Source organism: Rattus norvegicus, chromosome 2, assembly GCF_021556685.1.
Source record: "Rattus norvegicus strain SHRSP/BbbUtx chromosome 2, alternate assembly SHRSP_T2T, whole genome shotgun sequence".
NCBI classification, from domain to species: domain Eukaryota; kingdom Metazoa; phylum Chordata; class Mammalia; order Rodentia; family Muridae; genus Rattus; species Rattus norvegicus.
In genome coordinates this window covers 56,074,012-56,146,100 of record NC_141535.1, presented here as the reverse complement: position 1 = coordinate 56,146,100, position 72,089 = coordinate 56,074,012, and the positions used below count along the sequence as shown (strand labels likewise).

General features: G+C 41.0%; 2 long non-coding RNA genes across 2 annotated transcripts; both read left to right on the top strand.

The window, feature by feature from the left end:
- Positions 1-31,770: 31,770 nt before the first annotated feature.
- LOC147996099 (uncharacterized) lies at positions 31,771-36,044 on the top strand. Its single transcript, XR_015674132.1, has 3 exons — positions 31,771-31,970; positions 33,487-33,804; positions 35,644-36,044. It is a non-coding gene; the product is annotated as an uncharacterized LOC147996099 (long non-coding RNA).
- A 10,445-nt stretch (positions 36,045-46,489) lies between these two features.
- Positions 46,490-69,267, top strand: LOC147996098 (uncharacterized). The gene is made up of 4 exons (XR_015671149.1): positions 46,490-46,558; positions 48,353-48,449; positions 49,997-50,085; positions 67,177-69,267. It is a non-coding gene; the product is annotated as an uncharacterized LOC147996098 (long non-coding RNA).
- Positions 69,268-72,089: the final 2,822 nt, after the last annotated feature.

Here is a 72,089-nt window from a genome sequence, read left to right as displayed (position 1 = left end):
CCATTGTTGGTGGGATTGCAAACTGGTACAACCATTCTGGAAATCAGTCTGGAGGTTCCTCAGAAAATTGGACATTGAACTGCCTGAGGATCCAGCTATACCTCTCTTGGGCATATACCCAAAAGATGCCCCAACATATAAAAAAGACACGTGCTCCACTATGTTCATAGCAGCCTTATTTATAATAGCCAGAAGCTGGAAAGAACCCAGATGCCCTTCAACAGAGGAATGGATACAGAAAATGTGGTACATCTACACAATGGAATATTACTCAGCTCTCAAAAACAATGACTTTATGAAATTCGTAGGCAAATGGTTGGAACTGGAAAATATCATCCTGAGTGAGCTAACCCAATCACAGAAAAACACACATGGTATGCACTCATTGATAAGTGGCTATTAGCCCAAATGCTTGAATTACCCTAGATGCCTAGAACAAATGAAACTCAAGACGGATGATCAAAATGTGAATGCTTCACTCCTTCTTTAAAAGGGGAACAAGAATACCCTTGGCAGGGAATAGAGAGGCAAAGATTAAAACAGACATAGAAGGAGCACCCATTCAGAGCCTGCCCCACATGTGGCCCATACATATACAGCCATCCAATTAGACAAGATGGATGAAGCAAAGAAGTGCAGGCTGACAGGAGCCGGATGTAGATCTCTCCTGAGAGACACAGCCAGAATACAACAAATACAGCGGCGAACCACTGAACTGAGAATATGTCCCCCGTTGAAGGAATCAGAGAAAGAACTGGAAGAGCTTGAAGAGGCTCGAGACCCCATATGTACAACAATGCCAAGCAACCAGAGCTTCCAGGGACTAAGCCACTACCTAAAGACTATACATGGACTGACCCTGGACTCTGACCTCATAGGTAGCAATGAATATCCTAGTAAGAGCACCAGTGGAAGGGGAAGCCCTGGGTCCTGCTAAGACTGAACCCCCAGTGAACTAGACTGTTAGGGGGAGGGTGGCAATGGGGGGAGGGTTGGGAGGGGAACACCCATAAGGAAGGGGAGGGGGGAGGGGGATGTTTGCCCGGAAACCGGGAAAGGGAATAACACTCGAAATATATATAAGAAATACTCAAGTTAATAAAAAAAAAAAAAAAGAAAAACAGGTAACAGAAGTCCACTGGTGAGGTGGGCCACCTGTGAGGCAGCTCAAAAAGTGGCATGGTTTGAGAAGTCTTAGAAAAATGCCAGACTCAGATGAAATCTACATTTTTAAAAATTCAAGAAATGAACTGAAAGCTTAGTAGTCTGGGGTAGCCAAATGTAGAACAGTCTGAGGAAACTAAGGTGTCACCAAAAGCCCCTTTCATGGAACCATTAATCCTTACATTAAAGCAGGAGCCCTCTGGTCCGTGGCTGGGCACGGAACTGGTTACACCACCAGAGGAATCTAGGATCCCTACCAGTTAGAATTCATAAGACCAACAAAAGGAACAAGAGTTCACAACCTGTTTTGGAGATGTGTTTTATGAATACTTTACAATGACACAAAATTGTAACCAAAACGGTAGCCCTTACTACGTACGTGAAAGGATGTTCTTCCTCTACCTCATTTAATCAAGGTTTCTTTATCATGAGATGAGTGTTAACTTTTACCAAAGGTATGTTCATGCTTTGTTGAGATGATCATGTGATTTTTGTCCTTAAATATAATTATAGCACTGTATTTCAATTATACCTTTAGATATGTAGATGTATTCTTGCCTCCAAGAAATAAAATAAATAAGGTCATAGGACATGATCTTCTTTTTTCTTTTCTTTCATTGAAAAATAATTTTAAGGTGAGGGGGAGGAGTTAGGAGTCTTATGTACAGGAGACCTGGAAAGGGAATAACATTTGAAATGTAAATAAGAAATATCCAGTTAAAAAAAGAGAAAAAATCTAATAATCTTTTAAAATATATATCAATAATAAATATCCTCTTGGACAAATGGAAAAATAAAAATCATAAGATGATGAATAATAGAGAAAGATAGTCCAAATAAATATTTTTTAAATTAAAAAATAATTTTTTCTCATACAATAAATCCAAATTATAGTTCCCCATCCCTCTACTACTCCCAGCTCCTCCCCACCTCCCCTCCCTTCTGGATTCACTCCTTTTCTGTCTCTCATTAGAAAAGAAGAGACTTCCAAGAGATAAAAACCAAGCCTTAGAAAAATAAAATATAAGATAAAGCAAAAACTATCAAATCAAAGTTAGACCGAACAATCCAAGAGGAGGAAGAGCAAGCAATAGAGTCAGAGACCCCCTCATTGGCCATGAGTCCCATAAAAATACTAAGCTAATAGCTATAATATAAATGCAAAAGGCATGGTGTAGACCCATGTAGGTTCTTGCTGCTTCTGTCTCTGTGAGCTCATGTGTGTATTGCTTAGTTAATTCATGGGACCATATTTTCCTGGTGTCCTCCATACCTTCTGGGTCTTACAATCTTTCCTACTCTTCCACAGGATTCTCTGAACGCTGAGAAGATGGATTTGATGGAGAACTTCCATTTAGGCTCTCTCTCTCTCTCCAGTTATTTAACTATGGATTTCCGCATCTGTTCATATCTACTGCCAGCATAAGCTCTGATAATGACTGGATAAGACAATGTTTTATAAGTATAGTAGAGTATCACTAGGAATACAGGCTTCTTAATGGTCTCCTGAATTCAGCATACATGTATTCTCTTAGGAAATTTTAGATCTATACTCATCAAGGAATCTGTTTATTGCCTTTGTTTTTTGTGTCCTTGTCTGATTTTTTTTTTTTTAGAAATTCTGGCTTCATGTAGTAAATTTAATAATGTTCCTTCCCCTTTCTATTTTATTGAGTATTGAAAGTGTATCAGAATTTGGCTGTGAGTCCACTTTGCTTTTCTGGGAAATTCTTTATGACTGTTTCAATTTTGTTATACATTTTAAATCTATTTATATTCTTTGCAGAATCCTAGTTTGATTTTGTGTAATATACCTGTCCAGGAACTTAGACATTTCTTCTAGGTTTTCAAGAATGTCGTGATATAGGTTTTCAAAGTCTTCTCTAATAATCACCTGGATCTTCTGGGAAACTATGATGTCCTTTTTACCTTTTATGTTTATAATTGGAGTCTTAGTTCTCTTTCTTTTGGTTTGATTGACTCAGCATTAGTCAATTTTATCTGATGTTTTCAACGACCCAACTGTTGATCTGACTGATAAGAACTGGTCTGAGTCTCTGTTGTATAAATTACTGCCCTGCTCTTTATTAGTCCTTGCTCTGGTTTTCTTCTTGATGGCATTTTCCCATGAATCCTCCCTTTCTTTCAGATATCTACTCCCTGTATGGATTTCTGAGCAGTTTGTATCTCCTAGCGAATCAGAAATATAGTCATAAAATCTCACCAACATGACTGCCTAAATAGGAGCTGAACAACGACAGCAAAAAAAGACATGCTATAGTATATGGAGGAAACTCAAGAGGACTCAACCATACACAGAGAACTAAGGAATGCTGAGATCAGAAGTCATATTCCTTGAGGAAGAACACACCAATTGGTTATCCAATACTAAATGGTCAGCCCTGAAAACATGTACTCAGTTAAAATTATGCCAAGTGAGCAGATTATATTTAGCAATATATATGTATCTAGACATATATGCACGCATATAACAACAGCTAATGAAAAAAGAGACTAACAATTTGCAAGTAAGGAGGGGTGTGTGGGAAGTTTTGAAGAGAAGAAGAGAAAGGGAAAAATGGTGTATTTATATAATATCAAAAATAAAAGAAATATTTTTAAGATAACCCCCCAAAAAGGGAACAATGTTCTCAATTTGTTTTACTGCCAGGCATACAACTTACTCTGTGTTGCAGGTAGCTGAAGGCTGGCAAAGGTCCACTCAACTGTAAATCATATCATGGAAAGCTCCACGTTCAATGCTGGTAATCATATTCCATCGGGAAGATTATTTGGGCTAATACTCAGCAAATACACACCAGCAGCCCTAGCACAGCAACCAGAGTTAACGGAAGGTTAATGGAGTCAGGAAGGTCTTCATTTTAGATGGTTAACTACACGTGCCCAACAGGATGCTAATACTTTCAGAAACTAACATATTAAGAAGAGTAGACTTATTAATCAGGGTAGTGATTGCCGGGAAATTGCATTAGACAAAGAACCACTGAAAATACAAAGAATCTTCAGCCTTGGAAAAAGATGTGGAATGAGCTAGAGCCAGGGAGACTATGAACTCTGCTTCCCAATATATAAATGGACTTCATGTGGCTAAGAAATTAGATTTATTCCACGTAGTTCCAACAGGAAGAATGACGCACGGTGATTGGAAGTCACAATGAGGCTGACGTCAGTTTCACACAAAGAAGAGCTCTGGAATCCTGGTTCTGCCCAACAATGGAAATGGCTCTGTAAGGTAGTGGATCTTCCATCACTGGGGCAGGAAACGGCAATGATTCTAGTACTGGTGCTGCAGTAGTGTGTAGTTCTGTTCCAGCAGGTGAGCAAGAGATCGGTGCTCACCAAATCTGAGTGTTCCTCTATGGTGTCAATGTAATATTTTTGAAATAGACGGGTTTTTCAAATAGTTTTCGGTTAACAGCAAAATTGAAGAGAAAAAAAAATGTTTCCACATTTCTCTTCCTCTATCCACACAATCTTCTTTACCATAAATATTTAAACCAGAGTGGAGCGTTTCTGTTATTTCTATTTTTTCTTTTGATGTGTTCTTTGTAGATATAGTATTACATAACTTAGGATAGTATCAAATGTAGGATCTTCCCACACAAGTTCTGTGAGTGTGGGAGTAACAGGCATATGCCACCATGCCTAAAAATGTGTTCGTGGGCTGGGGATTTAGCTCAGTGGTTAGAGCGCTTACCTAGGAAGTGCAAGGCCCTGGGTTCGGTCCCCAGCTCCGAAAAAAAGAACCAAAAAAAAAAATGTGTTCGTTATGATGATAGTGTATACTAACATTCACATTTAGTGTTGTAAGTCCACAATTTTGATGAATACATAATGATATAACAATACATATTTTTAAAGCACCTTTTATTTAAACTTTCAAATAATTAATGCTCACCCACATTCCAAATTTCCAGTATTTCAAACTTCACTACATGTGGTATAAATAAAACTACTGGCTGACATTTAGCAGGAACAGTCTTGTTCTTCAGAGTCAAATTTCTCAAAATTGTGTTTCATGTAGTTCTTAAAAGTGGGGTGATTTTTATAAGTTTGACCTTATAGCAAAGTGTTGTCCTTTCTAAAATGAAGTAGTTGCACTCTTTTGGTGTCAGTATACTTCATTATACTACAACACATAACACTGAGTAAACTATAAACAATTAAAAGTTTTATGATTATTCATACATCTTTATTATTTATTACATTCTTTAGATTTGTAAAGAATTTCCACACATAAATATCTTCCTTTTCTCAAGTATAAACACCTGATTAACCCCCTCAAAGGGTAAATTATCTGCATAAGATTTCTCTCAAATATGAATTTACTGATCTTGACTAAGGATTGAGATTTTTATCAGAAACCTGGTCACATTCTTTACATGCTAATTTCTAGGTGTATGCGAAAAATTTATCTTTAGACCCACAGGGAAATATAGCTTTCAGTTCTCATCAACGAAGTTTCTTTCTGCAACAGAGGCTACTACAGAGATCCACAGCTGATTAAAATGCAGAGACTTAGTGACATCAGGATGTCCAGCAGCAGCTAATAAATCTACGCCTATATACAGGGCTTACAGAACGTCACTAAAGAAGGAACACAGCCAGAGGACCACGGAGCATGCTGCCAGATAGACTTCTAGTTATGATAAGGTGGGGGGATATTTTTTATTTATTTACATTTCAAATGTTATCCTCCCAGTTTCCCATCCATAAACCCTGTATCCCATCACCCCTCCCGTTCTTCTATGAGGGTGTTCCCCCACCCACACACCCACAGCTTCCAGTTTCCCCATTCTTATGGTTGCCTAACCAAGACCTGCATAATGACAGCACCAGTCAAGAAGTCAACATGGATAGGATAAATTTAACAAGGCCCTACCCCTAGATGAAGAACCATGTCAATCAATCAATGCCAAGAGAGGGAGAATCAGTCTCCTCCAGGGATGTGACCCTGATAGGTTATGTAGTCCCAAGGAGTCAGTCAGTCAAAGAACTAGTGTTCATAAGAACAATAATGAATGGGCTCAATAGGCTGTGGGGGTAGATGTATGTGTGTGGGTTATATGTGCACTCACAAAACAATCATAATTTTAGCAAAAAGAATCATGAACTTGAAAGGAAGTGACATGAGAGAACTTTGGGGGAGGAAGATATAAATTATGTAAATACAGTATATCAAATTCTCATCAAAATGAAATTTTAAATTAAAAAGAAATCAGAAAACCTTACACAACTTAATGATATATCTCATTTTCCTATATAAACGAGAATAATACAAACCAGAAATCAGTAGAGTGTAAGAAAGAATAAAGGTAAGAGCAGAAATTCATAAAGAAGAGACTAAAAGAGAAACATACAAAATCAATCAAGGAGTTGGTTCTCTGAAGAAAAAAAAAGCAAGACTGACGAGACTATAGCCAAACTAACCAAAGGAAAGAGCTGAAAATTAATAAAATTAGAATTTAAAAATGATTACTACAGAGACTCATGAAACACAGAGAGAACAATCATGAAATACTTTAAAATTTTGTATTTCCAAAAGCATTATAAAATCTAGAAGAAAGAGTATATAAAAATGCATGGACACATATGACTAGAAAATTAAATGTAGAGTACATAACCTGTTTAAACAGACCCATGTCAGTGAATTAAATTGAGTTAATAATGAAAGATCTCTGCGTTGGTTACTTTTCTGTTACTGCAATCCAACACCGTCACCAAGGCAACTTAGGGAAAGGGTTTATTTGGGGCTTATATTTCCAAAAGGATAAAGGTCCATCACCACCACAGTAGAGGAACATTACGGCAAGCACCATCAATGATGACATGGGAACAGCTGAGAGCTCACATCTCACACAGCAAACAGGAAGCAGAGAAAGCAAACTGGAAAGTGCATATGATTTTTTTTTGAAACTTCAAAGCCTACCATAGTGATACACTTGCTCCAGCAAGGCCACAGCCCCTAAGATACCCAAATACTGTTACCAACTGGGAACCACACATTCAGAAACCAAGAATACAGTGGACATCTCATGAAAACTATAAAAATCTACCAATAACAACAAAAAGCTCAAGATTGCATGGGTTCACTGCCAAATTTTATGACACCTTTGAGAAAGAGATGACAATGGTCTTCAAACTACTCCATACAGCAACACGGGAAAAAAGACTATGAGTTCATCCCATGGATAGAGTATTACTCTGAAGACATACAAGTAAGGACATATGAAGGAAACTGCTATAGCTTGAAATCCTTGGTGGATACAGATGCAAAACATCTCAATAAAATCCTTATAAACAAAATTCAAGAACATCTTAATTAAGGTCAGACACTACTATCAATTTGGTTTCATTCCAGATGTGTTCAAGACACATAAGCCAATATCTATATTATGATTTGATTTATAAATAAACCAAAAGAGAGAAATCACATGTTCATTTCAATTAACATGGAAAAGTTTAACATGATTTCCTAATAACATCCCTGAAGAATCTAAGAATAAAAGGATCACATGTTGGCAAAAAGACATAAAACCATATGCAGAAAACTGTTAGCTTTCTATTACATGGGAGAGTCAATGAGAATGCTTCCTCTAAAATTGGGAACAAGACAGGGTGCACATTCTCCACTCTGTCTCAGAATAGCCTTTGAAGCCTTAGGTAGAGAATAAATACAAGAGAAAGAAATACAGGGGATATACATCAGAAAGTAAAAGGTCAAATTATCCCCATTTTTAAAACATGTATGTATTTATGTTAACTAAAACTATAACTATATATTACTTTCACCCTCCCTTTCCTCCCTCCAACCCTTTACCTGCCCCAAACACATTCCCTCTCTGAAGTTGATGTTGTCTTTTTCATTGATTATTACAGTTACATTCATATATGTGTGTATATATGCATATATGTAAAGGTATAAATACAGCCTGGTGAATATATTTTGTATTACTTTGTGTATACAGTTTCAGGGCTGGCCACTTTGTGCTGGATAACAAATGAAGGGACTTATTCCTGGCAGAGACTTGTGTTCTCTCTCTCTCTCTCTCTCTCTCTCTCTCTCTCTCTCTCTCTCTCTCTCTCTCTCTCTCTGCAGTCATTATTTGACAGTAGTAATGTGTCTAGAGGTGGGACCCAGTGAAAGTTCCCCTTTCTGTATTACCTAGCAGGTTTGTTGAAATTGTCTCTGTTCTAGTCTTGTTAGGCATCCATATAGTTGAGGTATCATTGATGTACCTCTCCCGTTATTCCTTGGAAACACGATCTCAAGCAGACTTCCTGGTTGCCTGATTCTTCACAGTTCTGGTGAAGCCCCTTCTACCACAAGGTATTGTGAGTCTTGGGTTCAGCCATCGATGTGTCTGTTGGGGCTTTGCTCCCACAGTCAGCTGACCTCTGAATTATATGCAGACGTCATTTTCCAGTTTGCTGCAAAGAGAAATTTCTTTGATATAGGTGAGAATCACACTTATCTGTAGAAAATTATCTCTATTTTAATATAACATACTCCTATATTTAAAGGATCCTATGACCTTCACCAGAAATTTCTCACATCTAATAAATACTTTCAGCAAGGAAGCAGAACACAAAATCAATGTACAAACCCCAGTAGCTATCTATATATAGCAATAATAAGCTAGATAAGAAAGAATTCTACTCACATAGCTTTAAAAAGTAAAATACCCAGGAATTCATCTAACCAAGAAAGTGAAAGACCTATACAATGAAACATGAAGACAGTAAAGGTGGAAGCTAAATAAGATATTCATTCGAAGATAGAAAGACTTTCCTTGCTAATGGATTGGCAGAAATAAGATTGTGAAAACTGTCACAATATGACATGCATTGTACAAATTCAATGGAGTCTCCCCAAGAAACCCAAATATATTCCTCCCACAGCTAGAAAAGATAAATGCTAAAACTTAGTACAAAATACCCCCAAAGAGTCAAAGTAATTCTTAGTTTAAAAGGGATGGGAGTCCAGATGAATCACAATACTCAAAATCAATTTATGTTACAGAACTATGGTAACAAAAACAACATAATGCTGGCACAAAGGCAGATGTGCAAGCCAGTGGAACAGATGGAGAGAATAGAAATAAAACCACGAAGTCGCAGCGACTTAAATTTGAACAAAGCCATTAAAAGGACACATTAGAGAAAGACAGCATCTTTAGCAAATGGTGCTGTGAAAACAGGATTTCCACATGTAGAAGAATGAAGTTAGATTCCTATCTCTCATCCTACACACATTTCAATTCAGACGGATCAAAGACCTTAATGTAACATCACCAATGTTGAAAATGCTAGAGAGAAAATATCTCAACATATAAACACAGGGAAGAATTTCCTGAAAAGGACTCCAATGGCAACGAAACCATCTCAAGAATTGGCATAGTATTATGCAAAACTTAAAATCTTCTGAACAGTCGAGGAATCATCAGGGTGCCTTATCATCAAGAAAACAAATGACAAATGCTGACAAATGTGGAGAAAGGGAAACTATTATTCACCTTTGGTGACAGTGCAAACTGGTGTAGCCATTGTGGAATTTGGCATAGATGTCCTCAAAAACTAAAAATAGAATTACCATATGACCCAGCTGTGCTACTTAAATGCTCTAAGTCAACTACCACAGACATGATGTACACTATGTTTAAAGCTGCATTATTTTGCAACAGCCAAATAAAAAATGATTATCAGCAAAAACTGGCCACAAACAGATTAATAAAATAAGGAATATGTAAAGAGTAGATTTTAATTAGCAGAAAAAAATTAAATGCAGTAGGAAATCATCCTCTTGAGTGAAATAAGCCAGAATTAAAAAAGTAGATACTTCATGTTCTAATCTATATGTATAACAAGATGATTAATCTTGATGTCAACTTGACTACATCTGGAATCAACTACACCCAAGCAGCTTGGCATGCCTGTGAAAGATTTTGTTAATTAGATTTTTTTGATATGAAAATATACATCATAAATCTGGATCTGAGTCTGTAGTGGCAGACTACATAAGTTGACAGAGAAGACAGAAGTTTTTACTTTTTGTTTGCTTGCCCTCACTCTCACTGGGAAGTTCATCTATCTTTCTGCTGAAGCATTCCTTCACTAGTGTTAGAACCTTCTTTATATGGATTCCAATGGATTAGAATGGAGACCAGAAGCTACCTAAGAATCCAGTGCCAGATTCAGACTGCTGAGATTTCTAGTTTCATGAACTGGACAACTCTTGGATTGTTGGTCTTTACCTTGTTGGACTACATGTACCTCAGCCTGTAAGTTACTCTAATAAATAATATATATTAGTATGTATATTATATTAATTTTATTAATATGTACTTTATTGTATATTATAGTAAATAATATAAAATGTAATGTATTGTATAATTATTAAATTATACATAATATGTAAGATTTATTAGAGTAGCTTATTGTTGCAGGATATTTGATCACATTGTGTTATTTACAGACAAGCCCTGTTTCTCATTGTGGTATGGATCAGCCTTAGAACACATATTTAGTCCCTCTGGCTAGAATACAGACATGCCCTTAGTACACATCATGAACAATGGGGTAAAGTTAGTTTGTAAAAGGAAACACTCATGTTTGAAAGTGGTATCTAATTGAGTAACAGACAATGTGATGAATCAGAGAAATATTTGACAGAATAGGATGTGCCCAGCTCTCACAAGAAGAGAGAAAAAGGAAGCTACTAAAGAGAGCAGTGAAGAGAGACAAGAAAGTAAAAAGAAAAAGGGAAAGAGAGAGTTTTACCAGGACAGTTTTACAGAGATAGGTTGAAGAGAGAGAACAAGCTAAATACAAAGAAAGACAGAATGAGCCAGAGAATGAGAAGGAGCCAGATGATTAAAACATATTGTTAGAGTTAGTTTGAGATCAAGCAGAGAAATTCATTCAGGAGAGGCTGAGAGAGGAAACCCATATTGAATCAGTCTAGTTGGAGAGGAGTTTGATAACAGAACAACTGAGTTGAATCAGAGAGCAGGATCAGAACGAACTAGGAAGGAATGAGCTGTTCAGCAGTAAGTCTCAAAGGCTGAAAATATTCTAGGCCTAAATTAGATTGTACAGAGCTTAGAAGCTTCCAAGACTAGGCCTAGGTTAGCAGACTGAGGCAGTAAACCAAGGAGATGACAATTATTACAGGAGAATAAAGGTTACATTTATATCTTGTGCTCAATGTGGTTGGAAGGAACACCCAGTATGAAGTTACAGAAGACAGAAGACATCTACAGAAAGTTGCAGGGGAGAAATTTGCCTGGGATTGTCTCCAGAGGAACCATCCATTCTTTGTGTTCAGCTGAATGCCCTGGGAGACTGGGGAGACACCAAATTGGCAAGAGCCTCCAGCCCAGAGCAAGAACAATACAGGAGCCTCTAAGACAGCAAATTATCATCAAATCACAGTAAGCCACCCCAAAAGACTATTTTAATTATACAGGCAGACTCTTCCTGCATTTAAAAATGGGAAACTCCGAACCTTACAAAATAAAGTGGTTGATGTTGCTTATGCCAAGGCTAGACTTGGAGTCTTTTCTGAAGTCTATTTTTCTTGGGCTTTGGGGCATCATCTCTATATCTGCTCAAGGCTCAGGTTCCTGGGACAGTGTTCCTTTTTGAATCTTAGTCCACCCCCCACCCCACTCCACGGGGGCTTGATTTCCTTATGCTAATGGGGAATATAGATAGACCCCTCTCCTCCTTTTATCTCCTCAGCTCTGTGAATAGCCTAGTCTGAATCCAGATCTCCTATCTTTAAAACCATTGATGTTTTCACAATGACCAGATTAGGAATTCATCTCATATTAGTTCGTATTTATGACAAAGCAACAAGAACCATGAAAACAAAAGGGGCTTTGGTGCCAATGTGTGTGCCTGAGTTCATGTGCTATTTTTCATAAAATACAGAGAATAATATATAAATAATCCTCAAATTTTCAAATCTATCTTTATTATGTCAACCTTAATAGATTAATATTTTTAAACCCTTACTATCTGAGGCTCTGGCAATAAAATATTGAACACAATTAAAAAAAATGGGAAACTCCATTTCAGATCCCTTAAGACCAAGAATAGGACTAGAGGGGATAGAAACATTGCTTGGAAACATCGTCTTAGTACTCACTGCAATTTTACTCACTGAGTAAACCCCTTCAATTGTAAGCTTTACATTTTTCCTCTCAGAAAAATAAGATTGAAAAATTACTGTACAATAAGAAAAATTAGCTTTGGTAATACAAAGGCTTGAGTGACAAAAGACAGAGGAAGTGAACAGGAGCTGCTCAATTGTGAACCTGTGGGACACAGTGTAATTGAAGATCAATAGACAACCAACAATTTGTAAAAAGCCATCCCCCCCTGGTGTGGAGCTGGGCAAGGAATATAAGTGGCTAAATGCCTATTTATGTGTGGATTCATAAGGATCTAATTGTAAATTGATAGAAAGGGAGAATAAGACTAGGCAAAAGACACTGGATTGTAGAAAAAAACAGCTAAATCAAATCAACATGTATATTTTGATGTTATTTTAATGTAAAAATCAGAGAATGTGCTACATTGTGGAAGAAGTTTTGCCTATGAAATACTATGGGTTCCATCAAAATTGATAAAGATCTGATCTAAGTAAGAGAAGCTTCCGCATAAAAGGCATATCTCAAGAAAGAAAAAGATGAAGAAAGAGAGCAATGTAAATGACAGAGAAAGCACCCCCAATACCCCTGCACGGTGACAGCTCAACAAACCACCGGAAGGACAAGACAAATTGCAAGAATTTGCAAGAATAAAATTGCAAAGAAAGAAGTAGAAGTGTTGATATTTGTAGATGATATAATAGTATACATTAGTGACCCCAAAAACTCTACTAGAGAACTCCTCCAGCTGATAAGCACATTCAGCAGTGTCCAGGCAAAATTAACCAAAAAAAAATTGTATTCCTCTTTTATACAAACAATATACTTGTTAAGAAAGAAATTAGGGAAACAACACCCTCTACAATAGCCACAAATAATATAAAATGTCTTAGTGTAACTCTAACCAAGCAAGTGAAAGATTTGTATGACAAGAATTTCAAGTCTCTGAAGAGAGAAATTTGAGAAGATACCAGAAGATGGAAAAAATCTCCCATGCTTATCACCATCCCTGACTTCAAGCTGTACTACAGAGCAACCATAATAAAAACTGCATGGTATTGTTACAGAAACAGATAGGTTCATCAATGGATTCAAATTGAAATTCAGAAATAAACTGACACATCTACAGATGCTTGATTTTTTGACAAAGAAGCCAAAGCTACATAATGGAAAAAAGAAATCATCTTCAACAAATGGTGCTGTTCTAACTGGATGTCTACACTGAGAAGAATGCAAATAGATCCATGTTTATCACCATGTTTATCATTTGATCACAAAACTCAAATCTATGTGGATTGAAGACCTCAACAAAAAACTGGACACACTAAATCTAATAGAAGAGAAACTGGGGAATAGCCTTTGGTACAAGAGACAACCTCATGAACAGAAGAACACCAATGGCTTAGATACTAAGATCAACAATTGATAAATGAAACCTCATGAAACCTAAAAGCTTCTGCAAGGCAAAGAGCACTGTCATTAAGACAAAAGATCAGTCTAAAGAATGAGAAAAAATCTTCACCAACCTTACATCTGACAAAGGGCTACTATTCAAAATATATAAAGAACTCAAGAATTAGACACCAACAACACAAATAACCCAATTTAAAAATCAGGCACAGGGCGAAACAGATAATTCTCAAATAGAAATCTCAAATGGTGGGGAAAGACTTAAATGTTCAACATCTTAATCATCAGGGAAATGCAAATCAAAATGATCCTGAGATTCTATCTTATCCCCCTCAGAGTGTAAGGCTAAGATCAAAGTGACAGCACATTCTGGCCAGGGTGTGTAATAACAGGAGCACTCCTCCATTGCTGGTAGAAATGCAAACTTGTACAACCACTCTTGAAATCAATTTGGCCATTTCTCAGAAAATTGAGAATCGTTCTACCTCAAGACCCAGCTATACCATTCCTGGGTAAACACCCAACAATATGCTCCAGCATATAACAAAGATACATGCTCCACTATGTTCATAGAATCTTCATTCCTAATAGCCAGAAGCTAGAAACAACCCAGATATCCCTTAACAGACGAATGGATACAGAAAATGTGGTACATTTATACAATGAAGTACTACTCAGATATTAAAAACAATGACTTCATGAAATTTCCAGGCAAATGAATGGACCTAGGAAAGGTCATCCTGAGTGAAATAACCCAGACCAGAAAGGACATGCATGATATGTACTCACTTATAAGGGACTATCAGCCATAGAGTACAGGATACCCACACTACAATCCACAGACCCAAAGAAACTAAATAACAAGAAGGGCCCAAGGGAGCATGCTCAAATCTCACTCAGAAGGGGAAATAAAATAGTTATCAAAGGTGGATGGAGGGAGGGAACTGGATGGGAAAGGGGGTGGGGGAGGGGAAAGGGTGGAGGAGATCAGATGTAGAGAGAGTGAGGGATCAAAGGCCAAGAGAATGAATGGAAATCAGTGGCAAGGAGAGGGGGCATGTCTAGTATGTGCCAGAACCCTGAGACAAGGGAGTCTCTAGAGAGTTTATGAGGGTAGCTGAGACTCCTAGCAGTGGGGATATGGAGCCTGAAGTGGCCACCTACTGTAGCCATGTGAATTAGCACAATAACCCTCCATGAAACTTTCAACCCAAAATGTGTCCTGCCTATAAGAAGTGCAGGGACAAAGATGAGGCAGAGACTGGAGTGGGGTGGGGGGATGGGGTGGGGATAGCCAATCAATGACTGGCTCAACTTGAGACCTATCCCATGGGCAAGAACCAATCTGTGACACCATTAATGATATTCTGTTAGATTTACAGACAGGAACCTAGAATAACTGTCCTCTGAGAGGTTGCACCCAATAGCTGACTGAAACACATGCTGAGACACAAGGGTTGGGGGTGGTATTGTGGAAGAGTTGGAGGAAAGATTGAGGAACCCAAAGGGGATAGGGAGTCCATAAGAAGACCAACAGAGTCAACTAACTCTGTCCCCAGAGATTGAACTACAAACCAAAGGGAATACATGGGCTGGACCTAGGCCTTCCACACAAATGTAGCAGATGTACAGCTTGGTCTTCATGCTGGCACACCAACAACTAAAGCGGGAACTGTCTCTGACTCTGTTGCCTACCTGTGGATCCTATTCTCCTAACTGGGCTGCCTTGTATGGCCTCAGTAGGAGAGGATGTCCTGATTCCTGTGGTGATTTGATGTGCCAAGGTGAACTGATATGGAGGGCCCTCCCCCTTCTCAGAGTGGAGGAGGAGGGGAGGGTGGGAGCACTCAGAGGGTGGGGAGACTGGGAGAAGAGAGTGGGCTAAGATCAGTATGTAAAGTGGAGAAAGAAAAGAAAGAAAGAGAGAGGGAGGGAGGGAGGGGAGGAGGGAGGGAGAGAAGGAGGGAGGGAGGGGGGAAAAAGAAAGGGAGGAAGCAAGGGAAACGTTTACAAATAAAAATATAAATGCACACCAAAAGAAAAATAGAATTTAAGATAGTCAGAAGGAAGTGAGGACAGGAGGTTAGAGAAGAACATTCAGAGAAGATTGTTGAGGTTGAAATAATCATCTGAATAAGTTCAAAGTCCTGACTAGAAGGAGGATGTCTGAAACTGGGGGTTAATGATTGGGTGTATTTCTTTGGAAATAAGGAAATCAGAGTTATTTCCTTGTGAGCAAGTAGCTGAAACCACAGTCAACTCTAATAAGAAGACTGAAAAACTGTTGAGTCCTGGGAACTAGAATACTTTCAGGTAGAGAAGAGTATCACTGAGCATCCTGAGAGATGTAGTGTTGGAGGAAATGACAGTAAGCCATTGCAAGAGTTTCCAGCACCTTTTTTTTCTGGACTAGAGAGGAAATGACTGCAGCAAATGGGATGCAGAGGTCAGTGGGGTGGACTGAGTGGAATGTTTGCTGCAGGAATGAGATGAGCTGATACACACAAGGGTCTTAACACAGCCTTCAGATGGAGTTTGATCATCTTGAGGAAAATGAGCTTGGCCTCCAGACCTAATAAAGTAAGCCTCTTTCCCACGGAGAATAGTGCTGGTTCCTGAGGACCTGGAGGGCCTGCAGCCTCAGAGGGATTAGTCAGAAGCAGGCTTGGTTCCTGTTCAGAACAGTAGCTCTCCTATACATGCCTTTCATTATGATTCATACCAACTTGAAGAAAAAATATTCAGCTGCCTCATCCTGGTCTTAACTCCTGTTTGCAGTCATCTGTGTATGGAAGGAAGGGAGCAACTGTGAGGCTCTCACATTGCGACTGGAGGAATTCCAGATGCCAAAGACCCTGAAGAAACTGGCCATAGGATCTGGCTACCACTCTGGTTTCCATCAGCAAACAAGACCCTAAACAGTACATTCAAAAGCTCAGTCATCCCAGGGTCACAGCCGAAGTCAAACCACAGCCCTACTTCCAGGTGTGGGGCAAGGACTCTTCATACAAAACCCCAGCCCTGGGCTGCAGAAGATCTGAAAGAATTATCCAAACATGAATATAAAGTGTCCTAGAGGGGCCAGGGCCAGGAGTCAAGTTCAATGCAGAAACCCTGTGCGGCCATCTTTAAGACCATCTGAGTGTATCTTTGATAGAGGCCACAGATTTTCCCTTCAACACCACTGACTGGGAGGGTTGCCTGCCTAAAGGACCAAGCTTGGGCCATCACACAGGTATGCAGCAGTCTCCTTTGTAGGATCTCTGAAATCCTCCCAGCTGGGCTGGCTGAGAGGTTGGTATGTGTCTTAGTTAGGGTTCCCATTGCTTCAAGGAAACACCATCTCCAAAAGAGCAAATTGGGGAGGAAAGGGTTTATTTTGCTTACATTTGTACATTGTTGTTCATCACCAAAAGAAAGTCAGAACAGGAACTTAACCAGGTCAGGAACCTGGAGGCAAGAACTGACACAGAGGCCATGAAGGGGTGCTGCTTACTGGCTTGCTCCACCTCCTTTCCTATAGAATCCAGTACTATCAACCCAGGTGTGGTCCCACCCACAATGGGCTGGGCCTACCCCCATTGGTCAGTAATTGAGAAAATGCCTTCCACCTGGGTCTCATGGAGGCATTTTTTTAAACAGTGTTTGTGTGAAGGTCAGAGGATACCTTCATGGATTCAGTTCTCTCCATCTACCTTTATGTGGATTACAAAAACTGAACGCAGGTTCCCAGGCTCATACTAAACGTGCCTTTACCCACTGAGCCATCTCACCAGCCCCTAGAGTTGTATTCTATCCATATCCTTAGAACATGAACGTATAGTCTCATGACTATTAAAAGCACATATCCCTGAGTCAATTTTATAATAAAATCTGGGTCTACCACTAAATAAATACTCTTGGGGAAATTATCTAAACATTGGGTTAGTTCTCCCTGCAAAACAAAGCAAAAATATTTTAATATCTACCTCGGAGAGTTGCCGTGAGAATTATATGTGAAGCAATTAACACCTACCTGACACTTACTGAGCATTCAGGAAGTTGATATTGTTCTTACTAATGAAGAGATAACATCCAAAATCACATTCCCCCATTCTTTTAGCTGGGTAGAAATTATTGGATTGTCGACCAACCACAATGGAATGTTTTTTTGTTTGTGTACAAATAAGTGTGTCTTAGTTAGTATGTGTCTGTGTCTGTTTCTCTCTGTTTCTGTGTGTGTCTATGTCTGTGTGTTTGGGTGTCTGGGCCTGTGTGTGTGTTTTGCCTACATAAGAGTAGTAAGCTTTTCTCTGCACTTTACAGATTTTCTTTCAGCTCTCAGTTGTAAAAATGAATTGTAAATGCTTTCAGGTTATAGAATATAAATGTAATTATGAGAAATAAAAAGTAGGTTAAATACTGGACATGAGAAGTTAAAACTAAAGGCAAACAGGGGACTTTTTTCTTCCATTTTTATTAAATTGGGTATTTCTTATTTACATTTCAAATGTTATTCCCTTTCCAGATTTCCAGGCCATCAGCCCTCCCCCTCCCCTTTTATATAGGTGTTCCCCTCCCCATCTTCCCCCCATTACCACCCCCCAACAATCCCATACACTGGGCAGGACCAAGGGCTTCCCCTTCCACTGGTGCTCTTACTAGGCTATTCATTGCTACCTATGAGATTGGAGCCGAGGGTCAGTCCATGTATAGTCTTTGGGTAGTGGCTTAGTCCCTGGAAGCTCTGGTTGGTTGACATTGTTGTTCTTATGGGATCTCAAGCCCCTTCAAGCTCTTCCAGTCCGTTCTCTGATTCCTTCAACAGGGGTCCTGTTCTCAGTTCAACGGTTTGCTGCTGGCATTCGCCTCTGTATTTGCTGTATTCTGGCTGTGTCTCTCAGGAGAGATCTACATCTGGTTCCTCTCGGCCTGCACTTCTTTGCTTCAACCATCTTTTTTTTTTTTTTTTTTTTGCGTATCTATCTTTTTTGTAGGAGTCAAACCTATTAACTAGTTTCTTTAACACACATGGACCTATAATCAGAAGCAGAAGCAAAACTAAGAAGGGTCCCATAAGGGAAGATATCAGAGTAGTCATCCAAGGAGATTACTAAACCAGCTCTCAAACCATCCCTGATGCGCTTCTCTGTCTGTCTTTTGTCTAACCTTTCTCTAAGTTTATTCATGGAGTCTTTAATTACTCCTGAATGGTCTGCATAGAAGCAACATTCTTCTTTCAGTGTAGCACACAGACTCCTTCTTTAAGGAATATCAGGTCTAATCTTCTCCTATTCTGAAGGACTACCTCTGAGAGGGAGGTTAGGTATTCTTGGAGGTCAGCTAAAAAGTCTTTCACTCTTTTTATATCTGAGTCAATGGCAGTTCTGAATTCTCTATAAGCCTTGCATTGCAGGGCAATGGCAGATGTCCTTGTGCTGCCCTTGCAGCACCTAGATAGCCTTAAGTAATTCTCAACTCTTTTTTTTTTTTTACTAAGTCTTTAGCATCAGGATTCCAATCTGGACACTATCTAAACCTACACACCAAGGTCATGACTAGCTTTTAGAACTTCTAAACTTATACAGATTGTGATCCCTGAGGCACAGTCCCAAGAAGTGTTAGGAGTACTAACATATGCAAGGTTACATCATTTGTAATAGAAATCAAGCCTATCTCTATACCTATCTCGATGGAACCCAGGGCAAACATGCTGAATGTCCCTCTAGGTCCCAGCTCTCAGTCCCAACAGCTAGTACACGGCTGGTGAGGGCTGAGAATTGATGGCTGTCAGGGTGGTCAGCAGCACCAGGTACGGTCCTTTCCAGTGAGGCTCGAGTATCTGGGTTCGGTGCCATCGTATGTAGCTGAGTCTCTGACCTGGAACTGATGAGATGTCTTGGGGGTCCCCGGGGCATAGGCTGCTGCCAGCTGTGACCAGACTTCTTTCTGTATCACCTGTAGGTCTTTTAGCCTGGCATACAAATCATTATTACTATGACATGTTGGTTTAGTAACATCATCCAATACAGTCAGAGGAGCTGAGGCCCCATATAAGATCTCAAAGGGGGTAAGGCTGAATCTGGAAGGGGTATTTCTTGCTCTGAAGAGAGCAAGAGGGAAGGAGTGCCACCCAGTCTGCGCCAGTCTCCATGGTCAATTTAATTTGGTCAGGGTCTCTTTTAGACTCTACCTGTCCTGAACTTTGAGGTCTGTAAATACAATGTAATTTCCAATCGACCTCTAAATACTTGGCCACACCCTGGCTTACCCTGGCAACGAAAGTAGGGCCGTTGTCTGACCAGATTACCTTGGGCATTCCAAATCGGGGAAAGATTTCTTCCAGTATCTTCTTGATGATTGTAGAGCCCGTCTCTTGTTTGGTGAGGAAAGTTTTTGTCTATTCCTGAAAAGGTATCTACAAGCACTAGGAGGTACTCGTGATCATATTTTCTTGGTTTTATCTCAGTGAAGTTTACTTTGACTTCTCACTAAACTCTCTAGGTCTCTTTGTCCTGTTTGTTTGTTAAGCATTTATTTATTGACATATCTTATATTTTTTACTGCCTTTCTGGCTAAAATCTTAAAGTCTATTATATACACCTTAACTATTTGGACAAGCTTCTTATCTAAGTTGAGTCCATTTCTGTATTTGGCAAAGTGAGTCTTTTGTTTGTTCTCTGAGGAATATAGTTTTCCCTCAAGTGTGCCATTTTCCTTTTTTTTGTTTGTTTGTTTGTTTTTTGTTTTTTGTTTACGCAGTGTGGGCCTTTTCTTCTGTTGTACATTCTAAGTGAGGCCAGCCCTTAGTCCAATCCCAGTTCCCAGTGGCTGTCGCTTGAAGGCCTGTCACCAGGATAGGCTCCTGCATAGCCATTTTCCGAGCCACTTTATCTGCTTTGTTACTGCCCCATGCCACTGAATCTCTTCCCTCCTGATATCCTGAGCAATGAATAGTACTCACAGTTGTTGGCTTCACCAGGGCATCCAAGAGACGGCAAAGGCATCTGCGGCACTGATGTGCTGGGGGGTTGAGGTTCAGCCATCCCAGATGACATTGTGTTGTCCACCATGGCAGCACCCACTTATCTCTGACCTTCATGAAGAGAACTGTTCCCGTCTGTAGACAAGGTAGCCTCGGCTTTCAGCAGGGGTCAATCAACCAGTCCCAGAGGTCTTTCCTCCACCCATGGGCTTCTGCCAGTGCTTGACACTCATGTTTGCTTCATCCATCTTATCTAGTTTGGTGGCTGTATATGTATGGGCCACATGTGGGGCAGGCTCTGAATGGCCGTTCCTTCAGTCTCTGTTCTAAACTTTGCCTCTCTATCCCCTCCTATGGGGATAGAGTATTTTGTTCCCCTTTTAAAGGAGTGAAGCATTCACATTTTGATCATCCGTCTTGAGTTTCATGTGTTCTGTGCATCTTGGGTAATTCGAGCACTTGGGCTAATATCCATTATCAATGAGTGCATACAAACAGGGGACTTTTTTAAAAAAAAGATTTATTATATATAAGTACACTGTAGCTGTCTTCAGATACACCAGAAAAGGGTATCAGATCTCTTTACAGATGGTTGTGAGCCACCATGTGGTTGCTGGGAATTGAACTCAGGACCTCTGGAAGAGTAGTCGGGTGCTCTTAACCACTGAGCCATCTCTCCAGCCCAACAGGGGACTTTTTTAAAAGGAAAATACTAATATAGTCCTGTCTGCCTGTTTTAACATTTCTCTTTGCTGATAGACCAAGACAGGCAAGGTGAGGCAAAGTAATTAATTAATTTAATTAATTAAAATAGATGTGTTCCTTAAGTCAACACAAATACCAGTTCACAATCCTTGGGTAGCCCCGGTACTAAGCACTCAAAGGCTCTCATTGGAGATGAGTAATCTTTTTTCATCTAAAAGTATTTCCTTCTAAAAAATCATCTCCTACATGCTAAATTGCCAGTCACATTTCTTAAAGAAGGAGAAATAACTCAGCGCAGCAAGAGGCAATGGGTGTAGACAATAACACAGCCCTGTCTAATTCCACAGCTTAACCATTGAAGATGGAGGAGCTTTCTGGGTATGAAGCAGTTGTGGAGGATCATCTCTCCCCAGGCACTAGTCAGTTGTTAACCATTGTGGAAACACTGTTAACCACTGTTAAAAATCATTGTTAGTGTTAATGATAAATTTCTTAATTTATATCATAAAAATTTTGTTGTTTATTTTCCTGTAAATAAACAAATATACTAGGGACAGAGCAATTTGATCTCTCACTAGCAGCTACGGAATTCTTGCTTACCTGTCTGTCCTAACTGAAGGGAGTTTGGGTATAATAGCCAGGTGACCTGCTCTAATGCGAAAAACATCCTTTTGTAATGTACCGTGCACGCCTTGAGAGAGACAAGTACACGAAAAATTACGGCTCATCACGTGGCTCCTGAGGGTGAGGCTTACAACTGGCATCTTTGCTGCCAGTTATACAGGCTTTTTCTATAACAAGCCTATGAACCCGAAATGACCTCAGGACAGTTTCCACTTTGATTGGAGAGGAAACACTTCCCCTGGTGAAAGAACAACTATAATTGGTGCTAATTCCCCCGGTAGAGTGACTACTGTGATTGCAGCTAAAAAGGCAACACTGCTGTTGCTCCAAACAATTATCTGTCATGATTGGCACAAAGAAATGCCTGCTCTGGCAAAACGAATGTCTGTTTGTATGACTATAAGTTGTTGCTGATATTAATATTAAATCACAACAGAAAAGCAACTAATATAGAATTTAGACTGCAAGAGGTGTGTTGCTATAAAGAACCCAACCATGTTGGTTTCTGGAGGACTATGGAAAATTTTAGAACTTTCAATTAAATGCTATAGGCAGTGCTTTAAGGGCTTTTCCTGGAAGCCTGTGGTTGTCTGGAAGATAGTAGCTCTGAAAGTCATGTAGCCTGTAAACCCCCAGCTCATGAGATTTTGAAGACAGTCAAGGACTGGGCCTGAGACCACTTGTATATCGTATTTCAACAAAGAATCTAGCTGCCCTGATATAGCTGTCTCCTGAGAGTCTCTGCCAGAGCATGACAAATACAGCGGCGAATGCTCACAGCCAACCATTGAACTGAGAATGGGGTCCCCATTGGAGGAGTTAGAGAAAGAACTGAAAGAGCTGAAGGGGTTTGTAACACCATAAGAACAACAACACCAACCAACCAGAGCTCCCAGAGACTAAACCACCATCCAAAGAGTACACATGGACAGACCCATAACTCTAGCTGCATATTTAGTGGAGGATGGCCTTTTTGGGCACCAATGGAAGGAGAAGCCTTTGGTCCTGCCAAGGCTGGACCCCTCAGTATAGGGGAATATCAGGGCAGGGAGGCAGAAAGGGATGGGCAGATAGGTTGGGGAATACCCTCATAGAAGAAGGGGGAGGGAAATGGAATGAAGGTTATGGACAGGAAATAGGGAAAGGGGATAACATTTGAAATGTAAATAAAAAATCCAATTAAAAAAAAAAGAATCCAACCGCCTACTGCCCTTGTTCTAAGATCTTTCCTTAGATTGGTCTAAATACTTCTTTTCTGGTTGTGTAAACAGGCTGCTAAGACTTAATAAATCAGGAGAGAGAAACACTTCTGGGCAACCTTCTATAGTTTTGCAACATTAGGCTTTTCAAGGGCTTCTCATAAGTAATAGTTCTTTAGCAACTTTTAATACTGTTAGATAAGTTCACTGCACAAAGAAGAAGCATCAGAGACAACAAATAGTGATAATAGGAAAAGCATCATCCAAAATGATGATAAGCAGTAACAATGGCTTACACCCACCTTCCAAGCACTAAGCAGCCCCACTTATATCCAGTGTCTGTTCTCAGAACCTCAACCCCTGGCTTTTAGGTGCAGTCTGTCAGCAACTACTCATTAGCAGCAGAGAATTCAGTAGTATATAGTGTGCTGCTATCAATTGCAACAGCTTAGTGGTGATCCTGTCTACCTGCTGGGATCCTACACACAGCAATATCACTAGAATGGTGGATGCCCAGTTTGGAAAAAATACTAATAATTCCCAATACCCACCTTGCACTTGTTCTGCTTTTAATGAGAAATGTCTCCCATGGGTGTATATGTGTTTGAACTGGTTTAAAATTTGTGATGTGAGGGGAGGTGGAGGAATCATTAGGAAGTATAGCCTTCTGGAAGGAAAGACATCACTGATGGACTTTGACAGTTTATACGCCTGCTTGACTTCCAGTTCAATCTCTCTTGGTATGTGCAATTGAAGATATGATCTAATGGCTTTATGCTTTTGGCTGCCTGCTGAAGTGCTTCCCCTGCCACTATGGACTCTATCTTTGGAACTATTAGCAAAAATAAACTCTTTCTTCCATAAGATGCTTTTGGTGTGTTGGCACTATATCACAAAAGAAAAGAAATGGTACCGGGAGTGGGATGTTGCTATAAAGAACCCATCCATGTTGGTATATGGAGGAATGGGAAAGATTTGGAGAATTTAAACTAAAGAGCAAGTATGTGTTATAAGTAGAGAGTAAAGCCTAATCAGCTGATTACCTGGAAGACAGCAGTGCTGAGTAATATGGCCCATATAAGCTCAAAATATGAGGTTTAAGAGATAGTCAAAGACTTCAATAGCAACTGCTCTACAGGCCATTTGGATGTGATATTTTGACAAAGGATCTGACTGCCTTCTGCCTTTGCCTTAAGATCTATCCTGAAACCAGAGACCAGAAGAACCACACCTGGGACCTCCAACCCCAGGAAGGAGTGAGCCCAAGATGATTTCCACATGGCACCACACAGGTAAGCACAAGAGAGAATCAACTCCAAGAAGATTGCCAGTCCAGTGCACTGAGGCTCAGATAGGGAGTTAGCCTGAGATGATGATTAGTCTGGCACCACTCATACCTTGGGGAAGGACCATGCCCAATATCACCCCTGTACAGTGCCATAACACACAGGCAGGGCATAGCATTCCTCTTAAGACAACCCTTGACACTCTGAGACTCCAGGCACCACTAAGAGATCCAACTAAGTGGTAGAGAAGTGAAAGAGAAAAAGAATAAGAGGGCTGTGGGCACAATGAATAGAGGCAAAGCTAAAGACTCAAGGGTAGTAAGATAGCTGGTAATAGCACCTGAGACTATGATGGGCTCCTCTCCAATGCTGCCATGTTGGGGCCATGGCCCTGCAGCAGCGGAGGCCAGTTGCCACCAAGGACCAGGCAAATGTCTCTGGTCTGAACTGCCCCTTGAAGACATGTTGATCCTTGAGAGCTGTGCAGAATTGGTCCTACTTCTGGCCTGGGCATTGTTAGAGAGTTGGTCCTGTGGACATGAGAGTAAGAGAGCTGATCTTGTCTCTAACCAATTGTAGTACTATGGAGAGCAGCTCCAAACATCATCCTGGAAGCACAATAGAGCTGGCCCCAGTTGCTGGAGTTGCAGGTGAGCTGGCCCAGGGGTGTAAGATATCATGGTTGAGGAGGTAGGATCCTTCTCCTATCTCCTTTCTCACTTCTTCCAGGCTGCTACTGTTGAGGAGAATTGGCCCTGCCCCTCACCTACTTCAGCCCTCTGGAGAGCCAGTCCTGCACCTGACCTGGGCAGCAAAGTAGAGATGACCCTGGTGGTAGGAGTGCAAGTGAGCCAGCCCCAAGAATTTGAGCATGGACAAGCTGGCTCCACAACTTGACTGCTATGTGGCAATGTGGACATAGGATAGATAATCCTCCCCCTTCCTTGTTCCTTGACATCTATGGCAGATAAGAGAGCTGGCCCTGGTGTCATAAGAATAGGAAAACCAGCCCTGTCTGGCTGCAACACTCACAAGAGGAAGTCCTGCACCTTGCCTGAGCAGCGGGATAGAGCTGGCCTTGGTTGCTGGAGTTGCAAGTGAACCACCTCGAGGGTGTAAGAATAGGACACTTGGCCCAGCCCCTTGACTGCTGCAAGGGTCAGGAGAGTGGGCCCTGTAGCTTGCCTGCGCAGCACAATAGAGATGGCCCTAATAACACGGGTGCTGATGAGGCAGCCTCGTGGGCATAAGAGCAGGAGAGCTGGCTCTGCCTCTTGCTGGCTGTGGCATTAGATTGGCAAGTAGGGGCAGAGCAGGAGAGCTCACCCAAGTGTTGTGGGTGCAGGGAAGCTGGTGGGTGAACCAGCTCAGATACTTCTCAGGTCCAGATCCGGGACTTTGAATTGGCTCACTCTGACATCTACTCCATCAATGAACTGCTGGAGTGCATGAAGGGGCCAATCCTGCAGATCCAAAAGTACAGGAACTCCATGACACGGTATCCAGTCAGGTTTCAGTGTTAACAGTGTAGCAAAAGCCAGAAACCTCTAACCAGAAACATTGCAATGAACATTTGTAAGCAAAGTGGGAACAACAGAGTATACACTGTAACACAATACAGCTTTTACAGAGATCTTTTTTTCTTCTTTTGGAGGTGAGTTTGGAAGGGTAGTGGGGGGGTATTATAGGGGACAGATGTGAAATTCACAAAGAACCAATAAAAAGCTAAGAAAGATAGGAAGGAAGGACAGAGAGAGGGAGGGAAGGGGAGGAGGGGAGGGGAGGGGAGGGGAGGGAGGGAGGGAAGGAAGAAGATATCAAGCCATAAATAGGCCAAGACGCCCTGAAACAGGGCAAGGAAAGGTGAGGAAGGTAAAGCTTTCAAGCAGAAACAACAACAACAACAACAACAACAAAGGCAGCAGAAGAAACTTGAGGGTTCAAGGCCACAGGAAGTGGCTGCTGATAACAAGTGAAAATAAAAAAGGCTCCCAAATCAACCTATTTCTTGTATGGGAGAGGACAGTGACATTCTTCCATTCTGCTTTAAACATCAGAATCCCCTGTTGTAACATCTTTTGCAACCTATGGCTACAGTCACATGTTGTCCTAGAGCCTGCTGTACATTGAAGTACACACCTGTTTAATACAAATCATGTGATAGCTCATTAGCTCTAGATTTCATTCATTACTCCTACCTCAGCTGTGAATTTAGAACAAGCCCAGTCTGAAATTCTGCCAGAACCTGCTGCTTTGCCTTTAGCGTACTCTGAATTCGGTGTCACTTTGGATTGAACTAACTCATCTAAAAGGCAATAAAATAGTAAGAACAACAGTAACAGACTACTGCGTTTGGCAGAGGAACTTTCAAGACAGCACAACATTGAGTCTGTATATTGGTTATTGCTGATAAGTCTTATCTATGTCTGCAATAAAAACAAAGAGCCCCTGGGGCAGAAAGAAATGAAAAATGTACAGTTTTGAGAGAAAAGGAGTGTTATAGTTTACTATTACAGTCCAAGCACATACTAAAATATGTGACTCTAATTGTTAAGAAAATTATCATCATTAAGAAGTCTGCTGCTCTGTAATGAGTGAGGGGCTGAGGGCAAAGCCCTTCCCGTGTAAGCTTCCAGCTTGTGAAACGAGAAATCCCAAGGAGCTGCTTCCTTCTAGAAAGCGATCATTTCAACATGCAACGGCTGCTGTTCATGTGGTTAAGAGCAGTGAGAGTCCATCCTAAGCTAGCAGCGGAACTCGGTAGCTCATGCATGAGGAACTAGCCCTGGAAGTACCAGAGACCTAAGAGTAAGGGCATCATAAATCCCTCTACTACAGCTTCAGAGAGCCACTGAGGTCAAACAAAATGTACCTACTCTGGAGTCACAGCAAGAAGAAGGCCCTGAGGGTCCAGGAGACCTTGAGCGGCCATTGTCTAAAGCTATGAAAGTGAGACTCAGGTTGCAGTCAAGACCCTACAAGGTGTTGGAAGGCCAGAGCCATAAGACAGGGAGAGCCATGAGTCAAAAATAGCTGCATACAAGGAGGGGAACCATCCTGAAAGAAAGATGAATACCACAGGCAGTCATGCTGGAGGGGAAGAGTCATCTAAGCCTTTTGAAACTAAAGTCCCAGAAATCAAACCTGAAGCCACAGTATTTGGCATTTGTCCTTCTGGGTTTTGGTCTTGTCTTGGTCCATTATTTTCTCACTATGCTCTCATTCCTCCATTTGGGAACGGAAATGATATTCTATGACACAGTAAGTTAGGAGGGTAGCATTTCTTTTTTCTCTTTTTCATGGGGCTATAGTTCAGAGATTACAATGAGTCTCAAAGAGACTTTGGACTTTTGAACAGTGTTGAGGCCATTAAAGGCTATGGGGACTTTTAAATCCGGACTAAATGCATTTTTCATTATGATATAGCTATGAGCCCTATGAGGGATGGTGGAGGGTAGAATGCTGTGGTTTAAAATAAAATGTCCTCCATAGGTTCATATATTTGAACATTTGGTCCCCAGTTGGTGGTGCTGTATGCAGAGACTGTAGAACCTTAGTAACTAGGCATGGCCTTGCTGGAGGAAGAATGTCAGTGGGGATGGCATTTGAGTGTTTGTAGCCTTGCCTCACAGTTTGTGTCCTGCTTAGTGTTTTACCAGCATGCTATGAGTCTTCAGATTGCTGGTCCTGCCACCTGCTGCCATGCTACCCCACCATTATGGGCTATTGCTTTTGCAACAACAAAAAATGAATTAATGCAGTGCAGTAGCTCCTGGGCAAAGTCTGAGCAAGTCTCTACTGCAGCAGTCACCTCCCTGTAGGAGTGGTGGCTCTCTGATACCTTGAGAGATAATGAACAGTTTCAAAGTGGTCAGAGTAGAAAGAAAGGAAGCAAAAGTAGAGAAAGACATGATGAAGAACAGAGAACTGACTGAAAACAATAAACAGCTGTGTGTGTGGATCTAAAGAAGAGAGACTCTAGTCATTGGCTGCCAGGGAGCCTGCGAAAGTTGTCAAGTCCTCGGAACCAAGGATCTCAGACTCCAGGCTGTGCTCCAAGAGTAACCACTGTAAAGTGCTAAGAGACCCAACCTCCAAGACATGCAGAGAACCATAAAGCTTACTGCTGCCAAATAATAAAGGAAAGGTAACTGCCACAGGGTAAGTAGCCTCTCCTTGTCTGGCCCAAATTTCTAACCAGATAGAAGAACCCTCGATCATCTTATTGGTGATGAGCAAATGCTTTCTCAGAAAGCCTACTGTTTGAAGTTGAGATGTGTAATGGTTGGTCTTGATTATCAACCTGCATGAATTGAGAAGTGGTTGGGGAATCCATAAAGCTCACCCACCAGCATCTCTAAGCACCTATCCATAGAGAATTAACTAAAGGGGTAGGTCTGCAGGGAATGGGAGCAGCACCATAGTATGCTGTCAGAGTTTCTATTGCCATGATAAAATACTGTGACCATAAGCAACTTGGAAAAGAAAGAATTTATTTTATCTTCTACCTTGTAGTCTAAAATCCAGGCAAGTCAGGGCAGGAACATGAAGATAGAAACTAGTGCAAGGGTCATTAAGGAGTGCTGCTTACTGGCTTGCTCCCTGTGGCTTGCTTAGCCTACTTTCTTATGCTACCCCAGACCACCAGCCCAGAGGTGGCACCGCCCAAAGTGAGCTGGGCCCTCCCCCATCAGTTGTCAATCAAGAAAATACACCTGCTGGGTGTGTTTTCTCAATTGAGGTCCCCTCTTCCAAAAATGAATTTGGCTTGTGTCAAGTTGACATAAAACTAATGAGCATGCATGCCAATGGCAAGTATAATAGTTTTCCTGTATTTCTGCATTTTAAGCGAATCTAATGTTATTTATCATTTTATAATGAGTGGCACACTGATTACTAAACCAAATAAAAGGTTTCAAAAGCTAAGTCTAATTACACCATTTGTTAAGTTTGTACTTGAACCCAATTAACTTGAGAAGACAAAAACAACTGTGAAAACCAGGGAAACTTTAATTTGGAGAAAGAACACTCTGCAAATGTTAGTAATCAGAACAGTCAAAAGGAGAATCTTGGAATAACGCAATTAAGAAAAACTGGTACCGGTGTCCTAGTGTAACATTTATTTTAACATACTCCAAGATACTTTTACTTTTTAAGTTTTACACGCTAATGCTTTTGCTCAAACTAATGATTATACTTGTTTTGTTTCTGGCTTGAAAAACAAAGCTCTTTCTTATTTCCCATACTTCAACTTTCTTGGGAAAACTACCATAACCCAAATCTTTTTTTTTTTTTTGATTTTTTTTTTTTTATTAACTTGAGTATTTCTTATATACATTTCGAGTGTTATTCCCTTTCCCGGTTTCCGGGCAAACATCCCCCTCCCCCCTCCCCTTCCTTATGGGTGTTCCCCTCCCAACCCTCCCCCCATTGCCGCCCTCCCCCCATAGACTAGTTCACTGGGGGTTCAGTCTTAGCAGGACCCAGGGCTTCCCCTTCCACTGGTGCTCTTACTAGGATATTCATTGCTACCTATGGGGACAGAGTCCAGGGTCAGTCCATGTATAGTCTTTAGGTAGTGGCTTAGTCCCTGGAAGCTCTGGTTGCTTGGCATTGTTGTACTTTTGGGGTCTCGAGCCCCTTCAAGCTCTTAACTCCCTATTTCTCTCTTTCTTCTCCTCTCTTCACACTCCTCTCGTCCCCACTCCTCACCCCGCTTTCTCTATGCTCTCTTACTTACCCATGATTAATGACAAATTTCTCTGCCACCACACCACTCCTCTGCAAATCACCAGTCAGAAGCCTCCAGGCTGCTCTGGGCCAGGAGCTATTTGTCCTCTCACCTGCGCAGGCTCTAATCGATCCCAGAATTATCTGCAGCCAAAACTGCGCTTCTTTGCCTAAGTCATTGAAACCAGCATGAGTTCAAGAGAGGTTGTTCGACTGCTTGATCTTCTCGTCCTACATAAGCTATTCCCCGTGTCCTTACCAACTGTGAGACTGTCACTCCTCTCTGAGGGGAACAGGGACTCCAGGTAGAGTATCAAACAGAGATAAGAAAGAATCGTCTCTTTCTGCTCAGTTTTGCCAAATCAAAAGCACCAGGACAGTCTTGGGCATTTTGCTAATGCTGGCTCACTCCCTCAAGCTTACTCAGCTGTGTGTAAGTAAAGCAGGTTTCTTTTTTTTTTTTTCCCTTTTCTTTTTTTCGGAGCTGGGGACCCAACCTAGGGCCTTGCATGCTCTACCACTGAGCTAAATCCCCAACCCCATAAAGCAGGTTTCTAAAAGCATCATCTTAGCACAGGATCCCCAGAATTTGGGGAACAGGCCTTCATAGAGATGATTTGTTCCCAAGCAAAAATGTTTTAGAGTCACTCACATTTCTCTTAGGTTCCGACCCAAAGAGACTACTTTTCCTGTAGGCCACCCATATTTTCTGCTGGCCGCAACAGTAGAACATGTCTGAGAAAAGCTTCCTTCTAGAAATCATACTGGGGAAGGGAGAAGGAAGGAAAACAAGACACATTTATGGATACCACAAATGGCCAGGGACATGGCTGACCAGAGGTGTCCTTTCCTGTAAGGGTAAATGAGTTAAGAGGCCATTTCATCAGATCAGTGGAACAAATGAAAGCCACAGCTGTGAGGTAACAGGTATTGATTTACATCCACTGTGCCTTAATGACATCTCAGAAGAGAAACTCTACCCCAACAGAAGCACACAGTCGGCCAGGAGCTAGGTTTGGGGAGAGATCCATCCAGAGTCCCATAAATAAACTGCATAAAGTTGACAGCAGTGATGTTTTTGTTTACATTGTATCGAAGTGGAAATCTAGTTTTTGATGATAGGGTGTGTGAGATCAAGGTATCGGTCTTTTCAACCCATTGACTAGATACTATCTTAGTAATTCAGTAAGTGAGCCATCTAAAGCAGAGCTGAGAGTTGTGAACTAGCCCTAAGGCCGGCGAATCTTTCCCAGGAAGAAACAAGCTACAGATTGAAAGGTTATTGTGCCCTTAAACACTTAAGGCCCTTTAAACTGTCAAGAAACATTTAAAGCTATTCCGTACCCAAGGCAGGACATGCTTAATTGAATTAGATAATTGACAGTCCTGCTAGATGTACAAATTTTCTTCAAATAAACGAAGTATGTTGAAGAAAGAAAAAAGTGACTCTGGCCACCTGTCCCCCCAAAATTTGGTTTCTTTAACAAAATTTGTGTGGTTGCTTTCCATTTAGAAACTGCAGGTAGAAATGTTGCCAAATGCGGACACTGAGGTAGTCAACAAGGAACCAGAGAGGAAGGGTCCAAACAGCAACGGCGGGACAGGCACAAGATGGAAAGTCTCTTCAAGTTTCATTTCATCATCTGGAGTTAATTAATCAGTTTCATGATGACCTCTGCCCATCTTGGCACTTCCATGAGGACATGGTGAGGTGCGTTGGTGCTTCAGAACATTCCCATTATTTTCAGCAAATCCAAGCTATTAAACCTAAGCTCACACTAAGAATGCAACTAAGAATGACTAAAATATGTGTTTCTGCAAACCCCGGGGCCAAAGGCCTACAGGCTGGACTTCAAAAGGCGGTGTTATGAAAAACACACATATGAGCACTGACTGCTGCCTGACACTTGTGCTCTGAAAATAGCGAAGCGGGCAGGGAACAACACAGTCTTGTAATCTCCTCTCACCAAGTAAATGCCCACCTAGCTGGGAATGCGATGAAGAAGGAAAGAAAGGCACAATAAAAGTGATACACACTAGATAATTATATATATATAATTGTGCATATATTAAGAGTTAGTTATTTATATATGTGAGTACTCTACTTGTATGTATGCCTGTATGACAAAAGAGGGCATCAGTTCCCATTATAGGATGGCTGTGAACCACACTGTAGTTGCTGGGAATTGAACTCAGGACCTCTGGAAGAGCAGCTCTTAACTGCTGATACATATCATATATATATATATACATATATATATACATATATATATATACAGTGTGTGTGTGTGTGTGTGTGTGTGTGTGTGTGTGTGTAATTTTTGATGTATAGACATACATCAAAAAGGACACCTCTGGCCAGCACTGTCCTTAGCCATTTGTGGCATCTATAAATTGGTCTGTTTCTTCATCTATAAGTGGGTTTCTACACACACACACACACCTCACACATGGATATAAAGACCATCTTTAGTGGGAAAGCCAGGCATCCCTATGATAGCAACTAATCAGTTCATAAGAAAACAGTTTCTTAATTTAGTTCAATAGAAACATTCTTTCAAAGAAGTCTTTACTCTGACCAATGGGAAAACAATTGTAGTAAGTCCAATGTGAAGTTTCTTCTTTGGGGAAAATGAAAACTTGGTAAACTATGTTTTACAGACTCTTCAATTCGTCCTCAATTCTAAGCTCATTTAGTACCTTTTGCCTCCCATGCACTGCCCCAAGAACCTTACTAGTATAAACATGCTACTCCCAGACCTTGAATGCTCTCCAACTTTTACCCTTCCTTACAAAATGTATTTCATTTTCCTGATCCTTTCCTCAACTGAAGTCAAAGTGAATTCTTCATACCAATGATCCAGCCCATGTGGTACACTCATACAGTAATCATAACCTTGTTTAAATGCTTGGACTAAAAGAAATTTGTTTGGACTACAGAACATTCCTATTCTCTTCACAGTCTACAATAACATTTGATAAGCAACACTGATCTAAGTTTTTTAAGTCTTGGACTAGGCAAGATTAGCAACTTGTCCTTTTGAAATTGGGTCCTTAGGAATTGGATCCTCTGTATCGGTATGGGGGATAAACATGTCGCATTTTCCAGCTGACCTTCAATTTATAAGTTTAATAGTAACTCTTAGGGATTGTTAGTATATGCTCATAGATTTCGTGTTCTGTGTTGAACTAACAACAATCCAAACACTTTGCCATTCCTCCCATAGAGATGAGTCCTTTACCCTCTAGTGTGGAGTCGACCTGGCAGAGGGACTTTCCTTGATCAACAGAAGTGGTGAAAGTGGAACGTGACCGGTGTTGGCGGAAATCTTGGCCTTAAAACCCAGGGTCGGTCCTGCTTTTGCCTTCTTTAGAGCTCAAAGCCACTGCATAGGATAAAAACATCCTCTTTTTAGCAACCTCTGTGCAGAGGGTCAAAGATTTCCACCCAGCTTCCGGCTGTCCCAGGCAACCTAGCTGAAGTGACCAATGTCTCTAAGTAGAACTGTTGAAGAGCTGAAGAGCATCTCCAAATAACAGACGCTGTAAGTACAACAGTAAAGAAGGTGAGAAAAACCACCCACAGGGACTCAGTCCACAGACAGCTACTGTCATCGACTACTAAGCTGTGAAGGGATCCATTATACTGCAGTGGATAGCTGAAACATCCCTAAGAGCTACTCTATCCTTTCTTTTTTTATAAGTATTTTTTTATTTTTTGTTTACATTTCAAGTATTTTCCCCTTTCCCAGTTTCCCGTCTATAAGCCCCCTATCCCATTCCTCTTCCCTTTCTTCTAATAGGGGTTTCCCCCTCCCCAACCACTCCTTCCCACCCCCTGACATTCCCCTACATTGGGGGGGGGGGGTGTCCGGCCTTGGCAGGACCAAGGGCTTCTCCTCCCATTGGTGCCCAACAAGGCCATCCTCTGCTACATATGCAGCTGGAGCCATAGGTCTGTCCATGTGTACTCTTTGGGTAGCGGTTTAGTCCCTGGGAGCTCTAGTTGGTTGATATTGTTGTTTTTATGGGGTTATAAACCCCTTCAGCTCCTTCAATTCTTTCTCTAACTCCTCCAATGGGGACCCCATTCTCAGTCCAATGGTTGGCTGCTAGCACCCGCCTCTGTATTTGTCAGGCTCTAGCAGAGCCTCTCAGGAGACAACTATATCAGGCTCCTGTCAGCACACACTTCTTGGCATCAGCAATAGTGTCTAGTTTTGGTGACTGTATATATATATGAACTGGATCCCCAGGTGGTGCAGGCTCTGAATGGCCATTCCTTCAGTCTCTGCTCCAAACTTTGTCTCCATAGCTCCTCCTATGAATATTTTTCTCTATCCCTTTCTTTGAGCAAAGCAATGAGTAACAAGGAACATCATTTTAATAAGATTTTTAATTTATCACAATCATTTCACACTCCAGGATAGAGGTTAAAATCTATGAAGTAAAAAAACAAAACAAAACACTGGGGATATGGGGGTTGAGGGAGGGTCTCATATAGGACAGGCTAGCCTCAAACTCACAATATAGGTGAGGCTAACCTTGTACTTCTGATTCTTCTGCCTCGGCTTCTCCACTAGTGGGATTATAGACATGTGCTGCCATCCTTGACTTTAAATTTTCTATTAATGTATTTGTTGGGTTAGGTATGGTGACACAGCTATAATTCTAATCCTTGGGCATCTAACACAAGCTCGAGGCTAATTTAAGCTACAAGGCTACCCTGTGTAAAAAAATTGTTTTTGATTCTTGCAAGAATAGTCATAAGTCAGAAAACTGAGGTTTGTCACAGAGGAAGACTCATTACATATGCAAAAAACTGTTATCCTCATGTTCTAACAATTTATTAATAAATGTGTTACAATTACACTAAGCCCTTCTTCTATGGCACTTCACGCATCTTTACATCAGACAACAGAATAAATCCTGAATAAGGCAAAGTGCCAGTTATCCTTCATACAGTATGACCTGAAAGTCAAAAGGCCACCTTACACCCTAAAGCTCTTCTCTACCTACCTTCATCTCTACTTATACCGCCAAAAAAATATTCTTCCCACTGAGTCGTATACCTACCGTGGGGTAGGCCCCTTGTAAATACAAACAGTGGCTTTTTAGACAGTTAGTGGGTTAGCATGTTAGAGCCAATGTCTATGCTAAATCCAATCCTTATAATGCAAGGCCAGTTTCAAGTAACCTTGTTAAATGATGCTCACAGGGATTGGTCTCTATCTCACTCTCAGTCCACCACTCATACTAGGATCTCAATTGTCTCTGTAACATGCCGAGCAGCCATAATCACTGGGACTCAGCAGGTAGCATTTGTCACATACTATTTCTAATGTCCACAGCATCCTATAAATTGCTACTTTTCCATTTCACAGGTTCGAAAACAGATCCAAGGGCATAGGTGATTGGTGGAAGCTCCCGCAGTTCATCAGAAACAAAGTCAGGGTCCCAACCAGAACTCTTGGCCGAATCCACACACGAGAGCTCCATCCGACACTGCAAATTCTTCTGGCCAACAGAGTACCATGCCTGTGAGGTAGTTGGGAGAGCTCCCTTCTGAGGGAAGTTCGTCACCGCCATCTGCTTCCATTCTCAAGCCATTGTCTGTCCAGTTCATCCTTGTTCTCATCTCTTTAAGCCCTATCTCTGAGCTCCACTATGCTGTTTTTCCCATCCCTTCTGATCACTCTAATCTAACGATAGCACTCAGAATCCTCTCTAACTTACAAGATAATAACAGCATCCTGCGGAGTTCAAACAAAATATATTTTTAAAAACAAAGCTAATTGCACCTCAAGGTGTTTATGGATAACAGAATGATAATAGCCCTTTAATCACATAGAGTGGATAAACTTCTTTCTCAAAGTGCTTCACAACCACTAACTAATTGGTGTTTCAAAGTAATAGAAAATATCTTCTAACCTGTGGAAACAAGAGTAGCTTAGGGTGAAGCAAGCCTGTCCCTCTCATGGTAACATGGAAGTCCCAGCTCTCATTCCCTGGGGAGCAGTTTCCTGAACTCCGGGTAATGTAAGAACAAAGGCTGGACATCTTCCCATCTACTTACCGTGTCACTCACAACATTTACTTACAGTCCCTTCGCCGTGACCTTGTTATTTTAGGATGTGGCCTTCGTCAATTATCATGTAAGGAAAAAACAAAGTCCTAGTGGATTATTAGACAAAAATTGACTTCACATAGATAAAGACGAAGCTAAGAGAGATGTATGAGTTTGTCCCCCAAAGCTATCTCCCACCCAGGGAAGCTTCTCATATACTTGAATGATGGTGGCAACTTTTAAAAAGAACTGTGGGGGGGCTGGGGATTTAGCTCAGTGGTAGAGCGCTTACCTAGGAAGCACAAGGCCCTGGGTTCGGTCCCCAGCTCCGGGAAAAAAAAAAAGAACCAAAAAAAAAAAAAAAAAAGAACTGTGGGTAGCCATCCTTTTACTATGTAAGCTGCCCTAATTGTTAAATAACAACATGTTTCTGTTTCTATTTATAGCTTTTCAACACCGCCTGTGTTTACATTGCCTGGGTTGTTTGTTTGGTTGGGGGTTTTGGTTTTGATTTTGTTCATTTGGTTTTCAGTTTGGGGTTTTTATTTTGTTCCTTTTTCATGAAAACATCATGTCTCCAAGATATGACCTTGCAAAATGATGCTGGAAAAATCCCTTCTCCTATGTTTAAAACATTCTCAAGCACAATACAAACTAAATAGAATACCATAGGACAATGTCACCATACACAGCATTTCAGATATTAGTTCTCACGAATAAGAAAGAAAAAAAGAGGCCAAATTCAGCCCATGACAGCTCCTGACGAAGGGTGGACTTTTACAACAAACCAACCTGATGTAATCTGAATCTCCTGATGAAGTGTGGACTTTTAAAACAATCAAACCTAATCTACCAAGACTGGTTTTGTGTGAGTGTGTGTGTGCGTTTGTGTGCGTGTGTACGTGTGAATGTGTGTGTGTGTTACCTGTATGTGTACCAGAAGTCATTCCTCAAGTAGTGTCTACCTTGTTTGCCTGAGACATAGCATCTCTCATAAGCCTGCAGCTTGCCAAGAGTGCCAAATGGCCACTGGCAATGTATCTGTCTCCTCCTCCCCACTGCTGAGATTGCAAGTGAAAGCTACCAATTTTCTCTTTATATGAGTTCTGATAATCAAACTCAGGCCTCATGTTTGTATGCCTAACTAAGCTGCCTCCCCAGCCCAAAAGCTGTTTTCAATGTCCTGGAAAAAAAAAACATAAAAATCTAAACTTAGTCATCACTACTGGTCTTTCGTCATCTCCTATGAGCAATTCTTGACACCAAATTTAAAAGAAAAACTGTGCACTGGTATCATAAGAACCATACAATGAAAGAATATTTGCAGTTTAAAATCTGAAACATATCTCCATTAGGTTTTCAAGGAAGAAATGGCTGGAAAACCTAGCATTGCATGGCAATGGGACAAACTTAAAACACTCGGTATGTTTAATTTATTTCAGTAGGAGAATCTCCCACAGATATAGTTGTCAGAATCATCTATGTGTTTGCATTCTTAGACATTTCAAGCATTCCAGAGGTGGAATATAGAAATAATCTAAGGGGCTCGAGACCCCATATGTACAACAATGCCAACCAACCAAAGCTTCCAGGGACTAAGCCACTACCTAAAGACATGGACTGACCCTGGGCTCCAACCTCATAGTAGCAATGAATAGCCTAGTAAGAGCACCAGTGGAAGGGGAAGCCCTGGGTCCTGCCAAGGCTGGAACCCCAGTGAATGGGATTGTTGGGGGAGGGCAGTAATGGGAGGAGGATGGGGAGGGGAACAGCCATATAGAAGGGGAGGGGAAAGGGTTAGGGGGATGTTGGCCTGGAAACTGGGAAGGGGAATAACAATCGAAATGTAAATAAGAAATACTTAAATTAATAAAGATAAAAAAAAGAAATAATCTAGAAACGCAAATATGTCAAACATGGCTATTACTTAGAAAATATTCCACAAAGTTACATCTTCTGGTGTAGTTTTGGGGATAGTTATATAGGTTTCCAGTACCGGGCATGAATTCCCTCTTATTAAGCAACTCTTAAGTCTCATTATATGGCTGTTGGTTACCCCCAAGATAAAAGTGCCACTATTGCACCTCTGAGTATATCTTGCTGTGCTTGCTATTGTGGTTCATGGACTTTGCAGGGAGGTTGGACTAATGGTTGTTTTTCTCCCTAGGCAGCTTACATGGCACCTTCAGATGAGAGCTGGTACTCAGGGACAAAACGGGAAGGTCAATTCCTCCAAGTCCTAGGTCTGGAGTATGTGGTATTTTTACAATAGAATTTACCTTCATGTCTTGAGAAGCAACCAAGAGCAACAACAGCTTATATTGTTTTGGAAGATTTTTGGGCCCTGTGGCCAACTTTCTATGCCTGTCAGTTTTGTTAGATAATCTATGGCTGCATCACTTCAAGTACTATAACTACATTTAAAAATGTGTGTATATATAATTTATGTATTGCTAAGTAAATACAAAATTAAATGTTTGAAACAAGCCATTGAGAATCATTACTATTTTAATTCAGATTTAAGTTTAAATGTGGCCTTCATTCAGTCTTCTAACTTACAATAGAATGCACAGTAGTGCCTGAGCAGCCAACCAGAATTGAATATGAAAGTAACAAGGCAGTGCAAGCCTAAGTGTCTCCATAGGAGGCATTTGCTAAAGTCCTCCTACAGCCTTAGGATTCCACAGGTAGATGATAAAGGAAGATACAGTTTAGCCACATCTAGTGCTCAGAGTGCCATTTTCAATGAGGTTCCAGGGTTGTGCCTGATACACAAGATGCCACTAATACATTTTGACTGGGTGACTTGGGAGTTTACATTTACCCAGTTGTGCTATACCAAGGTTTATATCTGCCTACAATGATTGTCCTGGTTTCTGTTGTTTTGTTTTGGGGTTTTGTTTGTCAACTTGACACAAGATAGGGTCATCTGGGAACAAGGAACTTCAGTTGAGAAAAATGTCTCCATCAAATTGGCCTACAAGCAAGTCAGTGAGGCATTTGCTTGATTAAAGATTGTTGCGAAAGAGCCCAGCCCACTGTAAGTGCTGCTTCCCTTGGGCAAGTGGTCCTAGGTTGCATAAAAACAGCAAGCTGCTAGCATTTGCCTCTGTATTTGACATGCTCTCAGCTTGCTGTTGAAATGTAAATAAAAAAAATCCAACTAAAACAAAACAAAAATAAAAAACAAAAAACAAAAACCACCAGCAAGCTGAGTGAGGCATGGAGAGAAAGCCAGCAAGCCCCATAATCCCATAGTCTCTGCTTCAGTTCCTGCCTCTAAGTTCCTACCTTAAGTTCCTGTCCTCATTTCAATGGTGGACCATGATATGAAAGTGTAAGCCAAATAAAGCCTTTTTCCCCCAAGTTTCTTTTGATCAGATCGTTTTATCACAGCAGCAGAAACCAAATCAGGACAATAATGAGTACATGAAACAAGAGGATAAGAAATAATGAAGTGCAATGGAGTGTTGGCTCAGTAGTTCAGCACACTGGCTGCTCTTGCAGAAGACCCAAGTTTGGTACCCAATACCCACGAGGCAGCTTACAAGCACCTGCACTACAGTTCCAGAGAATCCAATGTCTTCTTCTGCCCTCTGCAGACACCAAACATGTATGGAGTGCACATACAGACATGCAGACAAAATATCCATACACATAAAAAAATAAGTAAAACATTAAATAAGAAAATAAAGATGGTTGAAGAGGAGAAAGAGGAAGAGGAAGGGGAAGAGGAGGAGGAAGGGGAGGAAGAAGAAGGGGGAAAGGAGGGGGAGGAGAAGGAAGGGGAGAAGGGGAAGAGGAGGGGGAGGAGGAAGAAAAAGAAGAAGAGGAAGAGGAAGAGGAAGAGGAAGAAGAAGGAGAAGGAGAAGGAGGAGGAGGAGAAGGAGAAGGAGAAGGAGAAGGAGAAGGAGAAGGAGAAGGAGAAGAAGAAAGGATGTGATTGAAATTATGGGTTTCCGCTCTGATTAGAAAATAATATCCAGGGGCTGGAGAGATGGCTCAGCGGCTAAGAGCCCCGACTGCTCTTCCTAAGGTTCTGAGTTCAATTCCCAGCAACCACATGGTGGCTCACAACCATCTGTAATGGGATCTGATGCCCTCTTCTGGTGTGCATGAAGACAGCTACAGTGTACTCATACATTAAAAATAAATAAATCTTTAAAAAAGAATCAGCCTTGGGGTTTTTAAAAAAAAAAAGAAAAGAATATCCATAAGTTTTGTAGTAACATTCACAACAATACACTCACCAAAGTATTTGGTACATTACAATTGATGAAAAGAGTGCTAATTGAAACTTAAGCTGAAACAAAGGTATCATTAGACACCCTGTCAATGGTACATTCATATTCTTATTCCCAAAACCAGGTATCATCTTTAATCTTTTGCCTCCTTTTTGATCACATGAAAGTCACCAGGAGACAGACTAGACTAGAGCCCACAGCCCATAGATGACTGGGTCTTCTGAGTGCTGGTGGTCTAATCCCTACACCTGCCTTCAGAGATGTCACTTCAAAACTCTCAGAAGATAAAAGATTGATTGGTTTTTATGGTTGTTGTCTTTGCTATTTGTTGTGACGTCTCTCTTGCTTCGTTGGTATCTAAATCTTACCTTTGAACCAAGACCTCTTGATGCTTCTCTTCAGACTCTCCCATTGACCTCCCCTTGTGCCTTTTCAAAGGGGAGAAAAAAGACAACAATTGGCTTAATTGATCTTGACTTTCTAGGAACTAATGAAATCTTGATTTTCAGTTCTGACTTAGAAATGTGTCATAGGTGTGAATTGATTGATTTTTATCAGGCTAACTTCCTCCTGCTGCAATCCTTCATTCAAACTATCTTCTTTTAAACTACCAGTTGACTAATCAATCATTCAACCTTAACAAAGTTTGTCCCCCTCTCACTGTCTCAAAGAAGAAAAAAATGGTTAAAAAAGAATCTATAAAGAATAATAAGAAAAAATGGCTTGATGCTTTAATGGTTGTCAAATACTGTTTTGCGTATACAATGTGGAGTTTACTCATTCAACTTTTCAAAAATTGTTGAATGTAAATGTAGATTGGGCATTTGTCCAAATATGGCCTATTGATAAAAGCATTGTGTGATATTACCAGCCAAACCTTGCCTTTTTATACTCTTTTCTGAAGTGATTCATTTCTTCAGTCTTCTTCAGTAAGCACCATAAGAATCGTAAGTCTTAGATTGAGCACAACTATGTCTCTCCATTACATCATACTAAAGCATGCCAGAAAGAATTCGCGTGCGGCATAATACAGCCTACATACATGTGGCTTATTTGCCTGGTATTTCCCCTATATAATCTAAAAACAACTCTTTTTTTCTCTACCATGAATTCCATTTAGACAGATCAAAAAGAAAATTATAGAACTAAGAATTAAAACTCTTTCATGCCTAGCCTTGACTTTCTCTTGAGGAATTCCATCTCCTCTGTGCCTTGCTTCCTAATCTATAGAATAAGAATCACATTGTTATATTATCTGTGTTCCTGAATAAACTAAATTATAACTATTGATTATCCATCTAAGGTGCTTTTCCCTCAGGTCTATATACATCCTTCCATCACCAAGTTAATCAGTGGTCAGTCACCTGCATGTGAGAACCACCTAAGGCCAAAGGATACAGTATGTGAAATGTTTTAACCCTGCAAGGCTATGACTGGATAGAGAAAATAGTCATGAAACTGGTATCATTATCATTACTGTAATGGAGGTAAAGGTTCAAGGGTTAAAACATACAGAGCTATTAAAATGGCCAGAAAGAGTACACAAAAGATGTACATGTGATTGTTATCTTAAAAGATGAATGTCTGTTTTTAAAGAGTCTTCTAACTGTCCCTGATTAAATATCTTGTCTTCCTTCTTGATTCCTTACAAAGTAATGCTGTAATCAACAAAATCATATCCCTCAGTAGTAATTGTCTCTGATGACATAACAATGATCTAGTTGTTAAAATGAAAACACTACATCTCTGTTTTGGGACCGAGAGGGGTCTACAAGAGTCCATTGGGATATGAGAAGGAACAGACAGACAGACAGGACAAAAACACAGAGAGAGAGAGAGAGAGAGAGAGAGAGAGAGAGAGAGAGAGAGAGTCAATGAGTACTCTGAAAGATCTACAGTTCCTACCTTTCAAAAGAAACTATTTTTAAATGGACTAGTTGAGAAAAGGAAAGGCATCAGAAAGGAGGCAAAGTTGACAAGAGAGGGTGATGGGGTGAATATGATCAAAAACTAGTATATGTGTATGAAAATATTATACTGAAACTTAATATTATTTCTTACACTTGCTAATAAGGCACTTAAAAATAAACTGTTTTTAAGAGCCGTAGATGACACGGGACTTTACCATGTCCTGTTGTTTAAATGGGCTCCAATTTCTTTAGGTATGTGTCAAACTAGAACAGAGTTTGCCATGCATGCTGGCATTACCAGCTCCTGCACGTCTACCAGAAAAATCCTCATCAGTGAGCTTTGGTCAGATTCTGTGAGTCCAGTGAGAGCTGGACACTCCAACCAGCCATTCTTGGCAGTGAGATCAAGCCAAGTGACATGGTCTCTAAAGTTCAACATCTATACTGGCACAGTCAGTCTTGCTGTGAAGAGGTTCACAAGTTGGTGTAACAATACGCTTAAGGGCATGGAGTAAAATCTTGAACACATGTGCACAGTAGAGTGTGACTGTAATTCTTTTGGGTTTTCTTCTGTCCCCTTTGTACCCAAGTAACTGGCACAAAGACCTTGTATTTTTATTAACAAGACGCAACCCTGAACTTGGTAGATTCTGAGCTACTCCAACCCTACAAGGCGATTTCCCAGCCACATGGTCCTTTACCTATGGGTCTGGCCTTGGCTCACTCTGGTCCACGGGTCTCTGTGTCTACTCTTTCATTTCAATCTCATGGCAATCCTCCTGCTCTCTCCATGTTGTTTCTCCACATCTCCTCTCCTCCTGGTCCTTCCTCTCCTCTCTTCTCTCTCTGGTCTGCCTGAGATACAAAGACAGATGTGATACAGTCTGCGTTCCAAGGAAGTACGTGCAATATCATGCTATGACTTTATCCTATAGGCCCCTACAAAACATCCAGAGATTAACTTCTCTAACTGCTTCATTTGAATTAGTGAAAAGGTAAGTTTAAAGGCCAAAGAATGTTAGCTGATTAAAAGAATGAAATTTGCAGTTAGAAATTCAGACTTAAAAATTCAATAGCTCATGTTGATATCCCACAGATGGCAAAACCAAAATAGGTTAGAGGAAGGGGTGAGATTTGCAGAAGTGAGCCCATTGGTCTGACCATTCATGCCTGTTATGGTCAGAAGCAATGCAAGGCTCACTGTGACTGGTGAGCCACAACAAAACCAGAGCATCCAATCTCTTCCATAAGAGACTTAGACACTAACTTGAAAAGCAAATCATACAGAAGACATGGTTATAGGGGGCTTTTTTTCAATCATACTTTTCCAATAATCCTAAATGATAAAATATATAGAAATCAAGTATTGAATGCACCAAACAGGGAGAAGAAGGTCCCATGTGCATGGTGAAAAAAGGAACAGAAGCTGTATTCTGAGGCTAACAAAGGCTAACAGACAAGGATGGCATAGTTAACGGATGTAAAACAGAATAAAGTACAGACAAGCCCAGTGAGTCCCAACCCTATGTCCCCTGGGAGCTTTTTAATGACACACAAACCCTAAAAGTCTGACTCAACTAATGGTCCTAGGGCCCAGGGATCAGTATTTTGGAGAGAATTTTTCCAAGTAGTTTTGGTGTTCTGCCCATGTGATCACTGGTTAACAAACCACAGGACTGAATAACAGAAGATGTGTTCAAAATGAGAAAGATGATTATTTTAGACTTAGTTAAGTGGCCTTTCCAATGACATCATTTGGATAATCAGACTGAATTTAGAAGTAAGGATCATGCTTTTTTATCATGTCTGAGTAGTAGTAAATATTTCATGACTGAATGAAATATAAATATAAAATTTATAATATAATATAAATAGAAAATGAAAAAATATAAGATTGTAAAGTCACTTGAGTGCTTTAACCAATACATAAAGTGATGACAAATAAAAAGGTTATTGCAACATTATAACAGAGGGGCAAATGTCAGAAAGCGCCCTCCGGCCAAGAGCTTCACACAGCGAGTGTGTTACCTCAGACCCACATCAGCCTCACAAGACATATTAGTCCTAAACAGGTAGCTGAGGCCCAAGATCACCAGCAAAGCTTAGAATCTGGGTTTGCAAATATGGTGTTGTGGGTTGTACTGGTAGATGCTTGACTCTGTATGAATGAGCACCATAGCAACCAACACGGGCTCAAATTTCTGAGCAAAATTCCAGCTTTGGATGCATTCTACTGGATCTGAAGTGGCATGTGATCTAATTAAGATATTTACCTAACTACAAGATTAGAGTTCTTAACAGTAATCAGACAGGTGGACCAACATCTGATGTTTCTGCTAAATAATTTGATTCTTCTCATGTAAGATTTCCTTAGAAATGAAGTAGCAAAGAAAATATGTCCCATTGTACTTGATTTTGAAACAGGAAATACGATTAACTGCCTTCTAAAATGGGGGGAATTTCTCACTCTATCATTTTCCTGAGGCAAACTTCTGGCTTTGATTTTATGGAATTCGTCCAAAAAGAAATAGTTTTATACGATACTATGCATCATACAGCATAGCAGATTACGCCAGCTAATATAACAGTAAAGAGAGTGCAGACGGCCTCTCACATTTGGATATTTGATATTATGATCGATCTGAAAAGGATGTTCTAGATAATATCCTACTGAACATCACAAAAGAACCAGACACCAAGCAGTAAATCTTAGAAGTAAAACAAGACAAGAAACTGTGTAGTCTCTCCTGTGTGGAATCTAGGTTTCAAAATAATAGAGCGTGAAAGCAAAATGGAACAATGGGAAAGACAAGGACCAGCAAGAAAAGAAACAAAGGGGCTGCCAAGATGGCTCAGGGAGGGAAGGCCACTGCCACCAAGGCTACTGAGCTGACTTCGATGTCCAGGACCCACATGGTGAGAGGAAAGAACCAGCTTCCTCTGACCTACACACACACACACACACACACACACACACACACACACACACCATGTAGCTCTCTCCTATGTACACTCATACACAGACATACAAGAGAATGTAATTTTTAGTTTTGAATGTGAAAAATGGAAAGGAATAATACATAACTGGGAAGTAGATCAAAGTGCATAATACAAATGTGTGAAAATGTCATGAAATGTATTTTTCATTTTTTTTGCTACTTCATTGCTACTTTATAGAATATATGTATTAATAAAAAAGTGAAATGAATGTATGGTACATTTTGCATAATATCCTCTATCCAGGTACTAGTAGGAACCTTCCATTTAAAAAAGTATTTAGCTGCCCAAGGAGGAAGTAGGGAGCCTTTCTGTCATCATTCAGAAACACAACACAAATAAACACAATAAGCACCTTAACTGCTTTGGGAAACTGGATCGTCTGAGCATTGTGTTTGAGTATAACCAAAGCCAGTTCGTCTAATAGTCCACCATATACTGCCAACTGGAAACACAGCTGGATGCTCCTACTCCGTCATCTCAAACACATCTACGTTGTCATTTCAAGCACAACAAGCCATCCACCTTAAGACACACTTCCATTTCACCCCTATTCTGTATTACCAAACTTATTTCTTCAAGCCTTAGGCACACTGTTCGAGTTTTCTGTGCAAACTCCACAACTATTCTCTCTGAAATGCTCACTCATTTGGTAGTTGAGGTATGCTTGTGATTTTGAAATATCACGATCGTAATATCCTCCTGCCTTGGATCTATGTGTGAGGGCAGCACAAACACCATTGTTTGTACTGGGCATCAAAGAGCTTTGCATCAGGTTTGGATATGTATTGATGATGTTCAGAAAATTTCCCAAGTTAGTCTCTAGGTTATTCTGACACAAAGGAAGTGGATGGGGGGATCATCCACAAGCAGAAATGCCCAAGTGAGGAGGCTTCAACCACACTTAGAAAGGGGAAGGAAATAATCACGGGAGGTGGAAGGATGGAGGATGGAGGGACCTAGGTGGGAAAGGGGAGGGGAGCAGAAAAGGGGAAAAGGAACGGATATGGGGGGAGGGGACAGGAGAGAAGCCCAGAGGGCAAGAGAATGAATGGAAATAAGCAGCTTCCTGGAATGGGAGGTGAGGAGTACCAGAGACCCCTGAAGTGAGACTCTCTCTCGGGAGTCATTAGGTGTGAGGGGCGTAGGGGGGGCGGGTAACCTGAGCCAAAATGCTCAAGAGTGGGGGAAAAGAACTCTACAGGCCTCAAATGGAGGAACAGGACTACTAACCCACAGTCAAAATTCCTGACCCAGAATTGTTCCTGTCTAAAAGATCTGCAGGGACAAAAATGGTGACTGAACAAAAGGAGGTACGGTGCTGGCCCAACTTGGGATCCATCTCATAAGGGGTAGGGATACAAACAGCCTGGCATGGCTATCCTCTGAGAGGCCCTACCAGCAGCTGACTGAGACAGATGCAGACACTTAATGGGTAACCATTAGACTAAAATCAGGAATCCCCATGGTTGAATTAGGAGAAGGATTGAAGAAGCTGAAAGGTTGAGCGACCCCATAGGAAGAGCAGCAGTCTCAGCTATCTCGGGCCCCAGGGGCTGAGTCACCAACCAGGAGCATACACAGGCTGGTCTGAGGCCCCTGGTGCCTGTGTAGCAGAGATCTACCTGGTCTGGCTGCAGTGAGAGAAGATGCGCTTAATCCTTGAGAGACTTAAGGCCCCAGGGAAGGGGGAGGCCTGGTACGGAGGAGAGCACTCTTTCTGAGGCAAAAGGGAGGAGGAATGGAATGAGAAACTGTGGGAGGGGGGACTTTGGAGGAAGAATGACTGGAATGTAAATAAAATAATTTAAATTAAAATGAATTTTTTTTTCTCTAGCTATCTTTAAGACAGTTCTCTGGTAGATTTCTTGGGATACCTGAAAGAGGACTTGGAGATTTGGAAAGGTCTTTCTGACTTATTGATTTCTTTTTTTAAAAAGGCTGACGAAATCTTTTAGTATTATGGTATTTCTGTTATCTGCACTGACCCCTAATTTCAACCTCCAGCACCATTGATGAAAAATAAATACTTCTGAATGGGCCAGGAGGGCTTTTCTGATAGTGACAGGACTTGGGCAGGACTGCCTGGAGCACCAGGCCTCATCCTTTGAGTGTGCTAATAGGTCATATAATGATTTTCTTTTCCATTACTGTTTTCCTTCATTGAGTCTCTCAGCACTTTACTCTATATCTTATTCTGAATTTCAAAACGAAAGATAAACGGGCTGTGAATGACGATCAAAGAGCTCAAAGATTACATAATCAAAGGCAGAACTCAGACCTTGAAACAAGTTTCTACAATAAACCACAAAAGCCAACAGGCTGAAAACACCGCCAGGCAAGGCAAAATCAAAATCAGATTCGTTGAAAGAAAACAGTTTTGGAATCAAGGATAAATAGATGTGCTCTCCCGGAAAGGTACAAGCACCCTACCCTTGAATGCTTAGGATAGCCCTAAGGGTAGCCCCACACATACCCGGCATACTGTCCAGATTTTCCTTTTCACAATCACTTGAGCATACAGAATGTTCTTACTTTATCCTTTTGTTTCTTTAATTGCTACTTTGAACTCTTTCTAGTCATCTTTGTCCCTACAACACAATGCTTCACAATAAATATTTATTAAACTAACTAAAAACCCTATTGGAGGCTGCCCTATTAAACACAGACTTATGAGCAGGAAGACCTACGTATATGAATACAGATTGGTTGAGATGCCGGCTTCATCGGAGGTTCATACAGCAAATTGATATTTAAGATATTTTAAGTATGTTTTGGCTACAGTATTCTAGTGACAGATGCCAATGTTTTAGCCCTCCATCTTGTTATTTTTAAGTGATTCTTTATTGTCACTGCCTTTCCTTATTCATTTAAGGTTTATTTTGTTTTAATTACATGCTGGGGGTAAGTGCATGTATGTTCAGGTGCCCATCTGCACATCAGATATCCTGGAGGTGGAGATACAAGCAATGGTAAGTTACCCGAAATGGGTGCCGGGAACTAGACTTGGGTACTCTATAAGAGCAGTTCACGCTTTCAGCTCCTGATTCACCTCCCCTTTTATTCTTACACCAAAAGAGAGTTAAAGTGAGCAGGAAGTAGCAACTACACCTCTTCTACTCAATACACATAAAAATATGTCAGCTTAGTACACCTAAATATTAACACCTTTCCCATTTGAAAATTGTAGTTATAATTCCTACTTTAAGAGTGAATGAAGATTAAAAAAAATCCTTCTGTTTCCCAAACAACCCAGCTGAAAAGATAGTTCCCACAGCATCTTCAGCTTCAGTCAGTAATCCTATGTTACTAAACTATCTCTCCACTCATTTCCCAGAGACAAAAGGACAGGGTTTTCAGACAGAAAGCACGCCACCACAAATTCTGTCACTGTTAAGTGAAGAACTGGGAGTGAGAGAAAATATGTCTATACATAACCTTCTGCTTTCAGCCCTGCTGCACATGAGACCATTGTCTGAACGCTGTAGTGACAATTAAAACAACCAGAAGAGATGTCCCACAACCACAGCGATGACCAACATCAAGGAGAGACATCTTCATGAAGCTCGTCTGAGTGACTGCTGAATTGTAATCCTTGATGTTCTTTTGTGTAGAACAAGTCCACTTAGTAAATAAGGGAGGACAAATAAACAAAATTGAAACCCTCACCAACCTCAGCAAATCCGAGCCCCACAGAATTATACCACTACCGTAGAAACTACCAATCCTCAGAGAGACCAGTAAGCACTACGAGACCTTGGCAACTGGACTGCTGTGTTTTCATCGCTTCTCTGTGTCTTGTTCTCTCTACTAATCTCCAAGATGACAGGGGATAGGGGTCTGCTGCAAAGGTAGAATAAACATCAGAACAAGAAAAGACAGCCGAGATACCATCATCAGAGTGGCTCGTGCCTTAGTAAATGGCCTGTGGTTTGGCCAATCTAAGATGATGCAAAGGAAGAAGCCATGGCTCTACAGCAGACTTTACTTCAGGCCATACCATGTGCTTTGTAGGTAGAATCCCTGCCACATAAGCAAACGGCCCAAAGGCAATGAAAACAAAATCAAAAGTTGGTTCAAATGGCATAGACATTCAGACACGACAGACCATCATCCCCTTCTACTTTGTCACTGGGTAGAACCCGAGTTCATAACCAAGGAATGATGGTGCTCACAAGATACTTGTGCAAATCTGAGACACAAGAATGGACATCTCAATGCACAGTGAATTTCTTTCTATAAATCAGCGCCTTCCAGTACTCCTGTCGTGTCTGCAGTCACACCAATCTCCTTCTCATTCAGTGGTTCCTCCCACAGCCTCCCTGCCTCTAATTCCAGTCACAGAGTATCTGACACCATCTTCTGGTTCTGTGCACACCAGAGGCACACCCACATAGGTAGACAAGACAAATTTTTAAAAAGAACGAATAAAGCATTTTTAATATGAACATGGATTTTAAATATTTAAGATAGAATTAAAAGATGCCTCATCAGTTAACGACATCTGTTGCTCTTCCAGAGAACCCGGGCTCAGTTTCCAGCACTCACATCACAACAATCTGTAACTCCAGTCCAAGAGAATTTACCACCTTCTTCTGGCCTCCAAAGGTACAAATACCTTTTTTTTTAAATATTAAGCAAAATTTATTTCATGGGTTTGTTATTGTTTCTGTTCGGGGAGAGAGATTTTCATATGCCCCAAGATGGCCTTAAACACAGTTTGAACTGAGGACAACCTTGAATGGATTCTCCTGGTTCTGCCTCCTGCAGGCTGAAGATAGAGTTGTCCACTACTACACCTCCTTTGTGTTATACTGTGGATCAAATTCATGCCTTTATGCATGCTGAGCGTGCACACTACCAACCAAACTACTCCCTAGCCCCTGACCTCCACATTTCTTTTTTTTTTTTATTAACTTGAGAATTTCTTATATACATTTCTAGAGTTATTCCCTTTCCAGGTTTCCGGGCAAACATCCCCCTAGTCCCTCCCCCTCCCCTTCTTTATGGGTGTTCCCCTCTCAATCCTCCCCCCATTGCCACCCTCCCCCCAACAGTCTAGTTCACTGGGGGTTCAGTCTTAGCAGGACCAAGGGCTTCCCCTTCCACTGGTGCTCTTACTAGGATATTCATTGCTACCTATGAGGTCAGAGTCCAGGGTCAGTCCATGTATAGTCTTTAGGTAGTGGCTTAGTCCCTGAAAGCTCTGGTTGCTTGGCATTGTTGTACATATGGGGTCTCGAGGCCCTTCAAGCTCTTCCAGTTCTTTCTCTGATTCCTTCAACGGGGGACCTATTCTCAGTTCAGTGGTTTGCTGCTGGCATTTGCCTCTGTATTTGCTGTATTCTGGCTGTGTCTCTCAGGAGCGATCTACATCCGGCTCCTGTCTCCCTGCACTTCTTTGCTTCATCCATCTTGTCTAATTGGATGGCTGTATATGTATGGGCCACATATGGGGCAGGCTCTGAATGGGTGTTCCTTCTGTGTCTGTTTTAATCTTTGCCTCTCTATTCCCTGCCAAGGGTATTCTTGTTCCCCTTTTATTTTTTTTTCAGTTACTACTGTATTTTATTGTGTTCAACCAAATCACCATGTTACAAAAATAGCAAGCTGCCATAATAAAAAATAAGGCTCCTCTATCCAGCACCAGATAGCATCATTTTACTTTCAAGCCTAGAAATTGCACACTTGTATATAAACCAACCGAAGATGAGGATTGAGAGTTCATCTTGGTGGATTTTTCCTTTGATGAATGTGAAGTGTCCTTCCTTATCTTTTTTGATGACTTTTAATTGAAAATTGATTTTATTTGATATTAGAATGGCTACTCCAGCTTGCTTCTTCTGACCATTTGCTTGGAAAGTTGTTTTCCAGCCTTTCACTCTGAGGTAGTGTCTGTCTTTGTCTCTGAGGTGTGTTTCCTGTAGGCAGCAGAATGCAGGATCCTCATTGCGTATCCAGTTTGTTAATCTATGTCTTTTTATTGGGGAGTTGAGGCCATTGATGTTGAGAGATATTAAGGAATAGTGATTATTGCTTCCTGTTATATTCATATTTGGATGTGAGGTTATGTTTGTGTGCTTTTCTTCTCTTTGTTTTGTTGCCAAGACCATTAGTTTCTTGCTTCTTCTAGGTTATAGCTTGCCTCCTTATGTTGGGCTTTACCATTTATTATCCTTTGTAGTGCTGGATTTGTAGAAAGATATTGTGTAAATTTGGTTTTGTCATGGAATATCTTGGTTTCTCCATCTATGTTAATTGAGAGTTTTGCAGGATACAGTAACCTGGGCTGGCATTTGTGTTCTCTTAGGGTCTGTATGACATCAGTCCAGGATCTTCTGGCCTTCATAGTTTCTGGCGAAAAGTCTGGTGTGATTCTGATAGGTCTGCCTTTATATGTTACTTGACCTTTTTCCCTTACTGCTTTTAATATTCTTTCTTTATTTTGTGCGTTTGGTGTTTTGACAATTATGTGACGGGAGGTGTTTCTTTTCTGGTCCAATCTATTTGGAGTTCTGTAGGCTTCTTGTATGCCTATGGGTATCTCTTTTTTTAGGTTAGGGAAGTTTTCTTCTATGATTTTGTTGAAGATATTTACTGATCCTTTGAGCTGGGAGTCTTCACTCTCTTCTATACCTATTATCCTTAGGTTTGATCTTCTCATTGAGTCCTGGATTTCCTGTATGTTTTGGACCAGTAGCTTTTTCCGCTTTACATTATCTTTGACAGTTGAGTCAATGATTTCTATGGAATCTTCTGCTCCCGAGATTCTCTCTTCCATCTCTTATATTCTGTTGGTGAAGCTTGTATCTACAGCTCCTTGTCTTTTCTTTTGATTTTCTATGTCCAGGGTTGTTTCCATGTGTTCTTTCTTGATTGCTTCTATTTCCATTTTTAATTCCTTCAACTGTTTGATTGTGTTTTCCTGGAATTCTTTCAGGGATTTTTGCGATTCCTCTCTGTAGGCTTCTACTTGTTCTCTAAGGGAGTTCTTTATGTCTTTCTTGAAGTCCTCCAGCATCATGATCAAATATGTTTTTGAAACTAGATCTTGCTTTTCTGGTGTGTTTGGATATTCCATGTTTATTTTGGTGGGAGAATTGGGCTCCGATGATGCCATAGTCTTGGTTTCTGTTGCTTGGGTTCCTGCGCTTGCCTCTCGCCATCAGATTATCTCTAGTGTTACTTTGTTCTGCTATTTCTGACAGTGGCTAGACTGTCCTATAAGCCTGTGTGTCAGGAGTGCTGTAGACCTGTTTTCCTGTTTTCTTTCAGCCAGTTATGGGGACAGAGTGTTCTGCTTTCGGGCGTGTAGTTTTTCCTCTCTACAGGTCTTCAGCTGTTCCTGTGGGCCTGTGTCTTGAGTTCACCAGGCAGGTTTCTTGCAGGGGAAAAGTTGGTCCTACCTGTGGTTCCAAGGCTCAAGTTTGCTCGTGGGGTACTGCCGAAGTCCTCTCCGCGGCGGCAGCAACCGGGAAGATCTGCGCCGCTCTTTCCGGGAGCCTCCGTGCACCAGGGTTCCAGATGACGTTTAGTGTTTTCCTCTGGCGCCTGGATGTGCACAGAGTGCAGTCTCTTCTGGTTTCCCAGGCATGTCCACCTCTCTGAAGGTTCAGCTCTCCCTCCCACGGGATTTGGGTGCAGAGAACTGTTTATCCGGTCTGTTTCCTTCAGGTTCCGGCGGTGTCTCAGGCGCAGGGGTCCTGCCGCTCCTGGGCCCTCCCCTACGGGAACCCAGAGGCCTTATACAGTTGCCTCTTGGGCCAGGGATGTGGGCAGGGGTGGGCAGTGTTGGTGGTCTCCTCCGCTCTGCAGCCTCAGGAGTGCCCACCTGATCAGGCAGTGAGGTCTCTCTCCCACGGGGTTTGGGAGCAGAGAGCTGCTGCGGGCCAGGATCCGCAGGTGTGGGACTTCCGGTAAACCTTGTTCCCCTTTTAAAGAAGGAGTGAAGCATTCACATTTTGATCATCCGTCTTGAGTTTCATTTGTTCTAGGCATCTAGGGTAATTCAAGCATTTGGGCTATTAGCCACTTATCAATGAGTGCATACCATGTGTGTTTTTCTGTAATTGGGTTACCTCACTCAGGATGATATTTTCCAGTTCCAACCATTTGCCTACGAATTTCATAAAGTCATTGTTTTTGAGAGCTGAGTAATATTCCATTGTGTAGATGTACCACATTTTCTGTATCCATTCCTCTGTTGAAGGGCATCTGGGTTCTTTCCAGCTTCTGGCTATTATAAATAAGGCTGCTATGAACATACTGGAGCACGTGTCTTTTTTATATGTTGGGGCATCTTTTGGGTATATGCCCAAGAGAAGTATAGCTGGATCCTCAGGCAGTTCAATGTCCAATTTTCTGAGGAACCTCCAGACTGATTTCCAGAATGGTTGTACCAGTCTGCAATCCCACCAACAATGGAGGAGTGTTCCTCTTTCTCCGCATCCTCGCCAGCATCTGCTGTCACCTGAGTTTTTGATCTTAGCCATTCTCACTGGTGTGAGGTGAAATCTCAGGGTTGTTTTGATACAAATACTTTTTAAACTTTGTTTAAAATATGTCCAAGTCTTGGGAGTCCATCAGCAGCTAATCATCTACCACAACAATTCTGACAACCTCCATTTGATTCCCCAAACCCACAATAAAGGAAGAAGGAGAGAAGGACAAGGATCACATGACCACACTTCTGTGGGGAATACAAAAGCTCTGGTATCAGAACTGAAGGTTACAGGGGGGCTGCAAAAGACAGTGTGAAGGCGGGGATGTAAAAGATCGGCCAAAGAGTACTAAGCTACAATTAGAGGAAGAAAAAGGACACTACTGCAAAAAAGAGTGACCAAAGTTGACAACAATGTATTGCATCTTTGAAAAGCTGGAAGGGTTTCTAAATATTCCTACCACGAAGAAATGTCAGGGATTTAAGGAGATAGGCTTCTTTAAACTGACTTCAACTTGCTTTGTACTGTATTACACAATTCAGCCTTTCACTGTCTTTGAACGGCTTCCATTTCCTCACAAATTAGAATCATGAAATTATTTGAGTGGGTTATGAATATCACTTTTTAAAATAGAAAAGAATAAAAATCAATAATGCTGATAATAATTTTATACATTTCCTTTGATCATATGATACATCTGGTGGGGATAGAAATTTTATTAGTGTTGCATCATCAAGAGTGCTTGAAAACATCACTATAACAGTGGTAAGGGAAAGGGGGAACAGGGGTGTGGACAGAAGAGAAGCCCAGAGGGCCAAGAGAATGGATGGATATATGCAGCCTCAAAGGGTGGGAAATGAGGGGACCCTCTAGAAAATACAGAGACCTGGGAGGTAAAAGGCTCTCAGGGGTAACTCACATTGGAGGTGACCTTAGCCAAAATGCCCAACAGTGGGGAGAGGGAACTTAACGAGTCCACCTATAGTAGATAAACAGGGCCTCAAGTGGAGGGACTGAATTACTAATGCACAGTCAAAATTTCTGACCTAGAATTGCTCCTGTCTAAAAGATCTGCAGTGACAAAAATTGAGAAAAGACTGAAGGAAAGGAAGTCCAATGGTTAGCCCAACTTGGGATCCATCTCATGTGGGTTAGGAGGAACACCAAGGCCTGACACTATTACTGATGTAGTGATGTGCTTACAGATGGGAGCCTGGCATGGCTGTCCTCCAAGAAGCCCTACCAGCAGCTGACTGAGACAGAGGCAGATACTTACACCCAACCATTGGACTGATGTCAGGGATGCCTAAGTCTGAGCTAGAGGAAGGATTGAAGAAGCTGAAAGGGAGGTTCAATAGACTCAACTAACCCAAGGAGCTCTTGTGAGACTTGAGTCACCAAGCAGGAGCATACATGGACAGGTCCAAGGTCCCTGGCACAGATATAGCAGAGGTCTGCCTGGTCTGCCTGCAGTGGAAGAAGATGTGCTTAATCCTCAAAAACTGTGATGCCTCAAGGAAAGGGAGGCCTGGTGGGGGATGGGGAGCAAGGGGTAAAGAAATGGGATGAGGACCTGTAGGAGGAGGGACCGAGGGGAGGGGGCAACAACTGGAATGTAAATAAAATAACTTATGAAAAAAGAAAGGGGCTAGAGAGATGGCTCAGAGGTTAAGTACACTGGCTGGTCTTCCAGAGGTCCTGGGTTCAGTTCCCAGCAACCATATCCATTGATAATGAGATCTGGTGACCTCTTCTGGCCTGCAGGTATACATGTAAGCAATAATAAATAAATCTTTAAAAAGGAGAGAGAGAAAACAAGCAGAAAGGCATTAAAAGAAATAACAGTGGGAAATCCTATAATACTGATTAAAGTAATTTTAAAGTTATTAGGCACCACCAAATTTTGTTCCAATTCATTAAAAGTTGGTATCAGTATGATAAGCTTTTCCCTACTTTCATCAAGGGTCATATAGGAAATATCCCTGCAATCTCTGCTTACCTCTATGATTGCCATCACAATCTAATGTAGCTCTGCTTATAAAAGAAAGAATAATTGGTCTTCTGTCCTTGGACATCAGCCTCTATTCTTTATTCAATAAGTCTATCTTCAAGTCTACACACACAAACAAACTTCTGAAGGACCCTAGGGTAACTCCACCCAATCTCTTTTAAAAGTGGCTTTAAGAACTATTGAATTGGGGTTGGGGATTTAGCTCAATGGTAGAGCGCTTGCCTAAAGCACAAGACCCTGGGTTCAGTCCCCAGCTCAGGGAAAAAAAAAAAAAAGAACTACTGAATTGTACTTTCTCAAACATACTCTCTGAAACATCACATTTTAGGCAACTGGTAACTTTGGTAGCTGTTCAGGGGAGAGCTTTCTTCTATCTTGATCACTTCCAGTAATATTCAGCTTTTTGGAGAAATGGCTTTCCGCAGAGCAGCCTTGCTGACCTGCTCCTTAACCACCCGGACCTCACCCTCTGTTGGGAAAAGCTAGTCTAAATCCAACAGACTGAGTAGCCATCCTGGCTGCGTCAAACGAATGCTCTGGACACTTGTTTGGACTCACTGTATCCTCTCTAGTTTCTTCATATTCAGACAAGGAACACTCCTGCTTTACAGTCCTCTCCAGATTTTTCTAAATCCATAATCTCATATAATGAGTGAATACTTCTCTACCCCCCCCAAAAGCTGAGTATTTATGAGGGTAGAGTTCAGAACTCAAAACCATGCCATCCTTTCAGCCATTATTTTAAAAAAAGGTTCTATTATAGGGTTGGAGATATAATTCAGAGGTCCAGTACATGTCTAGCATGCTCAGGGCCCCCGGTTCGAACTTTAGAAACATAATGGAAAGTTCTACTATAATTGTTTCGTTCATTAAATCCTTCTATTTTGTTTGGATTAAGGTACCCTGGAACATAATAATAAATATGACAATCCATTAATTCATTTCAAACCTTTGTTGGGTAAGCTCTAAATGTCACACACATTGCTACATGATGGCATTTTCTTATGAACAATAGATGGGCAGCTATCATAATGCCCAATCTTCCACAGGACAGTTACATGAAGGTCACCTGTAAACTTGAAAGCACAGTGCGAAACAAATATGTTTACATACATTAACTGGGTGCAATTTTGTTTTAAAATTCTCTGGCTTTGCATAAAATATTCTTTTAACCCAGCATTACTGGTGTGTGGTGTTGAGAAAAGCACAGCTGACAATATCTACATAGCCAACTGCAAGACAAAAAACACTTTGTGAACATAGCTGAATTAAGTTAATAAAGATTAACTGAAATATCATGTTTCCTCTCAAATGAAGAAGTTCTGAATGTCCACACCGTTACAAAGTGAGAGTACAGACGATACAAACATGAGAATGACCTGACCTTATTGATCTGACTCTCAGCTTCCCTTAAACAGACTTCGATATTCCTGGGCAGACACAGCTGCCACACGTTTGGTTCTTTCATAGTAACCACAGAAGGCCCGTACCACAACACATTTGCTTAGTGAATAAAATCTGACGTGCGCTTGATTCTCTGGATAATACTCCGTGGCCCCCTCTGAGATAAACAGAGTGGATACTAGTTTAAAGTGACAGTTAAGTCCCAGTTCAAAGAGAAGAATCACCTGCTTGTCCAGCTATAAGCCTCAGTTACAAACATTCTGCATTTCAATTACTTTTAAGGCAAGAAATTCTAGAACATTCTCACTTAAGTGCCAGATTTCACCTTATTCTGTGAATAAGCAGAGCAAGTGTAGACTCTGAGAAATATTTCTTGTTTCACCTCTTTACAGGATCTCCGGAGAGCAATGATCCTTAGAAAAGGAGATGTCTTTGAAAGATGAACATGAGCACTATGTAAGCTTGCCCTATAGAGACAACGACACCAGGAAAGTTGACTAACTGACAAGTCTCAAGTGACAATAGGATTTGGAAAGAACCTTTCACATAAATCCTGATGGTTCTCAAAGTCTAGCAGGTGAATAAACCGTATGCCGGTTACATCCAGAGATTTAGGGAGATAATCAGATCACATCTGTTAATAACTTTGAGCTCCACAGAAACGGATGCCAGAGAAATTCCTGACATTGTTAGAGGAATGTCACAGAGGCCAGAAGGTAGAACAATTCCTCAACATTATAATTCCAGAGAAATTATCTTCGCATTGGTTTCTGTTTCCATCACACACACACACACACACACACACACACACACACACACCCCATATACACACACACAGACACACACACACACTGTAACATTTACCAACTTGTGCCCTAACAGCAGCTCTGGAAAACTGAAAAGGGAGCAAGGCTGATGATAATGGTAACATGTAGCAGTAATTTAGGGAAATGTGTGTGTGTGTGTGTGTGTGTGTGTGTGTGTGTGTGTGTGTGTGTGGTATATGGTATGTATGGTGTGGGGGGGTATATGGTATGTATGGTGTGTGTGTGTGTGTATGTGTGTGTGTTTAACAGAGAATAAAATAAAAAACAAACTATGTCATCTTTATTTGCATAAATAACGTTCAAATGAGGATGCTGAGGGATGGTCTCATTAGTCTAGTGTCTAATTATGGTTGGACCTGAGAGTGGCTTCCCCAGTTCTATCACAGCTCAACACATTCTGGATGCCCTTAAGAAAACATCTAAGCAGTCTACTTCCCAGAGTTAAGATAATGCCCACCCGGTCCTAGAAGTCCAGAATTAGAGATTTCAATACAACCATAGAGAAAATCTAAATATGGGTTTCCCCTCAAGGTACTCTCAAGAACAGAATTGCCGGGGCTTACATAAGGATGTGTACCCCTAGCTCAGTTCTCATAGTATGGTGGCCTGCTGCTGTTCCTTCTTCTTCCCTTCATGTTTCTTTACCATCTAACTTTTTATCTGAAAGTGACAAGTCACTAACCTCTCCAATTTTTCATTTCTTCACTAGAAAAATTGATGGAGATGTTGGAGGTGGGCTACATCTAGATAAAACCACTCCTATGCCCTTACAGAGACTCTCATTTTTTTCCGGAAACAAAGGAACAAGTTCCATCCCCACACCCCGCCTATCCTGGCAGAGTATGGAGACCAAGGTGAGAGGAGACTGAAGCATAGACATCAAAAGCAAGCTCCAGCTGTTGCTACAACAAAGAGTGATTGTAGTGTAATCAGAGCCATCCAGCCTCCATAAAACACTTCATTTACCCATAATACTCATTTCAGCTCCTTCCCAGTTTCGTTCCTCTGTCCTCAACTTGGACATACAGGGGCCAAAGAGACTCACCCATTTATGGCCCTTAAGCCATTGCTTCCATGTTTTTAGACCTACATAAAAAGCATAAAACATAAAGCTAGAAGGGTTCTAGCGTCCTCCCAAACAATAACCAACCACGTGACCTCTATCCCATCATCAAGGCCATGCAATGAAACTTTTGGTCCTTATAAACTTTAACACCCCTTCTGACTTAGGAAACATCTCTAGTTTTCTAAAACGTTCAATTCTTTTCATACCCCTTACCTTCTGCCTTCCTTAGCTTTGTGTTCCTAAGCTCCTGCTTACACAGTCACCAGAGACAGAAGAGCCAATATTAAGAAGCAAGAATTCAGGGTTGGGGATTTAGCTCAGTGGTAGAGCCCTCGCCTAGCAAGCGCAAGGCCCTGGGTTCGGTCCCCAGCTCCGAAAAAAAGAAAAAAAAAAAAAAAGAAGCAAGAATTCAAGGTCTTATTACATACAAAATGGGTGAGAACTATTTTTCCTTATTTACTTATTCATAAAATGAGATGGATAATAGTATCTGCCTTAAAAGGTTGTAAGGATTTTAGGGCGTGCTGCATGCCCAGTGTTTCACACACACATGCGCGCACACATACACACACACACACACACACACACACACAGTTACTCAAGCATTTACTATGCAATAGACTCTGAGACTGAACACTGTGAAAAAGAAAGTGTCTGCCTGTGCAGGTTGCCAGCTAGGGAGGTGGCAAGCTCTTGAGCAAACTGTAGCTAGAGAATGAGAGTGATAAGGGGAATGTGGGGGTGATACAGAGATATAGTGGTGAGCAACACAGTGAGGACAGAATCCTGCTGGTAATATAGCTGAAAAACTTCAAGTGGAACGAGGTCCAGGGAAAACTGAGAATGAGTCAAAGCAATGTTAGGGAAGGACTTTGAAAAGAAGCTATAGTGGTTCCCAACCTATGGGTCAGGACCCCTTTGGCAAACCTCTATCTGAAAAAATATTTATATTACAATTCATAACTGTAGAGGTATTTTAATTCAGTAATGTGGCTGTTCTGGCCCGGGATCACACCCAAAGACCTTCCAGGTCTGTGTGATCTGGCTGGAATACAGACACACCTTTAATCTCTCTGACTGGAATACAGACAGGACGTTAGTACACACCTTTAGTCCCAAACAATGTAGGTAAAGTTAGTTTGTAGAAGGAAGCAGCCATGTTTGAAAATGGTGTCTACTGAAGGGAAGACAAAGTGACAAGTTAAAGAAAGATTTGACAGAATGAGTCAGAGATAGGATACACCCAAGTCTCATGAGAACAGACAGGAAAAAGAGGCAACTTAAAAGAGTAGTGCAGAGTGAGTCAGGAGTGGAGAGCAGTTCAGTGAGTGCAGTTCAGTGAAGTTTGGTACAGTTCGGTTAAATACAGCTGAGTTCAGGCAATTTTATTCAGTTCTATTCAGTCTGTGCAGCCAGTGCAGTTCTGTTCATGGAATTCAAAGGCAGTTTTTCCAAGCAGAGCAATTCAGGGAGAAGCCAGAGGAAGCCAATTTAAATCAGTCAGCTTGGAGAGGAGTTTTTGAGCCAGAACAGGTGAGTTGAACCAGGCAGCCAGAGCTCAGAAAGAACTAGAAAGGGCCAGGTTATTCTTGGAGTCTTGGAGATAACAATTACATCTGAAAATCAAAGTTACTTTTTCACATAACAGTAGAAAAATTACAGTTATAAAGTAGCAATGAGAATAATTTTAGGGTTGAGGGTCACTACAACATGAGGGTTGTGACATTAGGAAGGTTGAGAAACACAGATTAAATCTTAAAGGGATTACAATGGCCAGAGACCTTGAGTATGAGAGAAGTAGGCAAAAAAGGGGGGGGGGCCGAAGGAGGCTGCTGTCCTCTTAGGCAAACAATCTTGCAAATGTTAGTTGATGTTAATAGCTCTGCCATGGGGATTTAATACACGCTAAACAGAAACTCCTTTTTCATTGGAACCCCTCTCTCCAGTCTTTCCTATTCTGTTGTCATAGTAATTCTACTCTGATGACTAATATTTGAGGTTTTGGGGGGACTTTTCTCCCCTATGCCTTCCATTCCTACTGTCTGTGCTGAAGATACAACTTGTAGCATTTCAAGTTTTGGGGACTTCCTTCTAACCTGTATTCTTGTTTCCCTCCCCATGGTTTCCACACAACCCTTCTAACCTCATGCCTGAGTTATTGCAGTAGCCTATTTACTAGATTCTTATCATTTTTATCAACTTAAAGGAGTCATGCCCTTACATTAAACATCACAAAACATTACTTTATGAATGAATTTTAGAAAGGCTTATAAAAGATCAGAGGCCTCTGACCAACTTTGAGATAACACAAGATTTCTAAGTCCTTTGAGGTGTTGTCTTCTACTCATACACTGGCCTGAGTGTGGGTGTGTAGAGAAACATCCATTCTCTCCACACCGTCTTGCCCTCTTGAAACACTTAAGACTCATTCCGAAAAGTGTTTATCACTCTGGAGACCAACTCACTATGAGCTGTACTTTTTGAACTAAATCAGAGTATTCAAATACGCTTGCATGGTTGAGAGCTACTGCATGATACATTCTCTCCTGCTAGTTCAGTGCCAAGGACCCCTGCTATCCTTCATTCCCTGATCCTATCCTATCACCTCTGCCCTGTAGATTCATTAATTCTGTCTCTCCCTGTCTGCTCCTTATTTCACCCTTCTCAAGTTCTTTACAGTATTATCAGTTTGGATCCATTGTTTGGGGCCATAAGGAAACTAGTGGAAGTCACATAATAGTGACCTCTGATATACTTTAGAACAAAAACAACTAACAAGAGCTAGTCAAGCTACTACGAAAGTCCATCAGAGGGAAGGCAAATCTGCTCCTATTGGAGATGCTAACAGTCATTAGAGAAATGAATTCAGACTTCCAACATGGCCCACAAATCTCTTTTGCTCTATGGGAATGAAGAATTTTATTTCCACAGCCTCTTACAAACTGGCAGAAAGACAAACTTTCTGAGGCCTGGTGTTGGCTTCTATGCTCTCAGGCAGCTACCACCATTTAGAGAGTTTATCACTTTAGTGAGTGTAGAGTGCTGTGTTCTCTTCTGGTCTTGAAATAAAGCAGTTACTATAGATGTATTTTCTATGTAACCGAGTATTATTTGTCCTCAGTCACAAAATATGGACTTACTCATTTTATCGCATTCTCCACTGAATGTAAGTAAGTAGTAAGTTCAGTGAGTAGACTGAAATCACTGTTTCTGCCACTGAAGGTCTTATCCTGAGCTCAGATTTATGTGATGTCATACAGATCCCTGGGAAGGTTTCCACAGCACTTACACGGTACCTCATATGCATGCAATTGGCATACACCACTGACAGGAGGGAAAGTGTTAAAGATTGACAAAGGGTTGCTGCGATCTGCCTGAACATTACTGTGCATGCCCTGCCCCCTGGCCACAACAAAACCTTGCTGCCTATATTCTGAAAGGAAGTCTGAGGGTGACAACGTCTTATCTGACCATGAGTAGAAGAAACTTGATGACAAATACTTTTTTTTTCTTTTTTGACGATGTCGTCTCATAGAGCATTAGGTTTAAGGAGCCAGAAAAGAATATAAAGAAGGGATCTTCTTGTTTTATGACAAGTGTTTTCCTTGCATTGGTTATGAAAGTGGTTGAGGTCTCCTTTGGTAAGAAATTTGCAATGACTTTCAAGTTACTATTTCACAGCTGGCAAAACGGATAAGGCCTTCTCCCCACCCTTACCTAACCACAAAACATAAATTATTGAAACCGCCTAGTATGGCACTGAACATTTGCTTGCGATTAACAAAGCTATAGGCTCAGAATGTTAAAAATGTTCTTGTGACCCCCATACTCAGAGCTTGAATGTTTCATGATGAAGACAAAGTTATATGTTATACCTCTATATAGCTTCTTGAACTCCTTCAAAGGCCGCATCATATCTCCAAACATACTAACGCAAAGCAAGCTCCCTCAGATGGCAAGTTATCAGGAGCCTCAATTATAATACTACTTGCCCTAATTAATAATTTTCTGATTGCTGAACTTGTGGTGAGTGTCCTAATATATTTTCTTCCTGCTCCTGATATTGCTCTTTCTCAAAGAAAGATAAGATTATTATAATAATCAATATTACTTCTCCATCTACACCATTGGATAACACCTTTCTTTTTTGTTTGTTTGGGTGTTGTTGATGATGTTGTTTTGGTTTTGAGAGTGTTTGTTTTATTTTATTTTGAGACATGCCTTCTCTATGTAGTCCTCACTGTCCTTGTCCTGGAACTTACTCTGTAGACCAGACTAGCCTTGAACATACAGAGATCCACCTGCCTCTGCCTTCCAAGTTCGAGAACTAAAGGCATGGACCACCACCATCCAGCAGATGCCCCCTTTCTAAATGCATGTGGATTGATTGCTGATCCTCTCTCTCCCTCTGGCATTCCCCACCCCCACTGTTCATAGACATTTAAAATGAGTCAGCAAGAGCACTGGTGCACTTAAGGCAATTTGTGATCCAGTTCATAACTTATGCATTAGAGCCTAGAGGAGCTTAAGTACTTAACTCCTACTTTACGATAAAAGAGTGTGTAATGGCATCTCTCATCTTTCTCTGATTCAACTTGCTCATTCAGCTCGTTGCACATCGAATAGGTTCTCAGTCAACACCTTAAACCCTAAATGTGGAGCTACAATCAAATATGTGTGGTTATCCAAAGGGCCTTATCTCTAGATCCAAGGCAAGGCATTGTTTATAAGGAAATATACAGGGAAAAGAAGGAAACACAAAGGAGGACGTGAAACAACAGGCTCGCGGTTTGGGTCTTCTAGACTAATAGTCAACTATTTCCCAAATTTTCTATTTGTATCTTTGAGATTCTCGCATAAAATACAAACTTTTCTCTATGGTGTTTCACTGGGCACATTAACTACACATAAGGGTACACCCCACGCCCAGCAGTGGATGGACAACACAGAATGAACCCAGTGGTACTTTTGTAGACATCTCATCTCATACAGCTTTGTTTAGACATTTTTGACATATGAGTATTTTGCTTTTATGTTATGATTTCTGATTTTGTACCTATACAGGTTTCCTTTGACTGTGTATGAGTGCGTGCACGGTTCTTGCGATTCTTCTTTGGCTTGCTGTTTTTGTTGTTGCTGCTGTTTTGAGTTTTTTTTTATTCTGGTTTGTTTGTTTGTTTGTTTGTTTGTTTGTTTTCCCAAGAGAATAAGAAGGCACATGAAACCGGAAGGGGTGGAAACCGTTATCAGCATATATTGTATGGAAAAAATCATTTTCAATTTAAAAGAAACAACTCCTTCCCTTCACTTATATTCGGGGAAAGAGAGGTCCAAAGAAGCTGAGCAATGAGTATAGAAGTCTGAAGAAGCCACACATTTTCAGAACTACTAGTAAACCCTTGGTGATTCATCTTAGCCATCAGATGAGGCTACACAATCTTCACAGGCTACATCTGCCATCAGTCAAGATCCATGAGTCCATCTCCCTTGGAATTTCGTGTACCTATATGTGGGAATGTAATTTTTCAGTTGCTGCAAGTTGCCCTGAGGATGCTGGGATGTTACGATGCCCACGCTACAGGTGACCTGCTGCTTCCAAGTTCAGTCCCTCGTGCTAGGCAGCTTGTATCTAAGGAATGCTGAGAAGAGTCTGTTCTGTGCTTCTCAGGTGTCTAAAATGATTCCTTTCTAGGAACCTATAACCAATCCTGCCTAGACTTCTCTGTAGCCAGCTCAATTTCTGCGTGTCAGCCAAACGTAATACTTGCTGTTCAAGATGTGGGGAGAGGCCAGTTCTGGATTCATTGATGCTTACAGGCAGATCATTCTCAAATTTGGTTTGGAGAAGATGTCTTAATTCCTAGATCAAGAGCTTCCTTTCTTATGAAATACTATTTATCAGTGAAATGGTTCTGGGGTTTTGGTTTCATTGTGCAGTATGCAGAGCAGAAGAGTAGAGGAAGGTACAACCACTTCAGCTAACAATAAAAGCATCAGGTAAATTAGCACCGGCAATGTTAGTGATGGACACTAATCCTTCTAAGCACTTTTCAGCAGCCACCTCATTTAATCCTGAAGCGATATTAAAGTAAGCACTAATGCAATACCATTTCACAGACAAGAAACTGAGACACAAGTATCTTCAACAACTTGCTCAGAGTTGTTACAGCAAACAAACTTAAGACCAAGATTGCATGCCCAGCAGCTGCATCTTTTCCACTGTATACCTAACACAAGAAATTTGGGGGGTGGGGAGACACAGAACTTTTTTTTGTTGTTTCAAGTTAGAGAATTTTGGAGTCTGAGACAATTATTTGGATGACAAATTAAGTAAGTCAAGACTGAGTTAATCAACTGATAATTTTTATAATCTAATTCACAGCTTTATTAAAACTGAAAAGATCCAGTTAAATGAATGAGAAATGTTCCATATCACATATCCTCAGTGATAAACTAATTCACCATCTCTCTATCATGTGCACGGCTCTCAAACAATGCCATGAGTTGGGTAAGGTCGTTTTGCCTTGTTCATAAAAACAAGAATCAGATAAAAGAGAAAAAGAAAGAAAGAAAGAAAGGAAGAAAGAAAGAAAGAAAGAAAGAAAGAAAGAAAGAAAGAAAGAGCGAGCACAGGCAATGCATGCTATATGTCAAATTGACAATCTGACAATAAATACATTTTTTAATTCTTCTAGAAATAGTTGAACATTCGACATTCCATGTATTAAAGATTATTTTTAATTTGAAAATGATAAAAAGTAAAAATCTCAATCGTTTTTATAAGTTTTATTATAGTTATGGCAATATTGTTTTTTCTGAATTTAATGAAATGAAATGAACACCTTACTAGATGCTTATCTTAATTAAATATTTTTATGAAATTTAAAAGATTATGAATTGGATACCAGGTAAATATTTCCTTTGTTACTAAGTGGCAACCTCAATTAGAGCTTCATTTTGTTTAATGTTTACACTTTCTTTCATCATTTTGGTTTTTCTTCCAAAAATAATAAAGGAAGTACCATAAATCCCTTTGACTATAAATTGTAGAAAGGTTTCAAAACAAACCACTCAAACATGAGAAATGCAAGCAATTTTGACAAGTTAATTCTCCGACGCTGCAAATGCATGACTTCTCTGACGACACGCCATGCATTCACTGTGTAGCATAAAGTCAGTTACACTTCAAATTGCCCATTTACTCTTCTTATCTAGTTTTCTCCATTTGCATAATGTGTTGGTAATCACCCTCATTCTTTAGTGAGCTATCCCCAGTTAATTTCGGTCTCAGGATTTCTTATTCATTCATATCCTCAATTCATTTTCACTGGGTTCTGTCAGAATAATAAAGAGCCCTGTAAGAATTGTCTTCCCGTGGGCTGGATTGGGCTGCCCACTCTCTGAAGTTGAAGCTGGGAGTCCCAACTTCAGAATGCGACTACCAGTAAAGAGGGAAAGGTTCCCACGGGAGTGAGCAAGGTGACGTGTGTTAGGGTCGTGTGTAATCCAGTCTGACTAGTATCCCGACAAGAGGCAGGTTCTCTGGGAACACAGAAACTACAGAAGCATGAGATAAGGCGGTAAGAGTCTGGCCATCTGTATAGCACAGGGATGTGTCTAAATCTTACCTTGCCAATAGCCTTTTAAGACTTGCAGCTTCCACAACTCTAAGGAAGTCTGTTTACCTTGCTTAACCCACCTTGTGTGTGGTATGTTATTTTGGCAGGACAAGCAGACCATGGAGAACCTTGCTCAGCTCCCCCACAGAGCCAATTCCATTGAAGCACAGCTCGAGAATTCAGGGTGATGTCTTCCTTCTCATTTTTCACCTTTTCGTTCACAAATTTTCCCTTCTCTAGTCACTCCTACATAAATGTAACCTCATAAGATGAGCGAAGTACATCAGTTCAGAAACACATGGTCAAATCTTGATGATGGGTTTATTTTTAGCAGGGAGAGGACAGGAAGTGGAAGATAATGAAGAAACCTTATGGAAATAGACTTCTGTGTTGCTCCAGAGTTTGGTCAGAGAAGCTCCTTTTTTGCAGTAGGTATCGTTTAATTCAGAGACTCATAACTGGGCAACGTATCCAGGATACGTTAACAATGAGGGCTCAGCTGCGAGTGAATCGTCTGCTGGATCAACTGTCCACTATGGAAGGATCAGGCAACAGGGTCCGAGAAGGAGAGGAAAGAACGCAAGAGAACCGTGAAGTGCTGCTGACTTCCGGACACAGCATGACAGATGCAGACAGTACTTATGGTGCCTGCGCAAGACCAAACCGGTCAAAATTCCAGCATACATGGGAAAGTAGCCCTGAAATCCCTACCGTTGGTGGAGTAGTTCTTGGCAGCCGGTGGTTGCTGAGCACGGGAGTCACTCTCCTTTAGAACCTGGCCACCGGTAGGTTGCCATGCCCCAGTGAACAGCCCTACATTCCATGTACTCATTGGACTCGGAATTATTGATAACAACAACAAGAAAAAGAGAGCATAGAGTTGAAAAGAAATGGAATGGGGACATGGGGGGGAAGCAGTAGATTGATAGGACCAAGATACATTGAATAAATGTGTGAAAATTTCAAAAAAATGAGGAAAATATTTTAAAGGCAAAAAATAAATAGAGGTTCAGGGGAAACATTTGCAGCTGGTGGATACGTCGAAAGCATTAGCTGTAGTGACGATTACACAAGTATTTGTCTTCAAGTTCACTGTATTGTATACCTTAAATGTAGACAGTTCTTTTAGATGTCAGCCTAGCTTGGTCCAATTGTTTTGGTTTGTTTTGCTTTGCTCTGTTGCTTCCTTTTTGTTTGGTTGTTTGTCATGGCATTTTTACTCTATATTTACTTATTATTTTGTAATTTCATACATTTACACAATGTACTTAGATCATATACAACTCCTCCAAAGTCCCGCTCACCAGCTCTTCAAGTCACAACCTGTGTTAACTCCATGACTTTTTCTTTTCTTTTCTTTTCTTTTTTTTTTTTTTTTGAGATAGGGTTTCTCTCTGGATAGCCCTGGCTGTTCTGGTACTCACTCTGTAGACCAGGCTGGCCTCACCCTCAGAGATCCACCTTTCTCTGACTCTTGAGAGCCAGGATTAAAGGTGTGCACCACCTTTTCCTTTTTCTTTTTCTTTTTTTAATGACCCATTGAGTTCAATTAGACTGCCCTATCTATGTGCATGGGTATGAGGCCACCCATAGGAGTATGGGAAACCTACCATAATCCAGTTTTCTTCAAGAATTAAATTTGCTTTTTCAAAATTGAGCTGACTGTGCAGCCCAGGTTAGCCTCAAACTTGTAATGCCTCTGAGCAAAGGGATTACAGGAGCAAACCACCACATCCAACACACAATCTAATCGCTTTAAACAGATAAATGGATCGTTTTAGAAGGCTCTGTGGAACTCTGCTGCTGCCTCCTCACACCGTGCAGACGTCCCCCACCCTGACACAACGTAGCTCATTCTTTTTGAAGTCAGTGACTAACCTGTGCCTTCAAGATTACTTTCTATTGCTGTGATAAAGGCTCTGACTAAAAGCAACGTGGAAAGGGAAGAGGTTATTTGTCTGACAAGTCCACATCTCAGTCCATCACTGAGGGAATTCAAGCAGGAACCTGGGGTCAGAAACTGAAGCGGAGACCGTGGGAGAAGGCTACTGACCTGGTTTGCTGTTTTTCCACAACCCAGGCCCCATCCATTGTGGGCTCAGCACTCTCACATCATTAATGAAGAAAAGGCTTATATCTTCGCCTACAATCCAGGCTGATAGAGACATCTCCTCAACTGAGGTCCACTCTTACCAGATGCTATTGACACCTAGAGCAGACAGAAAAGCAACCGGCCCAACAACATTGGCATCTGCCAGCCAGAGAAGGACGCGCCAGCCTTGACTCCTGATAGTTTTCCCTAAAGTCCTCGTAAAAGCCTCACAGAATTGCTTAAACATTAGATAAGTACAATTCAGATTTATTTGTTCCTGACACAATGTGGCAATCCTTGCAGTTGAAAATTAAACTATAGTATATTTCCCCTTCTGCTTCACAAAGCAATGGCCTGTTTCCCTGGTGGGTAATCAGAGGCCAAAGGGTGGGTAATTTGTCATAAAGGAGAAATGGGAATATTGCCAAGAGTAACAAAGTGGCAATGATATGGTAGCTCTTGCTGCACTGGTTTAATTAAGGTAGAACTAATAAACTTCACCCCTGACTCACAACAGTGTGAGGTCAAGTTCAGTCTCCTCTCTTCAAGGGGACCAGTCAGATCTCAGGGACACATGGGAAGTAATCAATACCTCAACAGTAGCCTTTTTCTGGCCAAGAGCTGTACTCTTAGGAACTAAAAAACTAGTGTGTCCCAATTTGGTAGATTTCTTTAAGCATTTGTGGCATTTCATACAGTCACACTAATTAATGTAGGCCATACTAAAATAAGTCAGGGCCAGTCTCACACAAAGATGAAAAGACATTAAGTACAAGTTATATGTCTTTCTAAGAAGAAATAATTTTTAGATTATGTCTCACAAGGGGAGTGTGTGTGTGTGTCTGTGTGTGTGTGTGTGTGTGTGTGTGTGTGTGTGTGTATTATAGTTATATATGAAACTTTCTGTGCCCACTCTTACAATCATATAACACCCAGGTCCATGTAGTGACTTGTCGGAAACAGCAAGAGGAGAGGTAATAGTACAAATAAATAGGTGAGAAGTTTTCTCTAGCGTCGTTCTGTTGCTGTGATAATACACAACAAAAGCAACTTTAAGGGGAAAGAAATGATTCAGCTTACAATTCTGGGTTATACTTCAGAGGTTCTCAACCTGTGGGTCTTGACCCCCTTGGGATGTCCCATACCAGATATCCTGTATATCAGATATTTACATTACAATTTATAAGAGTAGCAAAGTTACAGTTCTGAAATAGCAACAAGATGATTTTATGGTTGGGGGGGGGGGTCAACCCAGTGTGAAGAATAATATTCAAGGCTCACAGCATTACGGAAGCTGAGAATCACTATTCCGTCACATCCAGGAATTCAAGACAGGAAAGTGAAATAGCTGGTCATGCTCAGAGTCCAGAGCAGAGGAGATAGTAAATGTCTGCATGTCCATGTGTGTTCAATCCACTTTCTATACTTAAATGGTCTCAGACCCAAAGCTCAAGAAACAGTGCCACCCATAGTGGACTTAGTCTTCCCACGGTAACCAATATAATCAAGAAAATCTCCCAAAGACATGCCCACAAGCCAACCTGATCTGGACAATCCCCGAGAGTCTCATACCACGTGTTTCTAGCTTGTGCTGCCTCAACAGTAAAACTATCACAGAGTTCATACGTCTTTCTCGATTGATAAATTTGTTTTACAGCTTCAACCTTACATATCTAAAAGGGGTGGTTTGGACCATTTAAACAAAATGAATCAAAAGTCAGTGCTTAAAAATTAAATTTAAATTTTTATATAAAATGCCATGCTTCTTGATTTTGGTGCTAGTTATAAAGTTGTGTTTCTCTCACGAGAATCCATCAGGCAGAGTTCTTGTGTTGTGTGAATATTTCTGTAAATGACTAATCCTTTGAAAAATGTAATCAATTTCTAAGCCAAAGCCTTACTGTATGTTACAGTACAATATTCTCATGACATGTCTAACATTTTGATTCATTTATTTTGTGTTAATTTTTTATACATGTCATGCAACACCTGTGCAAGTCAGAGGACAACTTTTGGGATCCCAGGGATCAAATTCAGACTGTCCGGTATATTAGTTACATAGCTGAGGTGTGATTAAAAAAAAAAAAAAAAACCCGGCATATTGCAAATTAGGAAAGAAAGGGCTTTTTTTTGGCTTCCAGTTCCAGAAGGGATATAGTCCATCAGAACAGAGACCGCACGGCAGCAAGAAACCTGCAGTGAGGCCACACTGGCAGACAAAAAGCAGACTGATGACATTTCATCTGCACTCAGGAAGTGGGGTGTCAGAACAGGAAACAGAGTGTCAGAACCGGAAGTAGGGCCAGGCTATAAAACCACAAAGCCTGTCCTCGGGTTACAGTACTTTATCCGTCTCCTAACAATTTCATAACCTTCCCAAATAGCCCCACAGGTTAGAGACCAAGAGGGCAGTTTATATTGAAACGATAGCATCAGGTGTTTCACCCTCTGCCTGACTGACTTCTTGCCTTTCAAATTGACCACTGAAGTGTTACTAGCCTGAGAGGTGCTGCTTTTTGAGACTATAAACTGAAGCAAGATTTTTGGAAAACAGTTTGTGAGTTGATACTTGTTTAAAGCTTTTAAAATACTCCTGGCTGGTCTGGTAATTGCATTTCTCAGAATCTATCTCACAGAGTGTGAGCTAGTCTTGTGTCAACCTGACACACAAGCCAGAGGCATCTGAAAGGAGGAAAACTTAATTGAGAAGATGCCTCCTTAAGACCCAGTCGTAAGACATTTTCTTAATTAGTTATAGATGAGAAGGGCCCAGCCCATTGTGGATGGTGCCATCCCTGGGCTGGTAGTCCTGGGTTCTATAAGAAAACAGACTGAGAAAGCCATGGGAGCAAGCCCAGTAAGTAGCATCAATCCCTCCATGGCCTCTACATCAGCTCCTGCCTCCAGGATCCTGCCCTGTTTGAGTGCCTGTCCTGACTTCTTTCAATGATAAATAATAATATGAAAGTGTAAGCCAAATAAATCTTTCCCTTTCCAATTTGCTTTTTGGTCGTGGTGTTTCATTGCAGCAATAAACACCTAAACTGAGTCAGAACTCATCAGCCAAAGACAGAAAGCTATAGAAAGAACCACTGAAGCTCCACCCATAAAGTCATCAACACAACTGGGGACAGTGAAAGACCACAAGGCTT